General features: G+C 43.4%; 1 protein-coding gene across 1 annotated transcript; it reads right to left on the bottom strand.

Moving 5' to 3' along the window:
- Nucleotides 1-14095: 14095 nt before the first annotated feature.
- SYT16 (synaptotagmin 16) lies at nt 14096-52931 on the bottom strand. Its single transcript, XM_018082266.1, has 5 exons — nt 52466-52931; nt 31897-32153; nt 27436-27879; nt 26181-26370; nt 14096-14639 (listed from the first exon to the last, which is right to left on the bottom strand). The coding sequence occupies exons 1-5, from the start codon at nt 52929-52931 to the stop codon at nt 14326-14328; spliced, it is 1671 nt and encodes a 556-aa protein (XP_017937755.1). The 3' UTR covers nt 14096-14325.
- Nucleotides 52932-72089: the final 19158 nt, after the last annotated feature.

The raw sequence follows: 72089 nt of genomic DNA on the forward strand, positions 1-72089 counted from the left end.
GGGGAAATCCCTTTCCCGAAAATAGTGGCAGATAGAAGAATATGAAAAAAAATATTTTTTTTAAATTCTTTTTTAAAAAACAGTAAGTACAGCCAACTATGCGTAGGGAACTTCCCTGGAAGAAGTGAGGCATTCCCAGATGAGTTGTACAAGTTGAAAAGGAGGTGTACAAGATGAGATATTCTGGAAAGCCAGATTGGTGCCAGTGGCTGCAGTGAAGTTACCAGCACAATACTGTCTTAGATTAGTCCCAGCACCAAGCCTGGGCTTTGCTCAGGACTTTTCTCCAAGAGGAAATCTTCTTAGACAATAATTTTTCTTCTGTGCTTCCCAGCTGTGTCCTTTTCCACACAACTAGCATGGATGACACCCTAGCTCCTGAGAGGCTCATGCTAATACCATAGCCATCCCCATCACTCCATCCAGCCCATAAATCGTGGAATGGTTGGGGTTGGAAGGCACCTTAAAGATCATCTTGTTCCAACCTCCCTACCATGGGCAGGGACACCTCCTACTAGACCAGGTTGTTCAAAGCCCCATCCAAATTGGCTTTGAACACTTCCAAGGATGGGGCATCCATAACTTCTGTGGGCAATTATGTTCCATCTTGTTACTGAAAGTGACTCAAAGTCTCAGACAGTGCCAAAAACAAGGCAAGGTGCTCTGGGAAAACATTAATTTTAGCAGCATCTGAAGGTCCTGGGCAATCCCCTGTTCTCCTTTGATCTGTAAGATGGTGTCCCACACACGCTGTAACTTGGCATATCACTGCTGGTGGGACACATGGACTTCCCCTCCCTCTGGTTGCTCCAGAGTCTCTATGAAGGTCCTGCAGAGGAGCATGACCAGCCTTAGTCCTCCTCCCTCTTACATGGTAGGAATGGAAGCACACTTCAACTGGCATTCCCCTGGATCAATATCTCATCCAAATTTTAACAAACTGAGTCTTGGCAGGCCTGAGTCCCAGCTAACACACGTCAATGCCACAGACTCAAACCAGTTACTCCCTTGACTCTGAGCATCTGGCTGTGTTTGGTACTCAGCAGGCACGAATGTGTGAATGCACTCAGCTCTCCTGGTCTTTGCAGTTTGAGGAAAGATCACTCACAGCCATATACTTACTTCAAATTATCTCCGAAGCTCTGCTTCTTTTATTGAGAAGTCAAATGAACTCCAACTAATTTCAAATTTGAATTTTCTAGGACAATAGGAAGGCACTGGAATTTAATTGATTTTGATTACCTACCTTATTATTATGCTGCCAGTAGCAGTAGTTCAGGTTGGTGTAATTTTAAATTTACTGTGAGATGAACCTGACATTTCTCTACTGCTGAATAGAGGACTTGAGCGATTCGTCAGCTCTTCACAAAGATGTCATAATTAATTCAGTAATATCACTTCTGTAAGCAGAAACAGAAGACACAGAAGCACCTACTCTGTGCCTAAGAGCTGAATGAACGACAGCCTCACTTACTCCAATCTTCGTGAAAATTACTGTATTTTTTTTTTTAACATTCAACACAACTTCTGCTGCAAAGATACATCTTCCCCTCTCCTCTCAGCACACAAGCAGGACTTATTAGCAGGCAATAATTTACAGCCAAAAGGTCAGCTATGTTTCCTCAGCTGGCTCCAAGAAGTATTTCCAACCCCTGATCAGCCCGGAAGAAATTCTTCCGCAATCCAGATGTAGCTGCTTTTCTTTGTCCGCTTTCCCAGGGGGCAGAGAGTGCAGGGAAACAGATCCCTGCCAGTGTAAACCAGCATTGCTCTGCTGGCTGAAAGGCGTCTCCACCAAGATGAACAGCAGATGCTCCATCTCAAACCATCCCATCCCCTTCCTCCTGCCATGGGAGCATGAGAGATCACCTCCCCTCCTTGTCCAAAGAGGATTTTTCCCCTCTGCCAGGGATGCCTGGTTGGGAATCACTGTCCAGCTGAATTGCACAATGTTTCAATGCAACGGAAATTAAACGGACCTGTGAACTGGGATCAAAGTCCCTATTGACAGTGATATTATTTGAGAAGATAAGAGTTTAAATGTGTACTGCATAAGATAAAACCCGGACAGGCAGACAACAGAAGAGCAGCTTTTTTCTTTTAGTTTAGTCTTTTGAAAGCAGGATTGCCTGGCATAGTCAGTGTTATAACATATGTATATTTTAAAATGGTTTAGAGCAATTGGGAATATAAAAGCCCAGAACATTAGCATCTACTTTACTTTAACTGTCTCACAAAACTAAAAAAAAAAACCAGTTCCTTCATTTCAAAACAGTTGTCTCCTCAAGCCAAGCGTTAAAGAAAAAGTGAATTAAAGTAATGAATTCAAGCACCAAACATTCAAAAGATGTGTGTACAAAAGCACCAGTCCTCTCAGGCAGCATATGCCTACACAGGTACTGTATTTCTAAACACAGCATGCAGAAGTTATTTTCAAAAGATAAAACATACCCAAAATGTTCAGCATTTGTATCTGAAAACTTTCAGATGTCAGGAGCTACATCCTGGACCAGGTTTTATCCCTGGCCTGGCATGCTCAGCTGCCTCCAGCAGACACAGACTATCAAAAGCTTTCCTAGCCATTGGCTTGTCACAGCAAATGAAGATGAGTAGCTTCAGTTTCTGGACCCTGTTTATGCCTCCCAACAGTTGGACAACCTCAGAGGGACTAGATGCCTAGGGAGGCTAATCCTGCCTGCATCTAAAATGAAGCCTTTGCATTTCATTTTAAAATACTAGCTCTTTCTCTTTCGACTCTTCCAGTACTAGAACTCTATTTTTTTCCTCTATCTCCCAGTTCATTGTATAAGAAAATTTGTTGGTATTTTAAAATTTGAAAACTTATTTTTTACCTCCTTACATTTTAAAAAAACTTAGAAAAACCTTCTGAAACAAGCTGGGGAAGAGCAGAACTAATGAAGTTCATTTTCCTACTTATTTGTGTTCTTTATCCCCTACATCCTCCCCACCACCCCCAAACAAATTCCACCATGTCCGCTTGGACACCCACAGCTCAACCAGAGACAGAACCAAAGTCAGCACATGCTGAAGCTTGTCTGGAGCTTTACACTGTCATGATGGACCAGATGACCAACCCTTGGCCATCAAACCTACTTCTTTCTGCTTCCCTGTAAACGATCCTCTGCCAGCTGACAAAATTTGCAGAAGCAAAACTGCCTTTGAGACAGTTACCCTTCGCTCAAATGTGATTGAAATTGGCCAACCTGTTAAAAAGTGATGATGGTAGAAGAGAGACTGGCGAGGAGACAGATGGCAGACAGCTCAGCTTTAGCCTCCACTGAGCTGATTGAGAAGTGGGAATGCTTTCACCCTCTCGTGAAAAATGATATCACTCTTTTGCTGAAATTCAAAACTTAGTTTCCTGACATTAAAAATGTGACTTTTCCAACTGGTCAAAACTAGGATGAAAAAAGGGACAAAAAAAACATTACTTGGTGCTTTGCCAAGGAACGAAGTCATTCTAAGCAAGGAATTAAAATGCAGCTGGAGGAAGAATGGGATAATAAGAGCGATAAAACATAACACAGCCGGGAGCCGGGAGCCCAGCGAGACCCACACGAGTTGATGCTGAGCAGGGCCGTCCCAGCAGGAGCAGCAAGTGGATTGCTAAGCCCATTGCACTTGCACTTGTTGTCCACCAAGCACATAGAAATCCTGAGTCTTTTATTCCCAAATTTATGGGCAACCTCACTAAGGCCAAGCTAACCAAGTGTTGACACCAAGACATACCCCCTCTCTCCCAGAGTTCAATGCCAGCAGCTTTGTCATCACGTGTGCCAAGCTTGCACAGGGACACAGGCAAGTCTGCCCGGAGGGGTGAAACAAACCCCATGCTGGTTAGCCCTGCACTGGGAACCAGCCTGACAAAACCCACCCTGAGGCTGGGGACATTCCCAAAAGGACATGGCGAGGCTGCAGGAACAGCAACACAAGTGTGGTCCCCCCCCCAGTGCTCGAGTCATCCAGAGCAATTGCTGGCACCCCTCAGTGCTGGGTTTACACGAGAGGAATCGGGTGAGTTGGTGGGAGGATTGAGGCTGGTTGATTTGGCAGGGAGAATTTTAAGTGGTTTTCAGAAAATGCGTGGGGTGAAGCAGTGTTATGGATAATCAAGCCAGAAAAACTCTGTGCTGGTACCGACTCAGACCATGGCAGCAGTGCCCACCTGAGCTCCCAAACCCCTGAGCAGCTTGCAGATGGTGCCTGATTCTGTAGATCTTCCTCTGTGTCTGGGGGAGCTGCTGGCTGCCACTCCAGAGCAAACCCCCAGCCTGCCCTGCAGCCCCACCCAAGCCCTCTCAGCTGAGCCTGGTCACCCATGAACATCAACAAAACAAGTTTTTCATCCCCAATTTACACCAGGGAGGGTGAGTTTTCCCAAAATCCCTTGTTTTTCTCTTAGCCTCCCAGCATAACCCACTTCCCCACTGTCTTTCAGATGAAGGGCTCTGGGCTGGGTTTTCTGTGTCCCCAGACATGTCTCGTACTGGCCGCCTTTCCTGAGCTTTCCAGGGACTGAAGCTACCAACAGTTGCCAGAAAAAGAAACTCTATTTCTGGGCTGGTCCTGGAAAGCCAACCCTGTGGATGCCAGCAGGGATGCAGAAATCGTGGTTTCTCATGTCTCCCTCAAAGGTGGCACTGCTATTCTGAGAGGAACAAACTAACCCCAGTTCAAAATCACCAGTCTGGAAAGTTTTTTTAGCTTCTGTCTTTTTCTGTCTTAACGTAGGCATGGACTACAACTTCAACCTGCCAGAAGTAAACCACTCACACAAATAGATCACGATCAAAGGTAGATGTAAGCAAAAGTACTCACCAGATACAGACATATCCCTCATGCTTGGCTTCATGTCAGCCCGGTTTCAGCTCTCCAGCTCATCACTTGAGCACTTACTTCTGTTTCCACCCTGTGGCCAGCCTAACTGCTATGGGGGCATCCCTCAGTGTCCCAGGATGTCAACAAGGCTGGTATCTACACACGGGAGACACAATGGTGACATTGACCCCTGCATGCCCTGGTGCAGATGCCAACATGTCATTGGTGTATACGAGAAACCCGGTGATTGGGAAACCACCATGGAGAGGATGGGAGGGACTTCTCCCCCAAATCCTGGTGACGCTGGATGGCAGAGTGGGGAAGAGCAGGCATCAAAGGCATAGCCAGCACTTCTCCTTCCCCACACAGAGCTGGCTGAAAGGAGGTGTGCAGGGGGAAGAAGATACACAGTGGGACATGGGAACCTCTCCAATCCCCCAAAGCCCCCCCAGCCTGCTGCCACAGGGCCCCTCTGTCAGTGTGGATGGACATGGGGAGCGGGTGGGGGGCAGATACTTCCCATTCCTCCCAGTTATGCATTATGCACCAGGCACCTGCATCCCAGTTCCGAACAAAACACATCCACCTCTCCTAGATGCATATTCACTCCGTTCAGCCACAATGGGAACGAAAAGGAAGATACGTCGGTTTTGCATGTCTACATGAGCCATCTGCTTCTATTTTATTGATAAAAACCTGCAACAGCAGAGTTCAACTTAACAAAATAAGACTGTTTCTAAGGTGTGGATGGCTGTATGTGTGGGGGGGGTAATTTCAGCCCAGAATTTTGCAGAAGCTGGGTTTGATGCGTTTTGGGTTTTTTCCCCCAGCCAGATATCATCTAGACATTAGTATTCCTAACACAGCATATAATTAGCGAGAGGCAATATATTGTATGATCATGCACGTTAGCACTTAAATAGAATAAAAATGTTTCATTGTCAGCTGCATGAAAAGCTAAGAATAAACCCGTACCACTCTTCCTGATGAATATCCAAACATCTTTTCATCATATATTTCATCATTTTGTCACAGTTTTGCACTGCAGATATCTCCTTCAATCACGTACCCAGCAAGTGAAACAACAGTCAAACCACCCTGGTGGCCTTACCAGTCAATACCAGCTGTTTATTAACTAGATTGAAGGTAATATTTTCAGTGCAAATCTTTGAGCTTTACAAAAGTGAAAAGAATATATGAATTTGTTCCTTATAAACTTCATGAACAGTTCTCCCTCTATAGATTTGTTTATCATAAAAATAATTCAACAATAAATGCAGACTCTAGAAGCCTTGCTTTTGAAACAACAGAAGTTAGAGACCTGGCCTTTTTTGCTAATTTTTCTGTATTGTTATTATTTAAAGTGAATAATTTATAGATAAATATTGTGTTTGCCCAGAGAATCTGTGGATGCTCATCCATGGAAGTGTTCAAGGCCAGGTAAGATGGAGCTTTGAGCAACCTGGTCTAGTGGAAGGTGCTCCTTGCCACGGCAGGAGGTTGGAACTAGATGATCCTTAAGGTTCCTCCCATCCCAAAACCATTCTGTGATTCTATGAGACATTTTTGTTTCTCTGGGAACTCATGGTAACATTTTCTTTTCAATATGTGAAAGCTGGATACAAATGTGCCAGGAGAAACAGCCATGCAGCCTGTTGGTTCCTGTTGAAGCACTACTGGATCATCTAGAGCTTTTATTGACCTGTATCTGGTGGGAGCATCTCTCTGTACTGAGTAATGATGGATGCTGGTATGAGGAATGCCAGCAGTGCTCACTATTTAACAGTAGGAATGGATAGTGTGTCCTCCTGTTGTTCATACTTTGGGAGTTGGCTGCGCTGGTTGCCCAGAGAAGCTGTGGATGGCCAGGTTGGACTGGGCTCTGAGCAACCTGCTCTAGCAGAAGGTGTCCCTGCCCATGGCAGGGAGTTTGGAACAAGTGTGTCTTTAAGGCGTCTTCCAACCCAAACCATTCTGTGGTTCTGTGACCTCAGGCTGCAAAAGGGGAGCTGAGATTTCTATTACTCCTGATGCAGCCTCATCCAGAGGGCTGAATCACTCTGAATACCAACTGGCTCACTACACACCCATGGGATGTACTTAGGAGACTACAGCAAAGAAAGGAAAAATCTTCAAGGCAGATTATTCTACTAAACTCCAGGAGGGAAATGCGGTAAGAGGCTTACAACACTGTCCTGTGGCAACACACCCCAGGAGTTATATCTTTGTACTCACAAAGCTGCTGGGGGGGGGAAAAGACTCCCACATCACAGGGCACACAGAGGAAAGAGGAGAGGGACACCTCAGTCTCCGCATCGCCAGTGTCCAGCTGTGACTGCGACAGCGAGACAACAAAAGCCTGCCAGAGGTGGTATATTGTTCCAATATAGAAAGAAGTCAATACACACTAAAAATAACTTATTATATACAGTATATTTAAATCAACAGTCAAATATACATTGAGATGTGCTTCATGCAAATGCCTCGCGGCACTCTACCATAAAAAACATTTTTATATATACACATATAAATGTCACGCAGTATTTAAATGCTAAGTCTACCGAATGATTACCTCATTTACTCTTCTTGACAAACAAAACTCTCTGCTGGGAAAAAGTCAATGAAGTTACAGCTGAGAATACAGCCCAGCAAAACACAAAACACGGCAATGTCAGCAGAAGAATACAGGAGAGATGTGGTACCAGTTCAATTGGAAAACTTGTGCTTGAGGTGCCACGTAGTGACAGCAAGAGATCAGAGGATAGGTTTTATCCTGAGCACCATGAACATAAAATATTGCTACCAGGCACAGACCTGTGTTGGAGCAGACCTCTGTAGATATTAATGAGAGGATGGGAAACACAATGATGGAGACAGCATGAAGGAAAAGCACCTGGAAAGTGTTAACAAGACACAGGGATGAGGAAAGCTGGCAAAATTATATTATTTATTTCCTAGCTGCTAATGAAGAGAAAATTTTGCAATGTTATCCTAAGTTTGAGAAATTAAGGGAAAGGGAGGTATTTGGCACAATAAAATGCCTTCCCTGGAGGTCACAACTCATTAATGGTTGTGGGGCTCAGGAAGAATCTAGCTTTTGTCTGGATCCTGAATCCTTGTTCTTCATCCATGGCCACTATCAGCTTTCTGTCTCTTATTACTCAGTAAGATCAGCCCATGTTGGGTATGATGGTACAGAGGACAGACACCTCTGGAGTATTTGATGTTTATTTTATGTCACCCATTACAGACAGAGGAAATGCAAGAGCCAGGAGGAAACATCCTTACTTCCTCACACCTGCAGCTGCCCAAGCAGCTGTGATTTCTGTTAAACCACTTCTGTTAAGTAAAACCCAACAATTTGCTTTCCAATTTTCTACAGAGATGAGCAAGTGACAGGTCTAAATGGAGCTTCACAGCTCCCATCTGGTTTTTGTGTTTCTTCTTCAACTTTTTCCAACCCCAGCCTGCCTAAAGTTCACTGGATGTGACACGGTGACCATATAGGTTTTTGGTGAGATCATATAGACTACCACAGCCCATCTGCATTGCTGCCAAGCAGCAGTCTTCCTTCTGCCTTATCTGTAGTGATAACTTGTAGGATTCAGGATTTTACGTTCCTGTGATGGGCAATACCCAATTCCCACGCAGGTTCCCAAATTAGGATCGAAAAAAGCATCAACATTGGACTTTTTTCTGCCTTCTACAAGCATTAGGTTTTCCCTGCTCTGTGTACAAAACCTGTCTAGTGACAGAGCTTTTCTCAAGCTGTTCAATTCTGCAGCAAAATCTCAAAATTCATCCTCCCATGACAAACTCAGGAGCAGAGGGGAGGGAAAAAAATCTCACCTTCAACCTTCAGTTTTGAGGGAGCAGCTCAGGGAGAGCCCAGCCTGCAGCTCTCCTCTTACTAATTTGTACAGATGGCTTGTGTGGAGAGGAGAGGGATTGTAATGCCAAAAGAGATGAATGGTATCTACCAAGTTCTTTATCCAGGCTACAGTATTGACCTATATCTGCTCCATAAAGGTGAAAAAACATGGATAGCTGTGTGGGTTGAGCGGGAACATCTTCCTGCTGCCAGCTGGCAAACAGCTTGGGGATTACAGCATGAGGATTAATAGCCTTTGTCATTTGTAAGTGCAGATGCTAACCTTACTCCTATGACAGACTGATCTTCTTTGGATTCTGTGCCTGCTTGCTGTTCCAGAAAGATGACCTTGGGCTGCTGTGAGAGACAAAATACTTACACATTCATTTCTTCAGGCCCACAGTGTAGGCTGCAGGAAGACACGAGCTCACCCTGCACTGAAAAAAAAGGCTGTATGCCTTCAGCAGATCTGGAGCTCAGGAATCACGCAGAGAAACTGGGTTTCAGCTCAGGCTTGATGCCACTGCAGCCCAGCTGTGCTGCTTTCTGGAGTAGAGAGTGAGCAGACTCCCAGCTCTACAGCAGCATGAGCACCCTGAGAGCCTTCCCTGCCTCCCTCCCCCCTCACCACCTTCCCACCACTGCTTGGGGTTTTCATTTCTTGCTTGACATCTTGTTAAATCTGCACCAGATCCCAAATAAACACCCAAAACAGCTATGTGGAATTATCCTGGATGTCTTTCCAAGCTTTAGGATCTGTCAGCTTCTGGCTGCTTGTATCACAGAAGCAGATGAGCTGAGAGCCAGCACCGCTTCCTGGGATATGAGAACGTATTTGTTGGGGCAGCACATGCTGAAGGGGAAAACGTGCCTCATTCGAAGTGTGAGCTTTCCTACAAACCCTGGATGCTTTGTTTTTCCCCCTCAAACCATAGTTGCAAACATCACACTACATTTTAAATGGAAAGCGGATGTTCCTGCATACTAATTCCTTCAGGCTGTTGTCCTTTCACAGAACACAATGCCCACGAGAAAGAAGAAAGCAAACACAGAACAGGTTGTTTCTTCTGTCATTAACTTGGTCCACACTGAGGTGAACGGGTGTCACTACTTTGTAAATATTAAAGTATCACAGCCCAACTAACAACCTTCAAAGTCCACAAGTGGATTAGACAGCAGGGATGCAACGTCTTGATCATGAGCATCAAGACTTTAAGACAACCCCTCTAGGAGTCAGCTTCCCTCAGGCCCAGGGATAACGTGATGGAGAAGGCCACATTCTCTGCTCAGCCTTTTTGTCCACCTTTCGTGCTGAAGGGCAGAAGGCAGCTGAGAGGCAGAGAGATGAAGCGCTGTGATCACACAGATTAAAGATGATGATAAATATGGGAGCGGAAAGCAAGCTCTGCAGGCACGCCAGCTCCAAGGTCATCGCCAGCTCCAACTGAAGGGGAAAACGAACTGCCACCAGAGGAAACGCCTGCTCCTCTGCCAAGCTGCCACCTCCGGCTTTATGCTGGAAAAATGATCAATAGCAGCTGGCAGCTTTTGGTTCTGCGCATCCAGGAACATCTAAAGACATTCATGACTGAAGATCAGTCGACTGTGTAAAGCACCAAACAACTCCTCGGGATCTGCAGCCGCTAAAAATATATCTGAGTATTGTCCATGTACCCCAGGAGCCACACAACCCACATTATCTCCAAAGGGAAGCGCAGGCAAGGCAGAGCAACAGGAACGAGCAGGCCACAGCAGGGTCCAGCTAATTAAAGACACTGGTAAAAAGGAAACCCAAACAAATCAAAGGATGCAGAAGACCATCCAGGCAAAGCTTTTGCAAATGGACACTTCAGGGAGCCAGCACTGCAGCTCAGTGGGCTAAAAGAGGTACTCATTTCTGTGGGCATCAGCTGAAGATCACATCATGGGGAATATAAACATGGTGAGATCATTCTGTTCTGTTGTCGATACACATTTAAACCAGAAGATAAAACAACAGCAGAGCTTAGCAGGACAGAGCAGGACAGCTCCAGCTGGCTGGAGAGAGACCAAAGAAGGAACAGACTGCAACCAGCTGAACGATGCTGTTCAAGATACAGAGCTATATGCAGGGCACTTGCCCACAATATTCTGGGCCTATGCCAGTGCAGTGAAGTTCCTTCCCACACAATGGTTTTGTGGGTTTTCAGTTTGTTTTATTTTCTGATCCTGATCCTTGAACTTCCCATGGCCCTCCCATGGGAAGCTCCTCTCCCCCCCCCCTTGGAACCCCAGAGAAACAGAGAGGAAGCATCAGCATCCACATGGAGGAAGGTCAGTGAAGCACAGGGCCCAGCCTACCACCCATCACCAGCTGTGAGCCAAGGGAGAGTCAAACTTCCCAAGGAATGGAAACCTTTCTGCAAATTCAGTCTTGTCAGCCACTTCCAAAGGAAACAAGGGGTTAAAACACTGACTGAAAGGGCAATGGTATTTACCTAAGAAAGACCAGGAGCACAAGCCAAGCCTGTATCAATATTAGCAATGACTAATTCAATCTGTCAATGGGAAGAATTAGAGGAGCTTTGGAATATGCCAGGGCTGGTACAAATCCTTCATTTCACAGACAGTCAACACCAAAAAGAAAAATAAACCACGAAAGCAGCAAAAATATCAAAATACAACTAGCAAGCACAAGCACCTTGTTCATCCCAAGATTCAAAAAGTTCCTCCATTGCTTTAGTAGGAACATAATGAACCCCATGAATGCACTGCTCAAGGCATGGATATGCCAACAGTTTTGGCAGTAGCTCCAAAACCCCAATGGTCCATTTGCTGCATCCCTTTTTACCCCCACTCCAAAATTTTCTGGTAAAATATAAGGTCAAAAGATTGCAGCAAGAATGCAGCAACCTGCTTCCCTTGGACAACTAAGTTTTAATACATGCTCAGATATTAACTTATTCTAAGTAAGATGTTTTCTTTTGCTTTCCTCTGACTCCCAATACTCTACACTGAAATTATATATTAAAATTCAATTCCCATAATGCTGTATCTTTGGAAAAGATCTTACTGTGAAAACAGCATGGAAGTCCAAAACCAGTTTATTACATTGTTTTTTAAAATGATCTTTTTCAGTAGTTTTTTTTTAATCATACTGTTATAAATCTGGGTTATCTCCAGTTCACTGCTGAAACACATTATCAACTTACAGTTTTCCCTTAGCTAATCATGAAGCATAAGCAACACTTCGCAGGTTCAAGAAGTTATGGAGAAAATCTCAGTAAGTTTATCATATATTCACATTCCAGGTAGTAAAATTAATTATAAACACTTGCACATACATTTTATGCAGTTCAGGGAAAAAAAGATGCCGAGATTGGAAAGCAACTGGAATCAGCAAATGTACCTTTTGAATTGGGCTGTTTCCTCTACTTTTTTTTCCCAGAAGAAAAGTGTGTGATAAAAAAAAAAAGGTCTATTCTGCTGGTTACCACTCAAATGTTCTTTTTTTTTTTTTTTTGCATTGGTAATACAGCAGCATTAGCAGTGCAGTCAAAAATATATTTGTTTGCTGAGCTGAATTTAGATTGTATCCTGTTTTGTGACAGAAAGCCCCAGTAGTGCAAAGTAGATATGTCAGCTTATCTAGACAGGAGAGGAGAACCCTCCTGCATATGATACCCAGAAGTCTCCCTGAAAAAATGATACTCAGACAGGTGATAAGAATATACAAAAGCAGGGTCTGTAGAATAACTTGTATCACCTGTACCAGAAGCCCTCCTACATGCAGATTATTCTGTCTGCCTCATGAGGACAGACAGAGTCTGTGTGTATGACACCAAGTGATAACCTGTGAGTGTCACAGCAGTGCTCTCAGGGCCTGGCTGGCCTGGATGTGAGCCAAACCAGCAGAGAGGCCCAATTTTGGTCAAACAGCCAGTGCCAAAATTTGCATTAGTTAGATTTGCACAGCACCATTGAAGGAAGGAGACGGCTGCAGTGCAGTAGGAGGCAGAATTTGGTGCCAGATCTCAGCAAATGACAAAACCAAAACACGAAGTGACTCAGAACAGACAAACCTTTTCAGCAAAATATTTCCTGTGTCTTGCTGTCATCAGCAGGAATGGAGAAATGCCAGTCCTCTCCTAGAGAGCGGGGGGAATGGGAGATTGGGCAGCTGATAGCATTTGAAGATCTCAGCACCTCACTGCCTACATACCATCACTGCACTTGAAGATGAACATCCTCCTTTGTGTCACACACGGCACTTGCTTGCAAAAACAACCACTTAGTCAAGCAGCAGACCGAGACACGTCCCCTATCCATCATCTCCACGGCTTCAACTTGCAGAGACAGGGAAAAAGAACAGAGTGGAAAAGGACAATATAGTCTGAAAAGTTACTACGTGAAAGTGTCATCACCTCATCCAGCAAGCCTGCTCCTTGCATTGTTTTCAGTGAGAGGCAGGAAGCACAATACTTTTCTCCGGTGCTAGTTCAGCAGAGCCCCTCTGGGGGGTCCCCTGGATCCTATTCCTTGCCTGCAGGAGAGCTCACCCCCAAGATGAGGTGACATGGTCTGGCATCCTCTATGGCTCAGTATGCCAAAACTAGTCCCCTGTCATATCCCAAGAAGATATTAAAGGATAGCCCTCAGCAAACTGAGTAGTGCTCAGCTGAATGACAGAGAAACCACAGATGTGAAGCCTTCACCTGTAATGCTCACAGAAATGCTTTTCTGAATGAACCTTGCTTCTAAAAACCAAATTAACACATTGGCAAAACAGTGATGCAGAAAAGAGTGATTCAGGCACAAAGGTGGATGTGCAGCTTTTTCTGGTCTTTTTTTTGGTATTTGTGATGACAGAAGCCATAACTTCAAGTAAACATCTAAACATGCATTGTATAATGCAATAGAAAAACTGATGCTCATTATCTCTTGTGCAAACCTATGGCAATGCAGGCTAACAAGTGCACAGGGTGCCTAATTAAAAATATCAATAGTGTTAAGTCCTAATATCAACTGTTAGTGCAGGAGAACAGTAGTAATGTCTAGGCACTTTAAAGTTGACAGAGAATTCAAGAGTGCTTTCTCATGCTGCTTGAAAAATATATCATCCAGTCTACAGTGGTATCAAATGCTTATTTCTAGGACTTAGAAACACGATAATAAAAGGGAGAGGATGTGATCTGCATGCAGGTTAGCCTTTCTGTGAGCTATCTGCGTGTGAAGAATATTTGCAAACTTCATTAATATAAATAAGGGGAGGGAGAGAAGAGAGAGTTTAACCCAGAAGAAAACAGCATCAGAATCAGCCTGTGATGATTAAGCCTATGACAAAATCAGCAAGACAACGACCAAGGAAAGGATTTTGTAGGTATTCCCAGTGCTTCTCACCAGGGTTAATTATATGGATGTAGAAAATGCAGGACAACCTGGAAAGGCAAGAACTAAATGTGCTTCCCAGGCCTTGCCACCTTTAATACCCATGACTGCTGACACCAAGCAGCCAGGTTAAAGCACACATGCCCCGTCAGAGCACAGTGCTTGCCACGGGATAGCTGTTTTCTGCTGGCTGAGAACAAGGTAAGACAGCCCTTTGTCCCAGGATCTGCAAGTTGCCCTGGTAACCACTAGGACTCCAGCAGCGTGTGCCACCTGCAGACCTGCGTCCCCTGCAATTCCTTCATTTCCTGCCAGTGGCTTTGCTCCTCCTCTCCGCTGCTGTTCTGACCCATGGAAATCCAGCCGATCATCTCCTTGCGCTTCATGCTGCGCCTGTTGTATATGGAGATCATCAGGGTGACATCAGAGAGCTGGAAGAGGGCAACCTGGAAGATGAAGGTCTCCTTGTAGACAGGGTTGGGTTGTCCTCGGCGGATGGAGGTCTTGCAGCGAGACATCTCTTGACCCACAGAGTTGCGCAGGCAGAGCTTTCCATAGGTATCTAGGACAGAATAAAAGAGGAGACAATACCTCTGGCACAGGTAACAGACCCAAGTGGTCAAAAAACACCCAAAACCCCTCCAAGTAGAGCAGCTTTGTCTGCAGTGAATAACAGATGAGGGCTGGACATCTCTCCTTGGTAAAATCCATGGGATGAGAAGCAGCAGATGAAAGCACCTCTTGGATTTTCTCATATTAAGCTGTGGAGAAAAGGAAACTGATGTGTGTTTCAGCCCTACTCTCTTGGAAAGAGCAGGGTACCTGGTATCCACTCCTAACAAACCTGTCTATGATTAACTGAAACTATGAGCATCTCTATGGATTCTCCACATCAAATGGTGTGTTTCCATCTTCCCTTCCTCTCCCTCACAATCAAGCTTCATTTGGGCTCTCTTACCCAGGTTTTCTTTGACTGCCTTTGTCTCTCCACCATTCTCTTTTGGAAGAATGCCTCTGTGACCTATTGTTTGAGATACCAAGCAAAAGGATCTTGAAAGACAGGGAAAAGAAACCTGCATACACAGTGGAATGATTTATCTCCCATGATAATTTCAAGTTTTTTTCAAATTCTCATATTAAATTTTTGGTGGACTCAGGGTCAATTTTATTCACTATCTAAATCAATACAAGGAGTAAACATGCCTAGGAAGGAATGGTCCAATTCAGTGTTCCTGTACATCTGTTCTTTAAACTCTTGCTGCCTCCTGTATTAATTAGTTCACCTCTGTTATGTGCTTGTTAATATTGTGGTCTCAGAGCTCCCAATGCTCCACAGATCCAGCTCAGTGTAAGTTTTCACCTTGCTCTGCACGTGACAGTGACAGATTGCTTGGCTAGACAAGTCCTCTGCTAACCCCTTCGTAATCTGTGCCTGGGTTCCTGCAAGTGAGTATTATTTCAGAGTGTGCTGAAGATAGGAAATAAATAACAAGCCTCCGTCTCTTGTCTACAGCATTTCTATCCTCTTCTGTTCCCATTTGATGTGCTATTTTACGCACTTATCTACTGAGCAATACAAGGTGTGAAATTACACTTCAGGTGTGAAAACACTTCTATGTCTCCAAAGCAGGGCTTTCCACTCCTCTCAAACTGTTCCACTGAAAAAGCTGTCAGGAGACTGACAATCAAGGAGCAAATTGTGAGCCTGCACAGCTGTACAGCTATCGAGTTACTGCGGGGAAAGTTCAGCCCAGTCATTAGCTGGGGGGCCAGCTTGGCTCCCAGCGTAACACTGGCCATGAATTAGATCTTGCCAACAAAGACCTACTTGTTGCACAGAAAAGCAGAGCTTTGATTTAATTTCCTGATGGTATCTGGAAAGGAAAAAAAAAAAAGGGCAAAAAAAAAGCTTTATTAAGAGGTGGACTAATTTCCACCTTACTATTCAGTGTTGGTGGTGCTGAGGGACTGAAATCTGTAACAACTTCAGATCCATCAGAAGCACAAAGCCCAAGAGAGGACTCTCTCTTCTACCTCAACTCAATGTGGAACACTGCAAGACAACTACCAGACACAACTCTTGCAGTGTTTGTAGAGATGTCACTTTGTTTTGGACTGACAAACCACAACGTGCACTGAAGCATTCCTCATGTGTGAGTCCTGGCTGCTGGTCTAGGCTGCAAGGAACTCCCTGGAAATAAAGATAAGTGAGGAGAAGAGGTTTTATAGATGGGGATTTTTTTATGTATTCATCCTCTTCTTCTGAGAAGGGGATTTCCAAACAGTAAAAAATCTCCACCAGGCTAATTTTTAAATATAAACAAACAACTAACTAGTACAGTTCCCTGTTTGAACTTTAAAATTTTTCTTTCTTTCAAATTAAAAGCTCACATCTTCACATAATTTTAGTGTATTTTCCAAACCAATCCCATTTACAGGCAGAAAGATGAAGTATCTCACTTCTGCTGGAAGAGAAGTGAGTGCTGAGCCTAAGAATTCACAGAGATGAGACCCCCTCTCTTTGCTCCTGGCCCAGTTCTTCCATTATTCTCTGGATATGTCCTTGGTGTCACATTGCTTTTCCCTCTACCCTCTGAAAACTGCTTAGTTGAGGCCATTTGATTGGGCTCACAGTAGGAGGTGGGAACAGGAAGGGCAGAGCTGGGGCATGGAGCAGCACTGGAATGATCCTGCCCCTGGACCCCTTGGCAGTTCCTGGGTATGTTTCCCTGCCTATGCTGGGGCAGGGAATGGGCAGAGTGGAGAAGCTGTATGCAGCCAAGAACTGCTACCAACACCCTCACTGCTATCCCACCTGAGCATGGCAATGTACCTCATAACCAACAGCAAATAAAGAACTTTTTTAGATTATTTTCCCGTGTTACTTGAGGGAAAGGTCACCCACACATGCCTGTATCTCTTGTAAGAAGACAGGGACGGGACTGAGGTCTAGATCTCACTCCTAGTATACCTTCATATCATCCCTCCTTCTGTGTTTCACCAGTACTGGCGGCTCAGGTGGGATTCATCACACCTAACTGCAGCACACTCATTTGAACAGCCCCCAAAGGAGTCAACCCATTTATAATCAAAGAAGCATATGGCATAATTCAGCATCGATCTAGTAGGCAGTGCTGCCATTAGAGATGATTTAGTTTTTAACACTAAAGCAAGTGCCACAGCTAAAGAGCCCCATAGGATACTGTTTCAGGATGCCCTGCTTAATCCTCGAGGCTATGAATGGAGGAGTTTCTTACTAGGATGTTACATCCCCGACTGAGGCCTCAGCTTTTGCACGTGTGGGGTAATATAGCTGGCTTTGAAGAAAACTGAGCAGTATACCAGCAATGACTTAAACCAAAGTCAGAAAATGTGGCTTTTTCTTTAATACACATCAGATTTTTCTACATACTTCTGCACCAAGACCCTGCCTGTACAGTACCAAGGGTGGTGGAGACCCTGCACGTATCGTCTGGATCAGGCAGGGACGTGAGGGCTGGAAGGAGACTGTGCTCAGCATAGAGATAATATCAGGAGCCCTATTCATGCCCATGAAAGCACAGGCACAAAACCAGTGCAAGTGACAACTAAATCAGGCCGCTAATTCTCCTAAAATTTATTCCACTGAGTGTATTTTACTAGGCAAAAGAATCAAGATTGCCCGAACAGAAATAAAAGAGTAGGTGTGTATCATATATTTAGCATCTGAAATTTGCTTTGCAGAGTTGGTACATATGAGACTGAGCTGTTATTCTGCTTCACTAACTACATTTAAAGATTGTAGTTTGCCCTTTCTGCATTGCACTCCTTGCAGCATCTTTTTAGGAGTCTCATCAGAAAACATTTCCTAGTCCTCCTTGTGGTCCAGTCTGGTCCTCTCTCCCCTCCTGTTGACTTTGCCAAAGAAAATCCATCCCCAGATACACAGTGAAATTATTGAAACTACAGAAAGGATGAACTTGACAATTTACTGAGGAATGTATGTGTAAGAGCATCTATTCATTATGAAGGCAAACATTTTCCATCTAATTACATGCTCAGATTCAGTAATGGCCTCATTACAGTGGTGTCTCAGCACTCTACACTCTTCAAAGTGTTTATTTTCATGCCACCTCTGTCAAGCACAAAGGGAGAAAAGAGATTAGGGCTCACATTCTTTAAAATGCCTAAGTGCTCACCCATTTGGGCACCCATCTCACTGACATGAAGAAGAGCAAGACCTCTTAATATCTGGGAGAGTCTGAGACTGCAGCTTGCCCCTGGTTACACAAAAGTCTGTGAAGATTCAAGAACGAAGTCTAATTTTGCCAAGACCAATTTTAGCACTGCATCTACCAGACTCTCCCTTCCATGCAGGTTTTGGAACAGAAGTTCTTGCTGCAAATCATTTTCACCCTAAACTTATCTTTCATCTCTGGTATGAGTAGATTGAACAATGTTCACGTATACATAAAATATCAACACCTCTGCATTTAATACCGGAGTGAAAAGAGCTAAATCAAGGAATGTTGCAAGGAGCCAGACACATTTCGGGCTAGCACTGCATCATCTTGCTCCAGAGGTCTGGGCAAATCTCTCCTTGTGCAGACTGCTCTGTCTCTATCAACACTGCCCCAACCATAAAACACCTCTTGAGAGCTCATCTGCAAAGGCAATCACTTTATCCACGATTCTTCTAATGACCCATTTCTGTCATGATCCTTCTCAGGGAACTAACTGATAATGACAACTCAGGGGAATAATCAGCTCTAATTTATGCATTCCCGCTTTTGGAGCAGGGACCATAGCATGCATTCTGCTTTCATTTACCCTAAGCACTACCATTATTAATAAAGCTGACCTGTGAGCAAAAACACTGCCAATACAAAAGCATCTAACACCCCTGCTTGAATTTATATTTAGAAAGGAAATAAACAACCAAAGACTCCTGACCCCTCACGTCTGTGGACTGCAGGGTACCCCACGGTGCCACATGGACTTTCCCACCCGCGCTCCAGGCAAGCTAGCTCATTTCCAAAAGCAGTATAACCATGTCAGCATGCTGCAATCCAGACTAATAACAGCCGCAGCAGAATAAAGCCTTGGGCCTGGAGCTTAATTTCCCCCAGCTGGCGTGCCCACGCTCCCAGCCTACATAATAAACGGCAGCACCGCGCGGCGAAGCAGCCCCAGAGCTCAACTCTGTGCTACTCTGTACTGGCAGCTCCATGCCAGGTCTCAGTTTGAGACCCAGAAGACCATTAGTCCTGGCTTTACCTCCCCATTAAACCAGCAGTGGGGCAGAAATACTCTGAACTGGGCTCACTGCAGCTGGATCAGTAAAAGAGCAGGGAGAAGAATTAGACCCAAGCTTTTGATCCCAACCCCACATTGTGAAAGTCTGGATTTTAGGCAGCTTGTGGCCTACTCTATAAATCATACAAGAGCTGAGAACTGCCTACTATGTTGCTGAGAAGCCAGCTTTCCTTCCCCTATTCCACCAAGTCTCTGCTGCTCAAGTCTCCTCTCCTGGGGCTTACAGCTCTCACACAAGGGAGAGGCTGGAATCTGGCAACCTTCACAACATGTGAGTCATCAGAGAACAGACCAGCAGCACCTCTAATTTAAAATGCAGCAGAAAGGAATGCACTGCTCCCTGGAAGCGATTCTTGGCCTGAGGGAGGGAATTGCCAGCAGCAGTGACATGCAAGAGGGGCAGGAGATGAGGGTTCCCTGAAAGCAAGGTCCAGGTCTCTCAGGAAAGAAAGCTGTTTCCAGAGACACCTTAGAATCACAGAATCATAGAATCTGCTAGGTTGGAAGGGACCTCCGAGATCCTCAAGTCCAACCCTTGATCCACTACTGCTGTGGTTACCAGACCATGGCACTAAATGCCACATCCAGTCTTATCTTAAAAACCTTCCCTGGGCAGCCCATTCCAATGCCTGATTACCCTTTCTGTAACGAATTTCTTCCTAATATCTAACCTAAACCTTCCCTGGCACAGCTTAAGACCATGCCCTCTTGTCTTACTGAGAGCTGCCTGGGAGAAGAGACCAACCCCCACATGGCTACAACCTCCTTTCAGGGAGTTGTAGAGAGTGATGAGGTCTCCCCTGAGCCTCCTCTTCTCCAGGCTGAACAATCCCAGTTCCCTCAGCCTCTCCTCACAGGACTTGTGCTCGAGTCCCTTCACCAGCCTTGTTGCTCTTCTCTGGACCTGTTCCAGCACCTCAACATCCTCCCCCTCGGAGCTCAGTTCCTCTGTGATCCTTCTCTGCTGCCTCAACACCCCATGTCCACCCCATTTTACAACACCAGCCCTCACCTGGGACACCTGTTAGGCTACAGAGCCAGCTTACCATCTGCCTGCACTACCCAGCCCTGAGGAGGTGCAGCTTTAGTGCAGGCTGACCCAGCTGAAAGAGAACGCAATCATCTCTCCAGATGCACAAGGTGACTCTCCTCTAACAAGGGCATTTCAAAACTTTCCACATTTATGCATTGCTGCTGCCTCAGAGAGGAGATGGAGAACTCTAAGAGCATGGTTACACACCTCAACAACAGCAATGGCAATGGTAGGGGCATGATGTAAGGATGCTTAAGCCTGGCTTTTGTCACCTCCAGCAGCGGTGCCCACAGGCATGGCTTTATTACACATCCTGTCATCAGATCTCCTGCAAACACTGCTCTGTAAAGTCACTGCAGATTTGCACTTAACATTCAGCTCCAGCTGAAACTTGGAATGAGGAGAGTTCTACTCCGGTAGCAATGGTTTTTTCTTCTGTTTGTTTTAGGAGGGGGGAAAAAACTGGTTTTTTTTCTTGTTTACAGCTATGGGAGTGGGAGAGCACTGCCATACATCCACTTCAAATGCACTCCTTTGATTCAGAAATATCTTCATTTTTATGCCCTGTAACAGATTATACTTTTCATATACCTTTTATAAATATAAAGCTATTGAAAACATTACTAGATAACCATGTGCTATCATTGGATGTCTAATTATCATAGAATATCCCCCACAAAAATCTTACAATTGCTCCTTGGAAGTCCATTGTTCCGACATTGTCTTTCTAAGCCTAATCAGGTCTCACATGTGGTGGGAAGAGCTGTGCCCAGACAGTTCATCCAGCCAACAGTACCCCAGCACACACACCTTAGTAAAGCTATAAAAATACGGCATATGCTGGTTCCCTCCCAAATACTCCCCCAGTATCCAGCAATTTGTGACTCAAGAACTTCCTCAGTCAGAGGCAGTGTCTTTGTATTTAGTGATCCTCTGTGGAACTTTGAGAACTTCTCCTGTGTTGCACAGAACTCAAGTAGATTTCTACCATCCATGACGTTCTGTAGTGAGGAATTCAACAGCGTAGGTGAAGAGCTGTCTCCTCTTCAGAACCCACTACCTCCTCGCTTCCTTTTATGATCCTTTGGTTTTGTATCAGGAGAAGACAATGAGTAAGTGTTGTCAATTCACTTTCTCAATGACACTTGTAGACCTCTGTGAAATCTTCCCCCATCTCCCTTTGTTGTAACACCGTAGGAGGCACAGTCTATTCAGCTACAGCTCGTTGGAAGCTGTTCCCATACCCCTGATTGTCTCCAACACTCCTCATCACATCTTTTCAGTTCTACCATATTCTATTTAAACAGAGGGAGCCAGAACTGTACACAGTATTCATTAGACCACTGACTGCGTATTTACAATAAAATATCAATTTTTCATTTTGTCCACATTTGTTTTGGGTTTTTTTCACTGCTGTTGCTGATCCTTGAATTGACATTTTCCTAGAGCTATTTACTGTAAGACTAATATTTCACTCCTAAGTGAAATATTGAGCCCATCCAGATTAAGTTTGAATTCCACATGTGCTCCCATGCAATACTTTACACTCATCCACACTTCATCTTCTGCCTCACTGCCTGGCTGCTCATTACTAAGACATCCTTCTGGGGCTACTTGCATCTGGCCTCATCTTTCTCACCCAGAACAAAGCTTTCTCAGCTGTTCTTATTGTAAGCTTATTTTAGCTGTTCAAGGAAGGGCAAAAAGAAGGTGCAGAAGGAGAAGTGACTTTCCTACAATTTTACTGTGACTGACTGGCAAGCACTTGGCAGCAAGAAGCTTCCCAGAAAATCCCAGCTCTGTTAACCAAGCTCTCTGGAGGACTGAATCCACCCCATCTTGCCCTGGTAAGGTCCCCCTTCTATTACCAATGACATGGAAGCATGAATCACAAAGCTTTAGGAGCTCAAGCAAGTTCCTTGTTCAGAGCAAGATATGTAGGTTAAAAGTTAATTTTTTTTATTCAGCTTCTTGGTCTGATTTGGAGTAATTAAAGGAATTAACCTGTGCCTTAGTTCTCCAGGAATGTAACACGGTTAATAACTTTACTTCTCTCACAAATAATCTGATAAAATAAAATCCACTAATGCCTTTCAAGCACCCTGATACCAGAGCAATGCAGATCCTAATGTAAGAACCCTAAATTTTCTGTGGGAGCATTTTCTGCGTTTCTTGGATATCGTTACCTGTGGCTCAGGTAAATGTTTGTTTTCAGAAAAGTCTTTAATTCAAGAAGAACTTTCTCCTGTTACCAATAGAAATCCTGATAGCTTGTTCTCTCCCTCCTGTCTTTTCCAGCATTAATGCTATTGTATTTGTTTAATGGGGTTAATATGCTGCTGGTATAATAATGATCATGTACGGATGTAATTATAATGTGTGATTAATTCTGCAGCTGTTGAAAACCTTGGAGGACTTTTCTTAGGCGAGGGAATAACTTTACAATAGTTCTTCTCAAATTGCGTTACACACAGACATAAACCCCAAAAGAAATGTAGAAGGGAAAAGAGGGAAGGCTGGATTAGAGGAGAGAGAGCTGCACCCAGCAGAGCAGCAGATGAAGGTTTAACATCACATGGGCAGGCATCTCTCTGTTTTGTGTTTATACACTGACTAGTTCAAATGATTCCTGTTCCATCACTGTGATCCCAAGGTATTACAACCATGCACATAGTATGTAACTGGTTATAAATTTTTAAAGATGTCTCTGACAGTGGTGTAGGCTTCTCTTGTTACATTTTTTATAATAAACACCCTTTAAGAGAACATGCTGCGTTTTGTTCTAAGAAGATACAAGACCACAGAACAAAATATGAACTCCTACAAAATGTTAGCACAGGTTAATGTTTTTTTTACAAGAACCAAATAGAATGAGGTGCACAGCACACAAGCCATTAGCACTAAAATACCAACAGTGTCCACATCTGACAAAACTGTAGATGCTTTCCTGCATGAGGCTTTTTGGCACACAGATAATTTACGGTCTGATGCTGCAGCCATACTCTTGAGTGCTCTTAAGTGCTCTGAATTATAATGGATCTATTTATGTGATCAGGGATTGTAGGCTTAGGCCTGTAACTCAGCATGTTACCCAGAACAATACCTGGACACTTATCCTTGCCCAAACTATCCTTAAATCGCACAAATGTGACCCAAAGAGAAGACACAGATTTAAGTTTCTGTAAGATGTCCAACTGTTTTCTAACCTGGTTATTACTCATGTAAGCACCCATGACTTTGATATTTACCTGACTCAGTTTAAAGGTGAAGGAGATGATGTGCCCAGGAAAAACTGAAACATGCACTACCCTCCTTTTCTTCTCCAGGAAACCAACTCTTTCAGCCTCTGCAGCCTTTAACACCTAAAATCACCAATGCCCCAGTCCAGTTCCTTCTCCTGCTCACAGTGAAATCCCTGTGCCAGGATGTCAAGAAGGAAGCATGCATGCTATAAGAGTACAGCTGGCAGAGAAGAGGATAAAGATGGGCAAAAAACACAGCTGGAGACTTTGCTGTTATTCAAGACCCTCCTGCCATTCTCCACAGCTGCAGCTGGCAGCAGCAGCCAGTACTAAAGCCACTGGGCTGCAACAGGACTACATATGGGTCCTGTGTAGAGTCTGTGCTTGCAGGGCTGGGAATAGAGATGGATTCTGTCCATTGCCTTCTCCTGGTCTTACCATAAATGGCTGCCCTGAATAGCAGTTTGGGCTCGGTATTTAAGTGCCCCAAAGCACTATTATATCTGAAATTTCCATGATACTTTACAGAAATCACTCCCTCTGAGCCTCAAACAACAGAACCACAAATAGGACCTATTTAAGAAAATGCAAGGGCTCTTTCCTCACCCTCCAGAAAGCGGGATACCAGCTTTAGTTTTCACCTCTTGAAGGACTTATTGAGCATCTCATTCAGCCACCAGCATGTTTCAGACAGTAACGATCGGACCTCACAGCAGTCCCCCACAGTGCCTGAGGAGTTATCAGTGAAATGCTGCTCCAGCATCTGACACAAGTGCTGGTTTTCTTCCTTCTTTTTAATTTCCTTCAGTTTCTACTTCACTGGGTTTTCCTTTTCTCACCACACCGCTGGGAACTTTGTAGGCACAGAAGAACAATTCAGAAAGCAGATGCAACAATGCAACTTGGAATAAAAGCAGCATATTGTGATAGGTTCAGAATTTGCCTATAATCATTTATGGATCTCTGTGTTTCACCTAAAAGCTGATCTAACACTGAGAGACACTGGTCTGACAATGTTAAAGTTCTTTTGGATACAGAAAGGATGTGAAGAAACAACTCAAGATAGTCTTAACAGCAAATATGAAAGAACTGCTATGGACTGTTAGTTTGGTTGACAGAAGACTTTGCCCATCTTATCAAACAGAATAAATTAGATTTATCTGAAGCCCCCCAAACATAGAAATGGAAAATCCAGTCAGAATTTAAAATAAAAAGTCCCTCAAGGAATGCCTCCTTTGCCCATATCCTGCTTCTGTTCTTTTGTCATCAACAAACACAAAATGTTTTTAATAAAACATGTAAATGTTAACAAGAACATGCCTTTAAGTAACTCACATAGAGACCTATGTTACTACAGACAATAAAAGATGAGCTAGGACTACACAGACTGGGGTCAGGTGTTTTACTGTTGCACAGGCTTGCCCTTAATTCTCGAGGGACTAACTGATGACACATTATTTTTGTAATATACTCCAGTATAGTGTAGTAGAAACTTGAGTTTTCACATCCATACACTGAAATATTGCATAAATATTTTGCTAGATCTGGGCCAAAGAGCAGAGTATCTTGCAAAAGCAATCTTAGCATTTTGCAGCTACAGATATTATGTCAAATCCAGCGAAGGCAAGGAACCGTCAAAGGTTATTATCTTTGACAAGTAGGCAAACATCACGAAAAGCAAACACACCAACAGACAAACAAAAAACACACATTATTTCACATTGCCATCAGTTGCTGGTGTCAGACAGGAGGCAAAAGGACAACACAGGATGAATACAGTGCTGCCATTCAACCCCTGAATGAGGCATCCCAGTGGCAAAGCAGATAAGACCAGGTGCTATGGCTTTGTGACTCCATCTATATCATGGACAGCAGCACTATCCATGTCAAGGACTAACTACAGCTCAGGCACTAACTAAACCTACTGTAAGGCAATTTCCATTTTTTCCTGTAGGACTGGAGGAAAGGAACTCAACTATTGTGACCCTGTTGTGACAACTTTCCAATTTTCCTTCTGCAGAAGATTTTCTTGTGCAGCAGCCGAGAATTCACAGCAGGAGGATCCCCAAGGGGCCCAAAGCACCAGGTCACCCAGCGCTCAGCAGCACAGCAAGGGGACTAAACAAAGTATAGCCCTGGGAAACACTTAATGGCACGAGGCAGGGCCCCTGTGGGTCACATGGTAACATATAAACACTTGGAAAGTGCTTCTTTCTTTTTATGGATCTGCTGAGAATTACCCTGTGCTTTGGGTATAATGACACTTTTGCCTTAATCAGATGTTGTAAAGGTATATGCAATAAAACAGACATTCAGGTATTACCATCCCATCAGCTGTGTCTTCATATGATTGCCTCCAATTACCCTGTAACATTTACCAACACACGCATCTGAAATAAAGGCTTTTAATTTTTCATCAGGTGCTCTGCAAGGAAACCCGGCTCAGAAAAGGCATAATTGAATATCTCGAGGAAGAAAATAAAAAGCAAATTTTGACTCAATGGTGTTATTTAATAGCAGCGAGAGTACTTACCAGGTGGCCTATTAATTGCGAGGTTTCGGAAATGACTGCCTTTGATCATCTCCACCGACAGCCGCCCCGTAGTGGCATTGTATGACAATCCCACGAGCAGCTCTGGCACCCCTCCATGCGACAGGGACTGTGTTGAAGAAGCGCTATCACTGTGAGAGATTGCTGACAGACTAAGCTGAGAATCTGCACTCTGCAGGGAAAGAGCACCAAGAGAATCATCAGGACATTCACCACCACCCTCCCCCAATTTATATCTTCTAGTCTCATTTGGTAACAGCTCTCTTAAGAAATTACAATAACTAAGAATTAATTATGCTGGGGCACCAGGAGAATCAGAGCGTCACTTTTACAAAAACACATCTCTGAACTTTCTCTTTAAAGATGAGGAACTCTGCATAATGTGTTATCACTACTGTAAATCAAAGCCTCTGAGATAACCAAACATCCTACTACATTAATGCTCAGTCAATCTTCATAATGGCTTTTGGATGGAATACAGTTTGCAGTTTGGGGTTTTTTGGTCTGTACATTTTCTTACTTTCTTTCCTTGCTCCCACAATGCTCTCTATTCCCTCTTCACCTGGAGTTCGATGTTTTATTCATTTTGTGTGCACAGCCTCTCACTGAGCTTTTTGTAGACAATGAATCATGACAGAGCTCTTCTACACAAATTGATTGGCATAGCCAGAGCTGGATACAACTGTGATGTGCTTGGAAAATTAGGAAGCAGCACAGCCAGTTCCTCTTCCCGTGACCCACCTCTCCAATTCCATCTGTCATGTAAAGGAACATTACTAAGCATTTCTGGCAACATGGAAACTGCACCATGTGGAGATATACAAGCTAATAGCTAGGGCCAAATGAGGTAGCTCCTGCACTGGCAGTAGTACAGGTCCACCAACACAATGGTGCACAAGAATCACTGTCCTTATTGAAATTAAGACATAATTAGCCTTGGTGGTTCCTGGATCAACCTACTATTTCTGAATGGCACAGCATGTGATGATTCGTGTAGATGTAGTACATACACATGGTTTGGTGTCAGCTTGCTAGCTGATCTGTTGTTAATAAAGCACAGCTTTGCATAGGGAACAAATATCCTGTGCTTCCCCTTACTGATAACTTTTTAAGTGATAGCAGGACAGATCCACCAGTCACATGCTAACAGCCCTGAATGACAGACGTCAGGTAAGGCTGGTCCCCGCTCACCAGACAAACAATTTTATGGATCCCGTATGTCTTTCACCAAACTTACACTCAGGTTACTTCTGGGCTCCAGGACCAGTGTCACCTTCACTTCCTCTTCCTGGCTGATGTTGCTCAGGTAGAACAGCTGCTCTCCCATCATCTTCTCTGCAATCATCTTGTGCACCGCGTAGAGGCGGAAGCGAACGGCGTGGCTGCTTAACTCCTGTGGTTCCAGCTTACTGAAGGCAATTTTGTCCTTGAAGATGGGGATGGGTCCTCTCTGAACGCTCGTTTTACCCCTCTGTTTCTTGCCTGGCATCAGAACTGTGTGCACTTGCCAGGTGTTCACACCGCTGCGGTCTTTGTCTGGGATGTCCCTGGCCTCCAAGATAGTAACCACCAGCTTTTGACTCAAGGGTTTATAGTTGAAGATGACATCTAGATCACCACATTTGCAGATGGGCTCATGAGTGCCATGATGAGCTGGTACACTGTTCACTTCATTATGTTCCTGCAAAGAGAAGGAAGAAATAACACCTCCACTGGAGTTCAACTGTCTCTGTGATCTGAACTCCATTTAAAAAAGGTTGTTCTTCCTCGTGCCTGCAAGTGTAGGCAGTTCCTGTGCAAAATAAAGACCCCACTGTTTCTTGAAAGGGCAATTATTGTTAATTGCCTGATTTTGTGTAATATTCCCCATACACTCTAGAAAGCAATAGCACTTGTTGAAACATTTCCAACAAAAAGTTTCATCAATATCTAAATGTTTTGCAGGAGACAGTTGATTTGGAAAACATTCCTCATAAGGAAAACCTCAACAAAGGTTTTTTTACATTTCATTCATGTAAATTTTGAGGCATTAACAAAATGTTTTGACCAACTTACTTATGTAAGTAAGTTTGACCAACTTCAATGTTTTTACCAACTTGCAATGTTACTTTGAACGTACATTGGAATTTTTTGTCAAGACATATTTTTTGCATTAGCAAAATCAAACAATTCAACCAAACCTGCTAACTTTTTAGATATTTTGTTCTGCTATAAATTAAAAAAATTAAGCACTGTGGTTCAGTTTGATGGGAGAGGAAATCACCATATCAGAATTTCTTGCAAAATTGAAATTCCATTTCTAGATGCTACCCTATATTTCAATACTTTTCCTACAGCTAAGGCAATGATAATGGAGAAAAACAGTCTGATTAAATACATACCGACTCTTCATACCCTTTTTAAATCTCCCAAGAGAAGCATCTGTTCCTTCTGTTCTGTTTGGATACTAATACATTCAGAATAAAAATTCAAAATAAACAAGCACAACATGTGCAGACCAATCCACACACAATCTTTTACCTACTTTTAAAACAAAAATCATCTTGATAAAACAAGATAAAAACATGGATGCTCACCTTACCTTTTGCTGAGTGGGCGTGTGCATTTCTGTTCAAAAGTGCTTTTTTATCTCAGAGCTAGAATGTGCTTCATGTGATAAAGGGGTTGCTATAGTGATCAATGATTTGTATTTAAACATGAGTATACACTGTACTAGGGAAAGATTTTCAGTTAATAGCCAGAAGGTGAATTAAGGCCTGTCACCAGAATCTGAGTCACCCTCCTCCTCAAACATTTCTCTTCTTTTGCATTTCAAGTAACACTTCTTTTCAACACAGGAATCTTATTGTTCAGAGAACAGATGATGGGCCTTGGGATGTCTGATGTAATTCCCTTCAGAAGTGTCTAGGGTGGTGCGTGTCTCAAACAAGGCCTCAGATAAACATCAAAATTTGTGTTTACTTCCTGCCAATCTACTTTCCTAGTGCTCAGATTAATCTACCATGACGTGCAAAGCTCCAGCTCTCCATATTTTCAGAGGTGTTTAAGACTTGTGCACATGAATACAAAAGTTCAAACGTGCAGACTGAGGCTGGAGACCTGCTGTCAGACATCTTGCAGAAGTAATGTCAAAGGGAGAAAAAAAAACCGCTTGGGCAACACCTAAAATGACTTGGTTGGCCACAAAAATACCTTTCTGTATGAACAGCAGGCTGAAAAAAAACAAAAATGCAAGGTAGGCCAGGTTGCCTGGAGAGAGCGTGGTGTTATGCAAATGTTAAGTGCTGCTCTCTGTAGCTGTCAAGTTATTTCTGTCTGGTTGATGAAATAATATTTAAGAAGGAAACGTAATGGGATTGTGCTTGACTCATATTTCCCTCCACATTTTCATCCCTTCACACTTTTATCTGTGCATTTGCTACTGAGGAGATGGAATCAAAGCACATTCAAAGGCTGCTGCTAAGGTGTGGAGACAACCGTGCTTGCAGCATAACTTTGCTTTCATCCACGTGCCTGAGCTGGAGAAGGTGAACTCCTGGGCATCATCATAAACCCACAGGTACGAGGATCCAAGAGGCAATTTCCCATCCCAGCAGGGCTAAGTATCTCACCTTCTGGCAGCGTGTTAGGGCAGGCTTAAGGTCAGAGATCTGGTTTTTGACTGAAGAGCTAGAAAGGATTTGGATTTCAGGAAATGTCAAATCGTGCTACTGGAGCTGCATTCACATCCACTGCAGAGAAAAACTATGTGAACTGGAGGCAGAGAGGGAAAGAGAAATGCCACACTCCGTGGCAGTAACCTTTCCGTGGGCAACCAAGCTTTAGAGACCTCATAGCTCCTTTCTGTGCTATCCAGGACTCACCCCTGTACGGGTTTGCTTCACACACAGTAATCTCCCTTCCGTGGAAGTCATTGACAGAACTCCCCTCAGCTCTCAAAGCTCAGCTGGGCTACAAGTGCATTGTGAACATATTGATTATACAGACACTTAAATTGGAATCCAAGGAATGACTGGGGTTTAGATATTTCATCTGAATTTCTTTCCCTCTGCCCAGCACAGTTGTTGTGAAGTCAAGCCAAATATACTGATTGATACTGCATGTCTAACCTGGTCATTCAGGACAGCCAATATCCACTTCACTAAGTAAAATAAGTCCATTTCTGCCAGAGAAACCTGAAAGAACAGCTAATCATGGATAAGGATTGAAACGGTACTTGTGGTTCCACTGCAGGGGCATAAAATTACCATTTCCGTCCCTAAAGAGAGGTCCTTTGAGTGGAGCATAATAGCACTTGGACATTTCTGGCATGTCAGAACATTTAGTTCCTGCAATAAAAAGTCTTTCATTAATGCACACAATACCTTCAGATGAGAAGCTGTTTGTAGCAGATAAACTGGGTCTTGGGCATATCTGCCCCCGATGCTAGAATCATTCTTTGCATTTGGAAAATGTAGATACCAGGAGCAAAACAAGAGATGTATTCCAAAGAAATACAAGAGGACACTGGAGACACTGAGGCACATGTGGACCACAGCAATGCACATCAAATTTGGAAAAGAAATACAAGAGGACACTGGAGACACTGAGGCACATGTGAACCACAGCAATGTACATCAAATTTGAAAAAGGATAAATGAGCCTCAGATGGGCAGACAAACAGCAAAAAGAGGGCAGAGCTGCTGCCACACAGAGTTTGCATGTGATGAGCAGTGTTTTGTGGGACTGGATTGTTCAGCAAACCAAAATGCTGCTCCAAACACCCCTTAGGGCTTGAGCATATGCCCCAAGGAGCTGCCTTCCATCTCTTTAACTGGCTGCAGGCAGCCTGCTCTGAGGATAGGAACCTTTCCCTCAAAGCCTTGTTGCTCAGAATGTGATGGAAGTATTAATTTCCACAGCTGAAGAACAGTCTCTTTTAACTCAGGCAAGTGTGACCTTTGTGTTGTTCTTTTAATATGTCTGATGCAGGCTGATATTTTTTCAGACATTTTACCCTGTGGTAAAATAATGAAAATCAACACATCAGGCAGAGAGATTAGGAGAGAAAAGGGAGATGCTAAGTAATCAGGTGTTTACAATGCCTTAAAATCCAAAATGTTTTTTTGAGGCTTCAAAATAAAGCTGCAGAACTAAGGGAAAGCAGCCTTGGGTTCCCTCCTTCCCTAAACGGTTGCCTGGTATCAGCGGGGACCAGAGTGATGGTCACTTGGTCAAGTCACAGGCCACCCCCACCAGCTGTGTCCAGCTTTCCAGATGCTTCCCATTGTCTAAATCATAGAAAATACCTGAAAAAAGAGGCACAGATCTGACCCAGTGACCACATACCACGTCCCGAGATGCACACCTTGCATGTAGAGCCAGTGACAAAGCCCTGGGCCACCACAGAGTGCTCTTTGCTAAATGACAGTAAATGCTGTCAGGCAGCTAATGGCTCCAATTTCAGCTCAGAGACTGCAGTCAGAAAGCAGGCAATAAAAGAGCTTCTGTGAATTAGTGTTAGTAGCAAGAGGTAAAATACCAGAAAGAGGGGAAACACAAAGGGAGGGGTGTATGTTCACCCACACATGCACACAGGAGTACCATTATCTTGGGCTGCGCTGATCAATTTTTCACTTCATTTCTCCTCTAACACTTTTTGGCCCCCAATATCCTCCAAAAGCTTACACCATGTGTGATAAATGACAATTCACAGTACCTCAGGGCTCCAAGCCGATGAGCTGTCAGTAGCATCATTTACTTCCAATCCCTGGTTGGCAGGTGCTGTCTCCATTTCCAAACGTCCTTCCGTGGCTGCCCGGCTAACTCCATCCCTGATGCTGGGCTCCATCCTGGGCCCTTTATGCTGCCCAGTGCCCCTATTCCCAGTTGTTGTTCTTGAATCAACAGATACATGGTCATCTCCACGATAGGATAGGTTGTCTTGGTAACTCAGTTGGCTTAGTCCATCCAGATCTAACAATTTTCAGCAAGAAAATAATTTCAGAGGGATTAGAACAAATTCCTCCCCCTATAACTTCAAAATGTGCCTTTCTCTCCTTTCTTTTCTTTTTTCTTTTTTTTTTCTCTTGTTTCAGTTTCTGAGTACTGCAGCGCTGAATCTATAAAATAACAAATCCTGTTTAAATCAGCATTTGATGGAGGGCACAGGGCTGAACTGAGAAACCAGTTGCCTTTACTTGACAAAGTTAACCACCAAATGCAATTATCAATGGAGTATCTGGGATATTCAAGTGCCTTGGAGCTGCTTTGCAGTCCCAAAGCAATCTCTTCCATGAAAACACAGGTCAGACAAACTACAGAAAAGCACAGCATAGGCCTGATGAATGGGTATGACAGTTTCCTTCCATGCAGGAGGAGAAGGAGGAGGAAAAGAGAGGAGTTGGCATTGTCCTCAAGGGCATAGTGCTGGTGAGGAAAGGACTTTCACAGAGATAACAGAGTGCCACCATGAACCTATCACCCCTCTGAGAGCTTGAGTGAGCATGACCAGCCCCACAAGCCAAGCAGGAATCTCCAAATCCCATGTTTGGGCAAAATTGCCCAAAGGACAGCTGAGGGGAGATGTGTTCTGTTCCCTAATTTCCTGCCTGCTTTTATTAGTTTTAATTCATCTGTTCCTACACACTTACTCCATGGGCTAAAGTTAGGCTCATTAATGAGAACAAAATAATCTTCTCTGGTTCACACCACAGATTCATTTTCTACTACCATTGATGTCTCTGTTTTGAACACAGGGATCTTTTCTGCGCTTGAAAGCACCGGTGAGAGCTCTCTGGATGGAGCAGCACAGATAATTACATGTCCAGGGACACAGATGGAAACAACATCATGATTTGGCCTTGGATGTGGCCTGCAAGCACTTTCAGGAAAAAAACAAGGTCCTTCCTTCTCCTAATGCATCTCCTGATGGGCCTTGCTTTAGGAGCACAAAGAGCAAGATTCTGCCTCCATCACTTTCAAAGAGGCAAGGAGCAGTTACAGTGAAAGAAAACAAGTTTTGCTTCCAGACAGCTGATGACAGCAATGAAAACAGAATTACTTCCTTTGCAGGCACAGCTATTTGGGGTTTAGACTCACAGAAGGAGTTGAGGTTGGAAGGAACCTCCAGAGGTCATCTTGTCCACTCCCCTGCTCAAGTAGAGACACCTCCTTGTTTGTTCTTAAGAGGGTCATTATTACAGAACAATCTTTTTCTTTCAAATTTGGTCTCCAATTTAAATCTTAAAAAAATAATATTAATTACTGTGTTTCGTAGAAAACTATTAGTTTACTTTTGTTTAGATGAATCAACGTTTTTATTCCCTGACAAATTAGACAGGGACCCTGGTGACAGCTGGCATGGAGAAGGCTGAGGTACCCAACAACTATTTTTTGTCTCAGTTTTCACTCTCAGTTGCTTGTCCCACACCTCTCAAGTCCCTGAACCTCAAGGCAGGGACTGGAGGAATGAAGCCCCACCCATCTTAGGAGATCAGGTTTGAGACCTTCTGAGGGACCTGAACACAAATCCATGGGACCTGATGACATACATTCCAGGATCCTGAGGAATGGGCTAATGCAGTTGCTAAGCTGCTCTCCTTCATATTTGAGAAGTCACAGGAGTCAGGTGAAGTCTCTGGTGACCAAAGGAAGGCAAACTTCACACCCATCCTTTGAAAGGGCAGCAAGGAGGACCCTGGGAACTACCAAACTGTCAGTCTCACCTCTGTGCCCAGAAAGATCATGGAACAGATCTTCCCAGAAGATATGGCAATGTACATGAATGTCAGGAATGTGACAGAAATGTGACAGGAATGTGACAGTCAATATGGCTTCACAAAGGTCAAACCTGCCTGACCAAACTGGTGGTTGCTGTGATGGAGGGACTGCATTGGTGGATAAGGGAAGAGCAACAGATGCCATCTAATTTGACTTCTCTAAGGCTTTTGAGATGGTCCTACACAACATCCTTGTCTCTAAATTAGAGAGATATGGATTTGATGGATGAACCAAAAAGCCAACTGCATTCTGGACTGCAACAAAAGCATTGTGGCCAGCAGGTTGAGGAAGTGGGATACTGCCCCTCTACTCCACGCTCATGAGACCCCACCTGGAGTTCTGAGTCCAGCTCTGGGGTCCCCACCACAGGAAAAACATGGACCTGTTAGAGCAGGTCCATAGGAGGGTCATGAAAATGGTCAGGGGGTTTTGTATGCACCTTTTGTATGAAGAAAGGCTGAGAGAGCCTGGACAACAGAAAGTATCAGGAAGACCTCATTGCTGCTTTTTGATACTTAGAAAGAACTTATAAGAAAGAGGGAGAAAGACTTTTTACCACAGTCTGTAGTGACAAGAAAGGGGGTAATGGTTTTAAACTGAAAGAGGGTAGATTGAGATCGGATATAAGGAAGAAATTCTTTACTATGAGGTGGTGAGACCGCTAGAACAGGTTGCCCGGAGAAACTGTAGATGACCCACCACTGGAAGTGTTAAAGGCCAGGTTGGATGGGACTTTGAGCACCCTGATCACAGCAGGGGCATTGGACTAAACGAACTTTAAAGATCCCTTTCGGCCTGACCCATTTTATGATTCTCTACACATTCCTCTGTCTAGAACAAAAAGCCCAAATCTTTCTGAGTAGAACAAATTCTATGTTTGGCCTTAGCAGCAAATGTGGTGTTCCTAGTGCATATCTGCTACACACACACGCACACAAAATCCAACAAGGGGAATGGGGATTATACTCAGGAAACATTTCCTGGAGGTGTACAGAAGTCCTTGCCCCTCTCCTTGGTTGCCCTTTCAATTTAACAGCTCAGAAATTAGGAGAATAAGTTCATCCCCTTTCTTCCACTATGAATGGTCTCACACTCTCCCTCCCAGTAAATGCTTCCAGCACAAGCACTTCAACAGAGGAGTATGAGAGCATCTCACAGCTTTGTAATTATCTCCTCTTCCTCATGGGAGATGGTCCTTCAGGAGCAAAGAAGGATCCAAATTCATCTCTCTCAAATTCCAGGTGAGTGCTCTTCTCACTCCCTTCTGAAATGCAAACCCTATTTCTTCTCCTCCTCATCCTCCCATCTGGCAGAACTAGTCCTGAGCCCAAAAGCCTTCTTTGTTTTGCCTCTGCCCTAAGCTGAAAGTCTTGAGCGAGGGTAGAAAGTAATTTGACTTTTTGCTATTCTTCTCTACAAAGTCAGAAAACAGAAAGAAGTAAACAGAAAGAGCGTAAGCAAGAAATAAAAGAACAGAAATTCCACACATTTACTGAGACTGAATGGATACCAGCGCTCCTTAAGGCATTTAATTAGCAAGCCAATGCCTAACACACATTTTAAACAGTGGGTCATCCATCAAAGCACACACCACACAGCAGGCTTTCAGAATAAAATGCTTCTGTAGTAAGAAATTATCCTCACACAATTGTCTTGTGGGTTTGACTCCTGCTGGGATAATATCTAGATCAATAATAGAGGAATTTTCAAAAACTACATTAAAGCCATAAAAGTCTATTCATAACAGGAGAACTCCAGAAATATATTAATAGAGCAAGCCATCTTCCTAAGACTCAGGCACAAAATGCAAAATGAATGTGTTAGGAAAGCAAATGTAGTATTCAGGGAAAGGAAGGGAAAAGGTGATTCACCAAAACCATTCAGAGAAGTAGTCTGGCTTTTTCTTTAAATTTAAAGTAATTTGGTAAGAGATAATCACGTATAAATACCAGTATTAGAGGATCATTACAGGTAATAGCCCAACCATACAGGCTAGAACAACTACACCTCTCCAATTACATCCGTTCTAACGTTATATTCACAAAATAAACGGTGAAAACAAAAGTTCTTCCTGTAAAGGAAAAGGTCAGAGCAGTAAAATGCCTGTAATTTACCTGAGAGATCTTTAAGGAAGAAAATGTCAACTGTCTTATGAATACCTGACATGAATAAACAGCACAGCATCAGGGATATAGGTTGAGACAGCATTATCTAACCATCTGAACTTTAATTAGCCAAGAGTCCCCATAGAGAAGAGCAGCCAGTTCTAAGATCAAGGGCAGATAGTACTGTATGTCAGAAGAGTGTGACTTTTCTTAAGAATCCGGTCCCCCAAACTTTCCCTGTCGTGTCATATGTGTCCACAAGGAAGGAGCAAGGGGAATGACTGGGGAACAGAAATTACCAATAAATCAGAAAAGTCTATATTTAAGGTTGCAGAACTGGTCGTGAAGAAACTGTGACTTTTGTCAGATGAAAGAATGAGCGTCGCCTCCTAATCAAGCTGTAACAGGAACTGGGATATCTCCAAAGACAGAGGGAAATACTGGCACATCAAACACTGAAAATTAGGCTAGAAAATACTGTGAAGTCCACCCTCACATTGGCAGGTAAATGTTCTGGCTAATCTACAGTATCTTTCTTTTTTTTAAATGACACACAATCTCTCAGTTTTATGAAGGATTACAGTGTGCCAAAGAAATGTCCTGAGAGGTCTCATCACTTCCTAAAACACACTGCCAGAGCTAAAATACAGAGCCTGGTAGATCTTACTAAATTGACACCACATAGGTCATCGACCAACAAGAAACACATATGAAGAGTTTATGTGTCCCTATTACCTGTGCTGACCGAGGCCATGTTTCTCTGTGAAATCTTGGGAAATCCTGTCCTTTCACACACACACAAAAAAATAAAAGTATGTCTTTTCTTTGTGATTTTCCAAAGTGAAAGAAAAACTCATGATGAAAGGTAAGAACTTGTTTAAATATGGTCCAGAGGAGAAAAGGATTTCAATATGGATCTAGGTACTTCTGGACTTGAAGTACTCCTAGCTCCCAGCTTCAACCCTTCACTTCCTAAAAGACAGTAACAGCAGCAGAGATACAAATTAGTGAGACTGAGGCATATTTGTCCTCATACAGCAGAAGTCCTCTTGCCTGGTCCCTGCTACAGCCCCAGTTCCAAATCACTGCAGTACCCTTTGCACCAGGTGCCCCCTTGCACTGAGACAAAACAAACCCTATGCAGGGAGACCAAGCAGTGCTCCTGCTCCTGGTTATTTTGAGATGAGCCACCATTAAAGTGCTAAAAAACTTCCTAGAAGAGCCTCGAAGGAGTAGAATCATTATCTAATTACAATAAATCTAAACAAAAATGGCTTGTAAATTTTAGGGGTTAAAGAGAAAAAGGATCTTAAATTTCAAGTGACATTATGCAATCAGGCCAAGATTGTTTAATTTACCACACGCTGGGTAATAGCCTGAGAAGACTCCATGTTTCCAGAACTAAAATAGGCTCTTTATTAACAGGGTGATTTGCAGAGAGGCTGTGGGCAGAGCTGGCATTCACGCCGTTCATCTCCCCAGAGCATCCTCCAAACACTTCCTTCCTGCAGCGTGCACTCCTCTTTCCAACATCTATTCAGGTTACTACAAAGATTTTTTTTTTAACAGGTGAAAAGTTAAAGGCAAATGAGACCAAAGTGCAGACTGTCACGACATCGATTACAGACACAGAGGGTCAAGGAAAATCTCCTGTAAGAACATGATGTGAGAAGACTTTGCCGTATGTCAGGGCTGAGTGGGAGAGAAGCTATTCAGGGCTCTACAAGATGCTCAACTTCACTCTGTTCCTAAGTTTGTTATAGATTTCTGCTTCTGTAAGAAATTAAAACTGCCAGCAATACGTCTAAAAGGTCTGTTAAAAGAATATGAGGAGAAGAGAAGTCTCAGGCAGAGTCTGAATATGCCATGATCCCAGTCTGGACTCAGCACTTTCCAAAGATCCTTCTTCCCTCCAACCCCAGACAGGCCAGAGAATCTGCTCCGCTGGGACGGTGTTTGATACACCCTTGGGGCACAATGATGGCTTTACTCCCACAAGTCTTTATGTTTTGTGATCACAGCACCAGCCAGGGGGCAACATGGACTCTCACACATATGAAGTTCTCAGATCAGTAACTGGAGGGCACCAGGATGTGGAGTTATCTAGGATTTACCCCAACCACTTTTCTCCCAAAGGAAGGTCTCATATCAGGAGCTGTAGGTGTGTGCACATATCACTCTACAGGCAGTAACAGCAGCTCTACATGCTCAGAAGCCTCTCTGGATTTGAGGGTGACTTGGCACACCTAAGGATTAGTTTATAGGCATTTGTCTGTAACGAAAGAACTAATCTTGAGCTTAGTGAGGAATGGGAGAGAGTACCAAATTTCTCAGTGAAAGCAGGCTTCAACACCTGGTTTCATCGAGTTTCTGAACAGCTATTTAACCAGTATTAATATTACTTCCAAAAAGAAATGTAAGAGCAACCCTGCAGAGGAAGAGTTTGATGGAGAGACGTATCTTCAAATGATCGCTCCAAGTCAAGGGTGCATTAAAATCAAGCAATTATAATTCAAAATTAAAACATTCTATGGAAATAAAAACAAAGGGCACTTTCATGGCCCTTCCCTCTAATGAACTTCTCCAGATTTTAGAATGTGTTGAGGCCAATTTTCTAAATGGCTATGTTTTTAAATGCATTTCATCTCTGTTTGTATAAAAGAGTCATTACATTAATCCATGGAAGATCATAAAACTCCTCCCTTCTGTGCCATAAATTTTTAGTTTCTGTCATTGCCTGACATTTGGCGTATGCACTGGCAAATTATACAGCATAATTCATTCACTGTTCACCTTGTGTTTGTAAAGTTGTTACAAAAGAGGCATTTAACTTCTGCTAAAAAGCTTTCTAAAGAGATGGTGGTATAGATGAAAAATAATTAGAACCAAGTCCTGCAGTCTTTACTCTGGTAAAATTTCCAGTAAAAATCCATGAAAATCCCTGTGGGTTAAGGAGACAGAATTTGATAACTGTATACAATTAATGGAAAGATCTTCATGGACTTCAGCAAGTCTTTGATTCAGACTCTTCCCTCTAAGTATTTTAGCTGCAGATTTCCAATCAGGAAACCAAGTTTAGTAAGAGAGAAAGCAAGAACCAGGACTTGTTCTCTGCAAGAAAAGAACCTCCCTGTGTTGAGGCTACAGATCTTAGAGTCCAGGTTCTTCAGCCTTTTTCATGCAAACAATTCCTTTGCATTCAGGTACCTCTGTACTGTTCTCCTTGTGGCTGGAGGGCAAGTGCCTGAACTTGGGTCTACGCTCCACTCCTGCTGGTGTTGCTTTTTCAGATAGTTCTGATAGAAAACTTTGTGAGCATGACACAGAGAACTCAAACTGCTTAATCACCTCATCGTTGTTGCCTGAAGATGCTGACTGTTCTTCATCCTCCCCGTAACTGGTCACTGGGAGAAAAACACAACGCGGGCTTCGGACAGTCTGCTGCCCTCGGCCAAGAAGCCAGAGGACGTGGCAGACTTTTGGCTCTTAGGTGAACTTTCTGGGGAGAAAAAGGGGACCAAAGGCTTAGGGAGGTTTGCAGAATGAACCTGAGAATCAGCTACTTCTTGAAACCTCTGGAAAGTCTGTGAATGTCATATTGTGTACATATTATTAGACGTCCCCCAACTCGGTATGTTAAACTATATATTTTTTTTCATGAATGAAGATACACACAGAGACAAACACAAAGACACAACACACAGAAAACCACTTGTAAAACAACTGGCACGTGCAAAGACAAAGTAGCAAGCAAAGGACTTGAAAACTTTTCCACGCTTCCGTTCCCCTGCAGCTCCTGCTAAGGTGGAGAGCGAAACTTCTTTCACACAGAAAAAGCAGCTCAGATGTAACCTGCTCAGGGTAGTACCACGAACACACAGATATGGCACGTGGCTAACAGGCACCGCCGACTCCATCTGCCAGCAGCAGACGAACTCGGGAGACCAATGTAAATTATAACCTTTAAAAGTGAAGATACGCATTTGAGTGCGTCCCTGTGATGCCCTTCCCCTCCTGCTGCCAACACGTGCTCTGCATAGGAGATGACTGTACCCTCATTAGTGTGTGAATACCCGCCAGATGGGGGAAGGAGGGTTCAGTGCTTACTATATATACACTTGGCCTTGCTCTGTCAGGATGGAAACACAGAGGCATTTTGCTGATCTCCCTGCCAGCAGCATCAGGGACGCACAACAGCAGGACATTTTGACCCACCAACGCATGGGGAAGGGAGCAGTGGGGTGTTTGTCATGTTTGTGGGCATGTGAGTTAACAAGCCAGCTGTCAAGTGTGGTCAGGCCACCGCTTGCTCTGGAGCATGGAGTGTAGGATATGGTTGCCAAGACCCGCTTTGATAATCACCACGGCAAACCCCAGCAGCTGAACAAACGGGCGCTGCAGGCAAAGGGGTGGAGGGCACCTGTGTCAGGGACACTGCCTGGTTTGGGAGGGAAAGCGCCTTTTTCCACCTCGAACCTCACATCAACCACACAGCTACAGGTGGGGAAACTGGATCCTGGTTTTACACACTGCGCTGGGTCTGTTAAAAATCTGCAACATGAACTTAATGACAAATGCTGTCACAGCTCCACAAATATTCCTGCTGCTGCACAGAGGACAGCACTCCCTGGGCAGAGAGGACAGAGCAAGGATGCTGGGAGCACCAAAGCCAACCTCTCCTAGCACCAGGCTGGTACATCAGACCCTCTGGTCTGGTTTGCCATTCTGACAATAAGCCTGCTGTTCCTTCTAGGAAATTGTCCTCAATTGAAGGAAAAAGCTAAGTGTTCCTATTCTGATAGAAAGGAAAAACGTTTTAGACATTAGTTTGTAAATGGTCAGTGTACAGCTACCATAAAAAATGATTATTTTTATGTAGGTTGTTAAAAATAAGCTTCTTTGAAATTTTCTTAAATAAAAGTTATTTCAAGGTGTAACAACCCCGTGGCCTAAATGTGCTATGATCTATTCAAATAATCAAAGCACATAAAACTGAGCATTCCTTTTCAGCCAACTACGTGCATTTCACTACCTGAGGCTCGTGCAAGCTCTACAAAACTTATTTAAATGCCTGGCAAAAGCGGTTAAGTTCTATTTATATGTGCATCTTTTGGGTGGTTAAGATAAAAAAAAATAAAAATTATTCTAGTTTAAATTAAAGTCCACTTTTCACTTAAACAGCTTGGCAAAAATCCTGAGTAAAATAGCATCTTTAGTAATTAAATCACATCTTTCACCATTTTCTAAAACAACTGTAGCATTAAAATCCTGGGTCCATGGGCACAAGGTTGTATAGTTAAATAAATGTGCCTTAACATGATGTACAATTTTGAGCATTATAGGAAATTTTGGAAAGGCCACATGGATACAGCACCCTTGGACTGCTCATGTAAGGGCACTGACCCAATTGCAACTCCCTGCAAGACACAGCAGAGGCCTTTCCCTAGGACAGGCAGGTAAGGGTGAAGGGATGGAGTAGAGGAGCTTGGCCTGGTTTGATATATTATTGGCTGCTTGACTTTGACTTCAACTTTACCAATCCCCAAAGCACGACTGCATCACATGTTATGACAGTGGCTGCTATTTCTCACAAACATTTGGAAGCATCCAGGCTAATTAAACAGTGGCACTGGGGAATCTGTAGCAAATCCTTGATACGTCTGCTACTGATTCGGTGCCTGAGCAGCAGACAGCTCCGTGTCAACTTAATATCTCTGTATTAATAAAAGTAACTTTACCCAGGGGAGAGGAAAACGATCACCATTCAAATACACAAGTGTCCTGATTAGCAAAGGACAAGGGGGAAACATTTTCTATATCACCATGGAAACTTAAATAAAGGACCCATAATTATGATCTAAATTCTGGAAAGATAATGAATATATCTTGAGATCTGCAGATGTTGTGTAGCATATACATATTTCTAGCAACTTCAACTCAATTACTTCTATGCAGCATCTGTTTTATAAATCAACTTCCCACTGCTCATAAGGAGGCATGTGGGATTATTTTTTTTCCCCCCAGAGGAGACAGTGGGGGAGGAAGGAGGGTGACCTCTTTTTCTGGGAAGGTATTTCAAACTACCACTATTTATTCAGAAATTTCAAACACCCAAGCAGTTACAAAGTTAGCTTACAGGCATCCAGATACACTAAGCTAAAATGCATGAAATAAATAATTCAAGATTTCTCTGCAGTGTTCCAAGTAAAAAGAATAACTTATCATTTGCTCCAAGCTTACCTAAGGAAAAAAAATTACTGAATAAAATACGTAGTGTAGGTGTGAAGTATAGATGTACTGCATACATCCTGTGTGCCTGTGTGGTAAAAAAAAAAAAAAAAACAAAAAACAAAACAGCAACAAACAACAGTCATTTTGTCTGAACAATGAAAACTGTGCAAATGCCAAATTTCTGTTTTTCCTATACATTTAACTCTGCCCTTGTGTGTCCACTTCGGTCTAAAAGGTTTTGATTCTGCTCTACGGAAGTCAGTGAGAGTTTCAATGGGAACATCACCAAGCCCTGAAGGAAACAGAAATACTGCACAAAAGAAACGTATTTGATCACATAACCAGACAATATCAGTGCATCTATGCATAATGCATACACTCAGGGCATCCCAGGAGCACTCGTTGCCATGTTCTTTCCTGTTCGAGAAACAGTCGCACAGGCCTGGCCTTAAAATTTTCATTATCAGGATGACAGAGAGAAAAAGTGATCTGCCACAGCTCCCACCTCAGCAAAACCCAGAACCGCACAAAGAAAGAAAAGGGCTTTCCTTCTGGAAAACTGGAAAGGTCTGCCACAAACTAGGGATTTGTTAAAGCTTCTCAGAAAAAGAAGGAACATTTTGTATAGGGAACATGCAGCAACACAAGTGGAGTTGCTCCCACCAATTCCTGTGCAACTATAGCTCTGTAGTTGTCATCAGTTTGGAGTCTTCTTTTCTTGCTCTTGCTGTCACAGCCACGTGAACTGGGAGTCCAAACTGAAGAACGAAGTAATGCAACTACCTGATTTACAGGCTTGACTGAGGAGAGCACCCAATCCAAACCATTCCCCTAGACTCCAAATTTATTTAAAATTTATAGAGTAGACCATGCCTCTATACATGCAATTATGGCCAAAGAGACTGAGCACAGTGACCAGGCACCACTGACTAAAACCCACCGATTATTTATTAACAAGGAGAAGACAGTCTTCAGATGAGCTTTCTCCTTGCACCCACCACTATGTGTTTTTGTCCCTTCCTGCTAAGTATAACAACTAGGGAACCACTTGGTGTCCAGTGTTACAGGTGAGGTTTGCCCCTCTCTGCTGAGTGTCGAACTGACAGTGCCCTGCTTTCTGCAACACCTTTTCATTTGTCTTCACCCCATGACCAAACCAACTGGGAAGCCCTTTGAGGCAAATGCATTCAGGTGTTTGCATGCAATGCAGGCAGAGAGAATCACAACTTGGAAGCCTTCAAACCAGGGGATATTTCCAACAAAAATAATTAAAAAAAAAAAAGAGCAAAACAACAAAAAAGTCAGAGAGGAATCAGAAAGAAGAAGACATTATTTCTCTCTGACCATCAAGCACCTCTAGAGCGGAACAACACACCAGCCAGAGCAACACGCTCCAATTCTGTGCACTGCTGTGCAAAGAAATAGAGAACTGCCCACAGAAAACAGCATGAAAACCAACATATTTTCCTGTTGTTTTCTTCCTACTTCCAAATTTGGACTTCAGAAATAGGCACATGGGATTCAACTTCAAACTGATTCTCACTGTGCTGTCTAAGGTTCTTCTGTGGCTATAGGAAATGGCAGCCAGGAGGCTGAACCACAATTGTCCCTGATATTCCCAATCACCTACTTTACATTTTACATGTGGAGTAAGTATGAGTCAGGCTTCATTTGTGCCACTAGGTTCTATTAGCACAGGCGCAGGATTTGTGGAGAAGTGGAAGAAAAAAGAGATTACACACTATAGGAGACACAGCTAAGCCAGGAAACCCCCTGGTGTGGATGCAGTTACATCCATGAGTCAGCCTACACTTCTTTGACAGCACAGGTTAGGTTGTTTGTAGAAAACATGCAGCTGCAGAGGCAGAAAAGCACCTTCTGTCAGCAGATGTCACGTCTACACCGGGGACACTGCAGGGCACAGGTGTAGCTGTGTGTGCTCTGGGGTGTGGGGCTGTAAATGCTCATGGACTTGGAAACTAAACAAACTGCTGGATGCCAATGGCTGATGAAGTAGAAAACACTGTCCTTTCTTTCCAACAAAAGAAATAACTTTGACTTTTATCAATATGATTTTTATGACAGTTTTCCAGGCAGCTTTTGCACCACAATGGGTTGAATCTTTTCAGGTTCCCCATCCATCACCTCTTCTATTTGTTTGCTTGACTTCTTATAATGCAAGGGAGTCATTTTGTAAGCTTCCTCCAATACATTTAAGGAAGTTTCTCTGAATGGGCACTAGGTCCTTTCATCTAGCAGGAATCAAACTGGCCAAGGAAACGTTTAGGAAACACAGGTCACCGAGTCTTGTTCCTCTGTAAAGCTGTTTCACTACTCCACACTCACAACCTGTGAGACTCAGCGTATGCACATACCATTCATAGCACCCAACCACCAGCTTCACACCCACAAGCCTTTGCTGGTTGACTAACAGGGTGGAAATGAACTCCCTCGAAGGGATATTTGTTTGGATTTGCTACAGATAACAACTGCATTGCAACAAAGCAGACATCTATTTTCCCACTGATTTTTCTAATTGAAACTTTGTTTGCTGCCAGAGGGTTGATTCACCACAGTCCCCCTTTACCACTGCTGTAACACCTCTGATACCACAGCACTCCTGGGAAAATCACCAACTTTGGGAGCAGCAGAGGGTGAGGATGTGGTGCAACAAGACTCACATGCCTTCAGGACCAAGGCAGTCATCCAAAAGGGAAAACCCTGTTCTGCTTCCCCTTCCCCTCTTCCTCTTGTTTCAGTTTTAGCAATCATAGGGCCAACTCACCTCATTCAAAAGTAATAGGGAAGGCTTGGTAACTCTTGGCTGAAGGAATGGGCTGGTCCAGTTCACCACACAGTGGCTTGTTCATGGGGCCAGGCATGGGAAGCAACGCTACTGTGTGATAGGGGAAGGACATTGTATCTCAGCTGCAGTTTTACATCAGTTACTGGCAATTGTAAAACTCAGGCCAAAGGGTTTTATAGCTACATTATTTATGGCAATAAGTCTAGACCCCAAAACTGACCCTGCAACACGGAGTTTCAGCAAACCTCAGTGCTCTCATTAATCCAAATTCAGGGCTTTCTCGTCAGCAGCACCACCACTCTCATACTATTTGCTGGAAAATACTCCCACACAGATTATGCTGCTACTGTATAGACAGTATGGGCTTGAATCTCTCCCAGCCTGAGGAGAGAAATGCCTCCAAGTGCTCAGCTTGGGGTGGGGCAAATCCTCAGGCACAGTCCAATGAGTCTCTCCAGGGATGCTTTATCTCACATGGATACTGAGCTCTCTAGATAGGGGAGCACCTGCCTGGACATTAGGGAACTTTTAGGCAGGGCAATGATGCCATGAGACCTATTTTATTAGAAGGGATTTTCTACAGATTTTGCTATAGACTGACCTAAGATTCAACCAAAGTCATTCATGTTGGTCAACAAATAGGTACTGATGAAGCCTCCCTAAGTAAATCTCTGAAAACCGCACGAGAATCACACAAATAGCATCTGCAGAGGTACAGTCCAAACACACCTTCCTCGTTACCTGGAAGGCCCCGACAGCCCAACAAGAACATCCACTGTCTTTAAAACTGCACAGTTTTACCTCCATGACTGCAATCTCCCCATTTTCTTTCACTGCAGTCTTCCCCCTGGGTTACTAAACCTATTTCAGGAGCCTATGAGGCCACACAAAATGATGGCTGCTACCACCAGGCCCTCACAACAGCCAAAGATTAACTGGGCACAAGAAAGTCATATCCTCACTCCAATCTGGCAAGAAGTGGAGGTCGACACCACCTCACCTTTTGGCAGAGTGATCCTGTTTCATCTGAGCTTACATTAGTGGTTTTTGTGCTGTTAAGCAATGCAAAGAGGTCAGGAGGGAACGGGAGATGAATTATCCATGCTTTCACTAAGCACATGCAGGCCAAAGTAGCAACAACTGCAATGCAAAAAAACCCACACACACATAAAAAAAAAAAAAAGACAATCAGTACTACTGCTTGTATCAGCACACAGAAATACTATGTCCCAGCTCTGCACAGAATGCTGCTAGTATGCCTGCACGTAACCTCCACCACAACACAATGAGATCATTCACACCTGCCTCGTCTGTAGTAGGAGATGGAAGGTGAGGAGGTAGGGTTTCTAGGAGAGAGGCAGCATTTCCCAGATGCTGCCAAGATGCTGTTTATTGGTAAATGAAGCCTCTTGAGTCCTAAACAACCTTCCCAGAGGAAGATAGAGTCGCAACTGCCATATGGGGAGTGGGAAGAGGATGTCACTTAGCAAGAGTGGATCAGAAAATACATGCACAAACACACACGCTCACACACACAATTTGTTCTGTAACTGCTCTGAACAGCAAATCCATTTCATCCTCCCAAATACATCCTTCTCCATACAGCTTATGCAACCTTCTAGATGACAAGAGGAGATGACAAGTACTCCTGAACAGATCATCCCTTCTCATGCCCCTAGGGAGACAGGCAAGAGGAACCTCTGCCCACCAAGCAAGGAACTTGGTGAAAGCCCATACTACTGATCTACTGTAGTCCAAAATCCCTGACTGAGGATGAACAGCAATGCTGACAGGCCCGAGACATAGCTGGCAATGGTACCATCTTTGAAAATTTGTGGTTTGAACCACTCTTTGGCTTCGTTTCCCCAGCTGTAAAGCTGACACACTGCAACCCACCCTCCTTTCAGGGCTGTTGTGTAGTCTCATCACCACTCACTTCTGGTGTCATGGATGAAGATCCCTTATACTTTGAAACACTGAAGAGACAGAACGGCAAAGGAGTACTTCAAATATAAATAGGAACACTGTACCACCTTCACAAGGACAGAAGTCTGTGCACAAACACTTTGAGTGGTTCTGAATTTCCCAGAGAGAAGGCATTCAATGCAAACTCACGTCTGCACTTCACTTCATAAAGCTGCAGACTTGTACTGCATTCTTCAGAGACCAGATGCATGTCCCCCGTCACATTTGTGCTTCACCCCACTCGAGCTGCCAGGAGTATTTTCCGTGAAGTTTTTTTTTTCTCCACTGTCTGCCTTTGCCTTCCTTCACTCACTCCTTGTGGTGCTATTGACTCAGTGTAGCCTCTTTAAGTGTCCTGCTTGGAGTACAGGCACTGATTTTTATAGGGCTACATTCTGGCTAGAACACTGGCTGGCTCCATACCCAGACAGGTGATAAAATCCATAAACATTTCACTTCTTTACATGGAGATTGGCCATCCACCTATTTTAGTCTCAAGTTCAAGCAGAAATTTAATTTATCACATAATCAGTATCTTTTTGTTGCGGGTATATTTTGCTATATGGGTTTATAGGACCTAATGAAAATTCACTTCTTGCCTAGGATTTCCTGCCCCCATGGAAAAGTCATTTACTGAGGTCAGGAGTGTTCATATAGAGCAGAAAGAATAATTTCCTTTACCACAGCAATTAGTGGCAAAAATCAATGACCCCTGTGAAGCTGGAGGCCAAGGTAACTAGATGCAATAGTGCTTTCTAGTTTTAAAAACTCCTAGGGCCTCTCCTTGTACATGTATTGAGGAGCACTATCCACCCATCTAGGCAAGATTCCTATTAGGATGTCAGACTTCTTAGCATTCCAAGGTCACAAAAATTATTTTAGTGCAACTAAAATGCCATCTTTGGCTAGCATTGAGATTGTCTAGTTGATGGGGGAAAATCTCCAAGGACTTCTTGCAGCTGAAGTGTCGTGCTCACCTATATATTACACCAGTGTTTATGAACACAGTGTCAGACAGCTCGGGAGACTCTTCCATCACAGAACTTGCTAGGCAAAAATAGTTCAGCTCTGATTCAGAAAACTCAGCTCTGCTGCTGTGTCTGTCCCCATGCCTCTTCAGGGCAGTGTCTGCTGAAATTCCTAACTTATTGGTCACTTTGGCTTTTTCTTTGCAAAGGACATAGGCCCTGAGGAAGAAGTGGGCTAAATCCATTTCTTTCATGGCACAGGTAGTGCTGTTCTTCACCTTTCTCATTATTACTGGTTTTTTCCCTATAGATTCATGCTGGGAAGAGGATGGACTGGTCACATCTACCCCTCTACTTGCAGTGCACTACTTTTTGATGTGGTTTATTGCTCTGCTGTTGTGCTTTTTTTTTTTTTCTCTCAATTTTTTAAACCAAATGTGAAATGATGGATTTGGCAGCCACACTCTTGCCAGCCACCCCCAGTCAGCTGAGCAGCAGGATTTAAGCCACAGGGGGATGCAAAGGCTGGTCTCTCTCTGCTCTGCAATGTGAGACAGTTTATCAGAAACACAGAGGTCAGACAACGGACACGGGTCTGCAAGAGCAAGTTCATCTGTATTTTTAAAATTCACAACTACATTATTTGCAAGTGGTGGCAGGGATCTGCATGCACTGCCTTCCCATCACTAACTTCTTAAAACAAACACCTGGCATTGCAATATTTCCTGAACTCCCTTCATTAATAAGCTGTGAATCAAAAGCACCCAAAGGTAAAAACTTTTCCTGCGTTTGTTGGAAACCTTGCTACAACTTTACTAACATCATTTAATTACAGACCAGGGCTCAGCAGCAGCCAAACCTGCACCCTGTGATTAGCATGCCTCACAGTGTCTGACAGAAGTTTTACTCAAGAACCCAAAAATTTCATTGCTCAAACACTTTATTAAATCCCTAAGACTAAAAATGGTTTTCAACAATGTGCATGCTGCTTTAGAGCCTAAGAAAATCTACTCTGGGAGTTAGGAAACATTTCCTGGGAGGCAAAAATATGATCAAAAACATATTTGGTAAAAAGGAGAAGGGGTAATGATGGTTTTTAGCTACAACTTTATTTTATTTCATCTCAGAAGTATGCTGTCAGTTTAACAGAAGGGAACATCTATTGGATTTTGGTTTGCATCTCTTTTAAAAGAAAATTATTCTCATCTAGAGCTGTGGGGTTTTTTTCCCTAAACCCAATAAACTATATATTGGAATGACCTTGTAACAAGTTTCTGTGGCTCTTTAATCACCAGTGGCTGCTAAATGAAGCATATCTATTTTCTCTGTTACATTACTATTGGCAACCAGGTCTTCAGTAAGTGCCCAGAAATATTTCCATGGCAACAAAAAGCATTCAGTTTTGCTACTGTTTTGTGCCAATTTAGCTTTAAAATATTCTATTGTGGAGAGAAATGTGGTACATTAAGTGAAATAAAGTCAAGATGCAATGTTCTGAAAAGAATATAAGGATAAACAAGAAACATGTATTTTGCAGAAATGAAGGGGGGGAACCACCAAATGAAAGGGAAAATGTTCAAAGCTTGTTCTGATGCTACTAAATGGCTTTGCTGAATGTCAGCAAGTCCACACACTTGCTTACATTGTCACTCAGGGTTAGGTAACAAAGCTAACAGAAATAAGGATACCTCAAATATCTTCTCTTGATCATTTTAATCCATGACTGAAATTTTAAGTTGCCAGGGTATTACAGTCTCTCTGCATGTCTAGGTTACCATCAGAAGAGTTCACACTCTTGATGTTAGAGAATGAATCTAAAGGGAAAAGAGGAAATAAAGAGTTGAAAAATAAAATATAAAGAGCATGTGTGTTTTGGAAGTGAAAGTTCACTTAGAAGAGCAAAACGAGTTCTTTCACATCAAAGAGTTTGTGGAAGACATTTTCAAATCACAGTTCAGCACTTTCTCTCCCATTATACAACTTTTTCTGAAAAAAAAAAGCATCAGTTCCCAGCCCTCTAACCCTCAAACAACCAACTTTATGACTATGAAGTATTAAAACCATTGGATGGTGCTTTGTGCAGTGCATGGCAGAGATTAAAAGATTAAAGCCTATTTCAGAGCATTTGGAATGATGTTCCTTCTGGTGTAAAAAGCTATGCAATGCTCCCTAATGGAGCTATGCAATGCTCCATGTGGAAGCAGAGAGCTCTAGAAAGCAGCAAGGTAGGTGCTGGGGAGCCCTGAAAGGCCAGCCTTCCAGTCCACAATGGCTCCAGAGAGCTTACTGAGAAGGAAAGCCAATAGGTATTTAGAGGGACTCCAACAGCAACTCGATCAGTACCTGCTCTCAGCTGGGAGAGAGGTCCAGGGCGGCCCTCCCCTTTAGCTGCAGTGATGGGTTACTCTGGCATGTGTCTGTCACTCTAAATCTCTCTCACCAGGAAACTTCATCTGGTCCATCACACACTCCTAAGGACCCCCTTTCTCAGATGTCCCTGCAGACAAGCCTGCAGTTGATAAGCAGCTCTGACAGTGACAGCAGCCCATTCCTGGCTCCCATTTCCCTAAGAGCTCACCTCCTTTCCTCCCATCCACTATCAGTAGTCCAGAGACAGGACAAAGATATGGAGGCTACCACTGGAATGATGCATTTGGCACCTGGCTGAGCCCCAGGATTTGCTGTGAGTTGCTCTAACAGCCCCTCTTGAGGGTGTACAGACTCTGTAGGAGGAAGGTATGCCCGGGATAGCACTTGTCAAGATTATCCCTGGCCCCAGCATTGCCTGAAAGGACACTATTTGCCCTGCTCCATGACTTCTGTACACACACTAGGAACATAATCCAAGCACACACAGTAAATCCAGCCCTGCAGCAGCATTGACTTGATCCCTATGAACAAACCCTGGGGTAGGATATCAGACAGGAGATGTATAAGGATACCAGAAGGTAGGGGTTGGACTCCAAGAGATACAGCTCCGAGGTACTTAACCTGAGAACTGGCAATGGTTCATTTGGAATATTAAACAAGCAGTCCCAGTTCGGGAGACAGAACAACAAGACCAAAAGCTCTTTTTAATTATTTACTCCATGGCCATAACATTGTGAGAAATAGTAATAAAGAAAAGAGCTAATTTTAACATTCATTAAAGAACACCGTCAAGGTTTATACCCTCTCAGTCTGATATTCCTATTAAATTCAAAAACAAACAGGCTGATCTTCCACAGTCTGCATAGAAAAGGCTAAATATGTAAGACTTTCCTAGAAGCCAAGAGTGACGAAAAGCTCCTGGTCATAATAAAACACACATTTTCAAGAGCATCTACTGCCTGCTTAAAAAAAAAAAAAAAAAAAAAAAAAAAAAGATAATTTAGATATTTGAAGTCAAATTCTGAAAATTCTCAGTGAGTCAAGTTCTTCATCAGCTCCATATTGCAGACCCAGTCCCCCCACTCCCCTTTCCTCCCTTATCCCCATTCCTGGGATGTTTGTAAAGAGCAACTTTATCCCAGCAAGACCCAAGGATGGTGCCAGCAGGACTGCAGCTTTCCTGTGTGTAGTCAGGACATAAATCTCCATCGGACCTCTGTGACTCAGGAAACTTTCAGCATCACTAATGGTGATACAGAGGGAGTACAAGTCACAAGGCTGAACTCAGCCCTGAACGCCATCGTCTGAAAAGCTGTTCCTGTCACTTAATGATCAGAAGTCATAGTTAGGCCTATTTTAAACTGAAAATATGAAACTCAGTTCTCCTTTCCATAATCTCCTGCCTGCTGTCCTCTTCAGTCTTATTTGAAAAGCCTGTGGGGGTGGTGGGAGGGGAGGAAAGCGATTTGGGAGCCTTTCATCCATAAAATCATGAGATATGTCTGGTTTTTTAGTACAGCATTTCACAGCACATGGCACAGTAACATCTTGAGATTGCTGGCACAAAGAAACAAGGTTTGAGATTATATATATCTTTAATAGCAATGACGCAAAGGCAGATGGTTCTCAAAGCAAAGGCTTAAGGCTAAACATTCCCTTTGAAGGGTCCTTCTACAAGAAACTAAACGGGGGGGAGCAAAACACTCCTTGCTGCAGCAACAGGGCCTGATTGCCTTCTAATACACAGCCTTTCACCCTGGAGATTTCCACTTACTTCAATGAAATTAGTCTCACGAATGAGAGAAGAACTGGAAAGGTTAGATTTTTCTTTGGGATTTGGGGAGTTTTATTTTAGCTGTGGGGAAACAAAGACAACACAGAACATAATGAGCAGATTAGCAACTAAATCAAATCAATACCAGGAAAAGAACGGTCTGGGTAATACTGTCAGGGTGCATGCTGGCTGCTTACCTGCAAAACTTGCCTTGTCATTATTACTTTTTAAGGAGTCACCCAAGCTGAGGTTGTGCTCATGACCTCCCATCCTCATAGAGGGCTCACCTTCTTCCTCAGCGATGGGAGGAAGCCGATCAAGTGGCTGGAGATCTTCACTTGTCCAGTAGGATCCATTGGCTGTCAAAGACCTGGTGTTTTCAACACAGTGCTCTGGCAAGGTGCTGGTATTTTTAACCCGTTTTTGCCTCTGTGGACCCAAGTCGGAGCCATGAGGGAGGTTTTGCGAAGCAAGATCAGGACCCCCAATGTAACCATCTTCTCTAGGATATAAATATTCCTCATCCCAGAGGTCCAGGTCTTGTTCATCCTCCGATTCCTCAGAATAATCCTCATAAACTCCTCCATTATTCTCCAAGTCCTGCTTCCTCTCTTCTTCTGACTTACGACCCACTCCACTCAAATTCAGCAGTGAAGTAGATATAGAGTCTCCTGCTTGTTGGAGAGCTTCATATATTTGAGACATCCAAGAAGACAGTGGCTGAAGGAAATTCTGAGCAGCCTCAGAAGCCATGTTTAATACTATGCCAGTATCTGGTGATCAGTTGTTCAGCTTTGCCAGCATGTCACTTATAATTCAGGGAGCTACAGAATAAGCACCATAAGAGATTACTGTAAATTGCTTGTCCATCAACACCTGTCGACACACTATCTACGTAAGATGTCTAGAACTGAGAGGGAAAAATGGAAAAAGCACTTCTACCCATTGAGAATACCACTAGAAATCCAGAAATGATGGACAAATTACATATATTCCTGCAGAGATCTGGAAGGCTTTTATTCAATTTCTAAACCTTATAAAGAAATAAAAACACAGAACATTGGAACACAAGTACCTTTTCGAAGTGCACACATTCTGGTTACAGCTGTCAACAGACCTGGTAAAAAAAAAAAGTACAAAACAACCTGCAATCAAAAATCTCAAATAGTATCCTGGTCCCAACTACTACCACATCCTTAGTATTAGCCTGTCCAGGTGAGAAAATTGAAGGGAGGACAATTTGGGGAGAATTATGTTTTGAGTGAATAAAGCGAGAGGCCCAAAGGATACAGTACCAGCCCATGGCAGACAACTATCTCAAATGCATTGCTGAAGAAAGGCTCTGAAAAAGCTCTCTCTGCCCACAGAGCAACACAACACAGAGTTGTTTCACCCTCCATAGAAGTGAAAAAAAGAAACAAAACAGAGGAGGTGGAATATTATAGGTATGAAATGGCTGGGAACAGAAGCAACTTAACAAAAGCACTGGTGTCATGTCAATATGATGTTTTCTCAAAATTCATCTAAACTCTAAATAAAAACATAACTTGCAGAAAGTTAACATGCCTTTTTGCCCGACATACATCTTCCCACATTATCACAAGACAGATATTCTTTTAGGAACTCTGAGAAGAAGGAGAAACCTACAAATAGGATGATGGCTTTAGGAAGAAAGAATTAAATAGTTGCAGATTTTAGACTAAGAGACAACCAAAAAGAAGCAAAAAGAAGTTTCAAAAAGTAATACCAGTGTCTTGCTGAATCGATAGGTCTAAAAGCAATCATATCATAAAAGGGTAAATACAATGTAAGCTGCAAGAAAACAAGCTCAGCAGCAATGTGTATTACCTGTGAAATGGTCTCCAGAGAAATGTAGTGGGAATTCCAGTATTTTGGATTTTGAAATGGAGCAAGGACTAAGGAAAACCCACCTTGTTTGATGAGCAGCTCTTTTACAGATGAGATCAGTGACTTAATAAGACTTTACTTTTTAAAACACCTGTGCCAAATAATTTTGTTCAGTGAAGTTGAGTTATGCTGCATACACTTCTAACAGGTTTATTAGCAGCTTCAGCATGTGCTAAGAATTACAGTCCTTACAAGGGCAGTGAATGAATGTAGGTTACTAAAGCCATTTTAAAAGCTGATGGCTGTTACAAACTCTGTGCTCAGGGCACAGACTGTTCCAGGATCTGTCTGTCAGCCACCGGCCTCTGGCTCAGCCACTGGGACCCGGGTACAGCTCCCTGCCATGCATTAAATCTTTGGCAAGGAACAGACAGTGTCATAGCCCAACCTCCCAGGTGAGCTGTTCCCTTCACTGACTCTCCTCTTTCCAACCCTGCCCTTGGCAAAGCCACTCTGCTTTGTGCAACTTATTTTCTCATAGACCTAAAGAGATTACATGCTCCCAACAACACATTTTCAGCACACTGAAGATTTGCTACTGGTAAATCACAGCACCAGAGAAGCCACTGAGAGGAGACTTCTTGTAACTACTTGTGACAGTGGGGGTCTCCCAGACATGGAAGGAGATAAACTCAGATGGGTAAGTACTGGATACTAGATAAATCTTTAACCTGCCATTTATTTACAGGCAACAGCAAATGAATCTCTGACTTCTAATGAAATCGGCCTCCATCTCAGGAACAAGACTCATGACAATAGTAGCCCTCAGAGGGATGCAGGTATCCAGGAGTGATAGCTAACCAACACGGATAAAACATATGGGTGCTAAAATGAAGTGCTGATCTGTTCTAAAAATCAACAGAACATAGCCTTGTGATATTTGCATAGGGAATAATTAGCTCCTCTTGTTATTAGATTTACGAGCTAACACCTAATTGGTCCAACAGAGCCATCCCACTGCTCCGGGATGCTGTGGCTGACTGCACCATGCTCAGGCAAACATCGTGGTCCTGCACAAGAGACTCTGACACAGACGGGTTGGTAATCACAACCATAAAGATGGAGGAAGTTTCCAAGGCAAGATTTTACTTTAGCGAGGGAATTAACGCAGTGATTAGCAGCCACCTGCAGGGCTTGGATGTGGTCACCCACTCATCCAAAGTGGTAGATAAAACCTGAACATGAACTTTCATGCACCAAGTAATTGCCTGGATCACCTTGCTATGAGTAGGTTGGGGGAAAACACAATGCAAACCCATTCGAATATTCACATTCACAATTCTACCCGAGACCTGGATATTTGTCTGGATTAAAGCCAGACAACCCCTACAAGTGCTTTGATTTCAGTTTATAGACAATGGATAGACTGAACTACATTTCACCCAAAAATTCCTAACCATTTTACAGTAACACCTGCAACTCACTCACGGAACTTGCAACTCAGTACCTATACAATCCCTACAGCCAAAAGCAATGCCTTTTCCAGGGTGCCTGACTCCATTTAGCCTTTGCTTGGCTTTTCCTCCTCTCTTCTCCCTCTTATTGAAGACTCCACAGTCAGTGATACGTGGAACAACTGGAGTTCAACTGAATTATAAATCATTTATTTTTGTTCTTGCAGCAGATGGATAAAATGTGTAACAAGCTGCAGACAAGTTTAGGCAGGCAATGATTTTAAAAACTCAACAGAGGATCAAAGGGGGTTGAGCTGTGTCACAGGCTCGCTGTTTCCCAGGAGCTCTCTCCCTTAATTAGGAGACACTGCTCTAACAGGGTGTTTATGATATATTTCACAACATGGCCTTTTCAACATAACAGATTTTTGCTTTTGAATTCTGTAACAGTTTTGACTTGCATTAGAAGGGGAAAAAAAGTAAAATAACTGAGAAAAACATAAACTGTGTGGGAAATAAAAATCCATTTCTTTTCAAAAGTACTCATCCAAAAAAAAAGAGAGAAAAAAAGTTTAGCAAATTCACTTCGAGTTCCATCTTCTAAAACTAATCATGAGAATTTTCACACCAAATCACATGCCTAACTCAAAGTTGTTATGCTTTTTTTCCCTCCTGGAAAATCAGATAGCTAAAAGGATCAATGTTAAGCTTCTCACAGAAACCATCATAACCTTTACTATAATCTATATTCCCTTGTCTTGATAGGATCGTTATTCCTGAGTAGCATTCCCATTGAGAGGTGCAATTGCTGTATGGCTAAAAAAAGAAGACTATGAGCAGAATTTCAAACACTACCACAATGCAGAGGTTTGTAATATTACCAAAGTGTCTTTCAGTCTTCTTGATATGTAGGTTCCTGAAAAAGTGCCATCAGATGTGCATTTCTTACAATTTCCCTTATTCAAGCTGTTGGAGAGCATGGGCACAGACTTCCTTTGCTTCAGTCACTTTTTGTGTGGCCCCTGCAAAAGTTTTCTACCAAGCTCCTCCCTTGCAGGGAGTCTTACAGAGCACAGGTTGAGCATAGTGTACCAAAATATAATAACTGAACAATTTTTAAGTGAGTTCTATCATTTCTGAAATACCAGATGAGGAAGAAATGCACAGACTCATCTCTCTGCCTGGGAATGCACCAACCCCCTACAGAGACACAGAAAGATGAAACCAGCTCCCAGCTTCCAATGATCAGGAGACATCTTTGTCACACCACTGTTTTAGAACAATGTACTTCTTTTACCACTACCAAGAAAACTGTACCAAGAAGCTTTTTTTAGCAGTTTGGGCAAGTTGCTGAATCCACTTGTTCACAACTGGAACTCTGAGCACCGTGCTGAGTCTCTGCTTTCAACAGCCACACTACATGTGCCTACGTTCCCAGAGGAAAGATTCCTGCCTTCCCCACCTCTCAGGACTTTTAATAAGGACATTGATAATGACTTACACCTTTATTTCCCGATCTCATACAAAGAGCATCATGCCCACCTGGCCTGCCACAGATCAGATCCATGGACAGAAGCTTTATTTGTGGGCATCGAGGATCAGCAGTGTGACAGACCCACCATGAAGCCCTGCTCCAAGCTTAGGGGGGAAAATCTAAACCAAGGTGTGAATCTAAGCTGATACCCAGAACATCAAGGGTCTGTGCAAAAGGTAAGGCCATTTTGCTGTTCATGAAAGGAGGAAGTAAGAAAGGCTTGGAGGGCTAAGATTATTTAATAATTCTTTTTGAGCTACTGAAAACTATTAATGAGCCTGATACTCCTTTAAGACTAAAACCCAATCAGAACACATTTAAAATAACAGAGGGGAGATTAGAAATGTACTCAAATGAAGGCAGGCAATAGCAACACTGGGCCAAGAAATCCTCTGTCCTAGTTCTGGGAACAATCTGGACTCTTTGCTCCTCTTGTAGTTGCTGGAATTATATCTAACAAGATGCTAGCAAAGCCCTTCCACCCTCACAGTGAAGGATAACCAAACATTGCTGTGATGAAAATGTACTTCCAGTCAAAATTGTCACAATGCCAACCCCAGCCTGTGCGCTTGGAGCTGTTCAGTTGATTGGAGCCTCTTGCAGAAGTGTTGTGAGGCAAGTTCACAGACAGTGCCCAAGGTTCACATCAATTGTGAGTGCCACTACTGACCAAGCTTCCCTAAGGTAAAAACAAAACTGAAATACAGAACATCTTGATATCTTTTTGGCCTTTGTGCTATAAAAATGCTATTTATGTAGCTGAATTTAACACAAAAAAAAAAAAAAAGATAAGACAGAGGCACTTTCCAAGTGATTATGTGCTCTGTAATAATAGTTTTCAGCTGGTGAATCAGAAACTCCAGGGCATTCAAGGAAAATCCAATGTTTTATGCCAATAAATTAGAAACATCTCATTGGAAACATTCACGGGTTACAAATTAACATGGCAATAAACCCACTGCTGCAGTGCATTGGTCCTGCAAGCCCCAAAAGGGTGAAGTGGAAACAAAGATGAGATCAGACAGACAGCAACGTACCCAGCTGCACGGGGTTCAGCCTACGCAGAGGAAGCCTGCAGACCTATTTCTCACTCCCAAATCATCTCATGTCTTTGCAGGCAGTTCTCTAGTGATGTTGTGCCAAATTAGCTGTACAAATTGATACCCAAATGACAGAAGTGGTTTTGATCAGGATATTTAGCTCCATGGTGTCTCCTCCTTTCTTCCCATTCCTTTGTTCATGTTCTTCTTTTGTCAATAATAATGGCAACAATTACTGATCCTCACAGTTTCAGTGGGACAGGGAGAAGAGGAAAGGGATAGAAGAAAAAAGGAATTATGCAAATGTGACATTAAACATTCAGAATTGTGGAGCCTTTTTCAAAAAATCCAGGTCTCTTCACCATATAGAGTATATAATGATAAATTCAAGAAAAAAAAAGTGTTCCTGGAAGACCAATATCCAAATATTGTGCTAAGGAATTCCACCAGCAGTGGGGCTGAGGAGCTGATGGTGCTTTCCTATGCTGACCACTTCACACCTTTGGTTTTGCCCAGTCTGTAAGACCTCCTGAACTCAGAGGTGTGTTGATTCCATGTAGGTCCAGTGTGCCCAAAAAAACAGAGGATCTGTGACTGTACAGATAGATATTGTTGCCACCAAAATATTAATACAAAACTTGATCAAATTTTCAGGAGAGAGAAAACAGAAACACATTTCTTGACCATAATATTTGGCCTGGATATATGAGAGAGCCAGATTTTGACTTGGCACTGGTGTTAACTCCAGAGTCACTCCACTGAACATCCTTCAAATCAAAATAAAGCCCTTTGCATTTAAAGAGCCATTTGTCACCATAGGCACAAAAAACTAACAGCTCTGTGCCAAGTAGTAGTACAAAAAGCAGCAATGAATAACATTATTTATACTTCTCCAACTGAGGGTTGCAAAAAGGGCATAAAGAAACCCACAAACCATTGGTGTATTAGAAAAGTGGTGTTAGTAGAGGCAACTGTGCTCTTTCAGGGTAAAGGAGTGAGAAACATCTGTAATTACTGGATTAGGGGAATGAAAGAGGAAACCTGCAGTCAGAAATTACAGCACATTCTGTAATTGAGCTGCTGTCATTCATCGGCTTGCATGCAGACAGAAGAGCCAAAAGGAAATCACAAGTTCAAAAGGCTGGAGAAACACCAATTTACACCACCACTCGAACCCACCCACCTGTGCTGTCAAGCTGTTCTGTAGAGCAGACCCCGGGGACCGAGTCTCCTCCCCGCCTGAAATCACACTAGCCAGTCTGCAGCAAGTGAACAAGCCAGGGTCAATCAGAGCAATTACTTGCATGGAAATTAGCAGTGGGAGAGCATGTCTAGCTGTTTAACACAATGAAGATATTTTAGAAACATTTTGAGGAGTCCCTCAGTTACTGTTACTCCTTCCCCCACGCACACACTCCATCCTTACAGAGCCTGCGGGAATTGCTCTGTAGGGACCACCATCAAGCAGTGCAGGCAGAGCTGTCTGGGAACCAAAAATGCAGTGGATGATTCCTGGTTACCCACCGCTGTGTGCACACATGTGTCTGTAGTTTCCATCTCCTTTCACTTCTACTAAGTCAACCACCAGTCCAGCTGGACATGCTGGGAGGTTAAGGGGTCACAGGCAAAACCAGACCTAGGTTGAAAGGATTTAAAGGAATTTGGAGCCATAGATCTGATTAGGCAGTTGTCCCTACCAGCTTAGGAACTGTTCTCTCAGCTATCTCTTATCCTTCATTTACTTCAGGCTCTCTAACTTCTAGGGCAGGCATCAGTGGCAACAGTCACACTCTCCCATGTCCAGCCACTCTTCCTGTGTGCCTCTGTAGAAGCAACTGAGAGAAAAAGCACTCTGGAAGAGTGGCTTCATTTGGGCACTGAGAAACTTTCACAAGCTTCTCTCCACTCCTGCCACTGGCTGGTCAAGGAACCGAACACCCTGGCTACATATCTCAATCAGGTGATGTGAATAACACCAGGCTCATTTTCAACCTGCACTTGCCAAGGATAGTGGAGCTACTGGGTACCCAGCATCAGAGTTACGAAGATCAACCATGACTGTATTTCTTTGGAGAAGTACATTGCTGGGTTTTCCACAGCTTACCATTGTTTTGGAGGAAGCCAGCACACTGTGCATGCCAGACTGGTGCTGTCACACTCACCCACATTATTTGCTCCTAAACATGAAGCTTTGCTTCTGCTGTCATACGACAGTCCCAAACACTGCATGTGACTGGTCGCCAGGGCAGTACTGACAGTGAAGGTCAGCACCCAGGCAGCACTGCTAACATTCCTGCCCTTGGTGAGTGTTACAGGTGTTGATGCTTTCCTTGCAGCCTCAGCTATGGGAGATGAGTGGTTTATATAAGAACTGCAGCTCCATTTATTTATTTAAAGTGTGCTGCTAGCCCCAGAGGCTGGAGCAGTGGCTGCACAGAACAGCTTGAAAACGTGAACTGAAAGCACTCTCGAGGTCGCCAAAACAGAAGGAAAAATGGAAAAAAATGTTCCTTTGAACCTCACGATGTTTATGCTGTTTTCACATATCAGGAGTACATCCTTAACATCACAAGTGTTCAAGGCAAGGCACAACTGGAATATTTTTGCATAAAGCACAGTCAGGAAACTACAATTTCTTTCCCAGCCTCAGGTCACATCATTATAAAAAGATGACTGTATAGAACAAAGAGGGCCCTTTAGTTTTTCGAGTCTTGGCACTGAACCATATGGTTAGACACAGCTCTTTGCACAAGGGTTTGCACAGTACTGTCTCATGTTTCTGTGAAAATTATTGCACCTGTGAACTTTTGAAGCAAAGGGCTCCCCAACATTATAAACACTGTATGTAAGAACATAATCACCATTTCTTGGTCCTGAAATTCACACTACAGAAAGGGATACCAAACCATCACAGCACCAAAAGGTCTCACACGAGACCTCACTGACCTCTGCCAAGCCTTTGCTCAAGAGCAGGTCTTCCTTCCTTGTGTGGAGACACGATTCAAGGGGAAATTTCACATAAGCACACTCTCCCACTGACAGAAAGATCACCAATGCTGTGGGGAACCACTCCAGCTGACTCTAAAGGTGTGGTATTTAATTTTTCCCTCACTTAGGAGTTCTGCACATGACCTACCTCAAGGCCCTACATCACTCCAGGCAGGCCAGGACTGCTGCATGCCATCATCACTTCCCCCTGCACATGCTTGGACACAGTCAAGCAAACTTGGTATGCTCTGTGCTACTCTCCTGTTGGTTATGTTGCTACCAGCTTCTCTACCAAGATTTGCAGCCTGCTCTGAGCTCTGCTTTGCAGTGCAAAGTGCATCCTAAATGCTGGTTGTGTCCAGATGAGTTCCAGCCCTCCCAGTGAATGGACTCCTGCAGCTGAGTGAGAAGCAATCGGGGCAGCACATTCCTGCTCAAGAAATGGACTCGTCACTAATGTCAATGAACCAGTCAAGAATAGGATCCACAAAAGCCTCAAGTACCAAAAATCTGCTATCCATTGTGTCCCAGCAATTAAGAGTCTTTGTCCTGAAGTCTCTTGAAAGTTTTTCAATAAAATCTTCATTTTCATAACAATCTTTTCCTTATCTCATTCCTTTCATAAGGACACGAATTGTGCAATTAGAATTAAATCAGGAACAAATCAGCCAGATGTATCCTAGAGCCATGAGGATGGAAACACCTATTTCATTCTGTTACTTGCCTTGTTCTGAGGTCAGGCTCTATACAGAAAAGCAAAAACAACAACAAAGAAGGCTTTGACATTTAACAGTACATTTTCTGAATGTCAGCCTGTGCACCTGCAAAGTGCAGAGTAGACAGGTTTGCTTATGCTTCTCTACCAACTCTCCACCAATAGGTAACTCAAAACTTAACTGGATCCAAGGACAAGAGAAGCAGCTCATGCACAGAACACATACACAACTTCTCAGGCCACAGCCTTCAGTTACCTCTGCTGTTGCAAACTGGGAATTATCCTACAGCAGATGTTACAGTCATGCCAGAGGGATCAAAATTCAAAATGCCTTCTTTCCTATTTAAACAGTTGTGAAGCTGATAGTCATAGCAGACAGATACGTTCTAACGACTCTTAATTCCAGATGTGGAGAATCAAAAAGCTTTCCCCACTTTGAGAGCTTAGAACTGGGAAGAGCAACCATTAGTGGGATTAGTGGTAAAGAATAGCAGAGTCCTTGGAATCGGGATCTCCCCGTAACATACACAGCTCGCCAGAAGAAGTTGAGAAGAGGAAAAGCGAATAAGTTACCAATAAGTTACATGTTACAAACCCTCCCGTCCTGCTCCTTTCTACCCAGCAAAGTCAGATTGCGAATGTGAAACAAACTATTGCTTGTCAACACTGCTCTTGGTAGAGCTCCCTCACCAGGCAACTGCTGTGCTAGAAACAGCCTTCCCTGGCTTTGCAGCCCGAGCTCAGCCCCCAGGTTTCTACACTCACCATATGACACTCACTGTGTTAGCCCAGGGTTTAATATATTCTCTCATGCTGCTGTCCTTTAAAAGCATTGGCATTTCCTACACACATATTCCATATTGGCTTTACAAGTATCAAAACGCTACGGTGAAATTTAAACTAAATATAGAGATGATATTTTTAAATAACTCTTTGCTCCAACCCGCCGAGCTGATTTTATTTGAACAGAAAAAGCAGACTCCAACTTTAAGCTCCAATTGTAATTAATGATTACAACACATTCCTCTGCCGTATCAGATTTAGCACCTCATTAATGTATGTGGTATTTTGCTAGCATGGCACAGCTGTAGTTAAAGTTGAATTAGTGTTTCCATTATAAACCCATGTTTTCAAAGGTTTATTACTCAGACACATGAGATTTAGTCTGAAATGAAAATTGCTATTGAGAGTGTCAGCTGGAAAGCAATTTCTTGTCCTTTAAAATCTGGTAGCAACAAAATATTAAAAAAAAAAAAAAGCAAGCCACCCTGTTTATTAATAATTCACATTTTAAAAAGTATTGCAAATACATGTTTACATGATAGTCTGTGACAGCTCCATAGAATGTCAACACCCACACGCTCCTAGGAGATGTGTCATCTTACAAACCGAAATAAAAGCCACATTTTTACACCACTTGATGGGAGGCGAAGAGAAGGGGAAAAAGACTTAAAAATAATATTGACAAAGGAAACTTATAGAAAAAAAATATAGACTTTGTTTAGAAACATTGAAGTTAGGATTTGCAGTGGAGCGGGGGTAGGTGGGAATCATTTCAAGTGCCATTGGTATTTGTACCTTTTTGGGTAATAAATTTAACAAGACTTAGTCCCACTGAGTTCCTATCACATGTGACATCCAGGCCTTTGACATGTCCATAAAGCCTGGAGCCTAAGGTATGACCAGATCATGCTCTTTGCAACAGCCATTCTGAGGTACAGGGGAAAATGTACAACAAAACAACCTTCCAGGGGCTCCACGCTTTGGGACTGTGTCCTTCTCCAATAGCTTTAAGACTGAACCACTGAGAAGGAGAACTTTTAGTTGGGAGGCTTCTGAGGTCTCGTCTTGGTTGATTATTTCAGTGATTATAAGCTTATGACACGCAAATTTACATAGAAAGACATAAAGAAATTACCAAATTCCCAGTTACCATCATTACCAGAATGGATGCGTTTTTGATGGCTGAGAAAAATTAAAATGTTATTTTTGTAACACGGTAAAATTCCCAGTTATTTTGACTCCAGGACTCATGGGTTTACCCGAGACATGTTTCCAGAAAACAACAAACACATGAAGGAGTGTGTAATAGCTACTATAAGAAAATCAGGACATGCAAACCCTTTGCGAGCAGAAAGGCACTGTCGTTACTCAAAAATGTTCACATTTTGCTCTTCACTAGATAAACAAAACACTCCCACAACAGACAGAGCAGGGAGTGTGCTTTTTTCCCCCAGAGTTGCCTTCCATTTTTCAAGAGATTACTCCAGACAACAAAGATAATGGGAGCGTGGTAGCAATTGCATATCCATATGATCGACTCTGGGAGGTTACTATGGACTATCTGAAATCCTGTTGTTTTCCACAAACAACCTGAGAAAGAGCAAATGGGTCTGTCTCTGTCCTCCCAGCGATCAAAGCCTCAAGAAGATTCTGTACATCAAAGGCAGTATAATACTGTGATACTTACCAAGGCCTTCACAAGCTCTGGACTTCTCTTTGTAGTGTTTTCTTTGCCCTTGTTCCAGGCATGGGAGCCCACCTCTCTTTTCAAAGCAGAGCTTCTTGTTGATGAAGTGGAAGAGGACTGCAGGGAGGATAATGGAGGCTCCAACTGCAGACAAAAACCCAATGGCCCCAGGAGTAACTAAGAACAGAAAGTCAGAAAGAAAACATCAGCACAAGAGAGAAAACTACCCAGAGGAAGATGTGGTTTAACCACAGCTGTATCCATGGCTCTGCTTTCCCATCCTCTCCACAGAAGAAATAGAAATGAAATCCAGCAGGACTTGGCTTTGTGTGAAATGGATGCAACATCTGCATTGGTTGAGTCTGTTGAGAACATCAACAACAAGGTACATAACATATCAGACTTCTTTCCAATTAAGGTCTTGATTTCTGCTACATGATGAACTGTAACACAGGAAAGACACTGATTTTAATAAACTTTAGTATGAATGCAGAGTTCCACCAGCTTCGACAGTGACATTCTCCCTCTATACTGCAAAAAGGATGCAGCTGAGAAAGGGCAGTTGGTCATTAAATATTTCTTCACAGCTAGAGGCAAATTCTCAGGGGAGACTGCAGGGAGGATTAGCTTGGGAAGGTGAAGGCCCCAACACCTCCATTTCAATTTGTGTATTTTCTTTAAAACCATCAGATTGCACATAATGGTAATCACTAACTTCATTACATTAAGAACAAGGTTAATGTATAGCCTATGATCTTCATTCAACTGTTACTTTACCCTTAAGTAAGAAGTATATTACCATACTACATAATTACTGTTATTTTCTGCAAAAAACCCCAGCCTCCAGCTCAGGTAATTCAGTTGAGCTCCTTGAGTGTCAGATTTGGCCACAGGTAACGAGCACAGCAGTTTTGCACTAGCTGGTGCCCTAGCCCTGTACATCAACATCCCTATGTCAAACTGTAAAGAAACAATCTGATTTCAATTTATCATGTTCTGCCTGTGCCACTGGGTCTGCAACAAACCGCAGGCGCCAGCAAAAAGCTTTTAAAGCCATTTCACCTCTCTCACACATATCAAAATGCCAAAACAAGGGACAAACACTACATACATCATCTGATGTGGGTGGCAAGGGCACACGTGTCAAAAACTTTCAGTGCCATCTGCAAAAAAAAAAAAAAAATTGGCTTGTTATTCTGATAATTACTTCACCAGGGAAGGGGTGAAGTTCAGCTGTTCAATTCAAGTCAGAGACCCCATAAAAATGAAACATCAGCAGCATCAGTGGCACACCAGGGATGCCTGTGATTACAAAGCTGCAGCTCAGATGAGATGAGCGGGATGAAAGGATGTAAACAGCGCCAGACCTGCCTGTGAAACATCCCACTGGGAATTCATAAGACTTGACTCAGCGAAAGACTTAGGCTAGAAGAGCTACACTGTCTCCAGTTACAGTCTTGATAGTGCACAGTAGGACGACAATCTAGGGGATTTTAAAAAACTAAATTAATACCAGCCAACGTGTCTCAATTGGAAACAAAAATCACCAATGCATAGCAGCGGCCCACATGAAAAACGGATGAGTGGTTGGGACTGAACCCAGAGGAATATGTGTTACACAAACTCTGGAGGTGGCTGTGACCTTTTCTCACTCCAGCCTAAGGGAGGAACAGAAATATGCACTGAATTGCAGCAGCTTAAATGACAACAAGATCAAGTCTGCGTTTCCATTGCTCTCTTCTGCATGGGCACAGACACTTCACAGAATCAAAGAATGGTTTGGGGTGGAAGGGACCTTAAAGACCATCTCATTCCAACCCCCCTGCCATGGGCAGGGACACCTTCCACTAGACCAGGTTGCTCAAAGCCCTATCCAACCTGGCCTGGAACACTTACCCGGCCATTACTTCTCTGACCTCCTTGTGCCTCACCAGCACTAAGCAGGGTCCATGAAGACAGTGGATCTCCTTGCCAGCACTGAAATTTGATGGCACATCTCCCCTGGATAATTTGGCAGGCACATATCAGACCTATTTTCCCCTCACACATCAAGCCAGGGAGCAGGGCTGGGGATGTGAGAGTGGCTGAGTGATACATCAACTGGCTATTTTCAGCTGTTGAAGTCACCATAAAGTGGCTGCTGGAGCCAAGTATAAATCAGAGGAGATGAGTGTAAATTAAAGTAGCCATAACTCCAGAATATACCTGAAAGCCTGGCTGAGTCCCACCACTGACTTGTCCTATTTTTGAGCATAGCATATGTAGGAATAAGGATTATTATGCTCTACCTTGCATATAAAGCACATGGATCACCAAATGTCTTGTGAGTGCAGATGCTCACATGTGTGTGTCTGTGTGTGTTTCTGTGTGTGAAGCTGCAGCAGGGATGTTGCAAACTGACATTCATGTGTTGAAGGCTCTATGTGAGTGATTTCACTGCAGAGGGTGTGATATGGAGGGGTGGCAAGGATGCCACTGTTATTATTTATTAAACCCTTCCATGAAAATCTCAGTGAGGCCAAGGAGACACCAGGGTTTTCCCTTCTCAGACAGAGCACATGCAGTCCACTAGTCTTCTTAAGCACAAATTGTTCAACACATGCTCTGAAATGCTGCACAACCCCCAGCTACAGAAATCCTCAGTGTCCCTTTCCCCAACAGACCTTCACAGTTCCTTGCAAAATCCCAGAGGAAAAAGCAGATCTTTGACTAGACCAGGCATCCTGAAAGAAAGTTTGGAGACAAATTATCACCAGCTATCTACCAGCTCTAAAGGAACTAAGAGTGGCACAACAGTGTTATTGCCTGTCTAATTCTTGTTTCCTGGTCAGCTACAGAGGAACAAGAAGGCAGCAGCTCAGTGGTGTAGGACCTGGGACAACCCTTCAGCCTTCCCTTACTTCTTGGGGCAAAAATTTAAAAGGCATCTCCTGTCAGAGCTCACAAAAGGTCCAGCATCAAATTCCAGCAGGAAGCTTTCAAAGCCAAATACTAACAACTGTCCACCCAGAGGCAGAGTTTTTGGGAGCACAGACCCTGCATAGACCCTCGCTGTACAGCAAAGACAATCAGCCTGCTACCAACAAGGGCTGGGATCCCTCACTCACCTCCCTTCAGTGTAGGCACCAAGAAAAGAGGAAAGGTGCCCCAGAAGGACCACATCAGCTCTGCCAGGAAGTGCCATCTCCTGCAGAGATGGCTCCTGCAGCAAAACCATAGTGTCCCTCTCCTAAAGATGGTCTGTCTGACTGTGAGGAGGTGGCTGGGACTTCTGCAGCACAAGGCATAGGAGCTCATATATCCTATCCCACAGCTTTATGGAGAAGTTTCCTTTTCTCTCACTCACATTATCTGTGCCAGATACTAGAAGTTTGTTCCACACTGTCTCTGAAGGAGGGCTGTGAGTTTGCACCTGAGCACTGTGTCATGTACGTGGGTAGAAACGCTAAAGTCTGTGCACCTGGCTCCAGCTGGAAGCTCGTGTCCCTCTGAGAGGGGAGTCATGCTGGCTCTCTGCTCCTGCATCATCAAGAGGAAAACATGCTGCACCTGCACACAGTCCTGACCATTCTCAGCTCTCCTCTCAATCCTCAGCTGAAGGGCTTTCTCTGCAGAATTGAAACTCTAGGATAAGTCTACGCCTGGGAAATAACTGTAAATTTGATCTGGAGTAGAGCTCTGTTTTGGCTTGGGATGTCCTGGCCTGAGAGAGTGTTGAGGAAGAAAAGCAGCAGAAATGCACACAGGTAACACATGTCCTTGTGTTACAGCATTGCTGGAGTGTGTCAGAGTTTCTCACACAGGTAAAATGTCCATCCTTACAGCAGTGGATGACAGACTGTACCTGAGAGCATGAAAATGAGACAATTACGTATTCAACTCTTCATTCAAACCCTGGGCACTCAAGTCCAGTGAAGGAGCCAGCCACCACATGCCTTGGGACATAAACAGTCCATTCAGCCAGAACCCTCTCCCACTTATCCATTTTGAAGCTAAAAAATTAATGCCATAAACACCTTTGTGCAATGCCATAGAGGGTCCACACATTCTGCTGCTCCAGGTGAGAGCACAAACCAAGAAACAGTTTTTGTGCTCCTGGCAAGTTGAGGGCACAGACTTCTGTGTGTACACTGCTCAAGAACAAACTAGATGCACTGTGTCAAGGGCCCCAAGGTAGAAAAGAGAAGATCAGAAAGGGAAGTGAGGTCAGCAGATCTGACAGAGGACACTGGGAGCACAAGGCATCACAATACTGTTCCTGCTCCAACCTCTCCCTCAAAACTACCTCCACACTATGAGATTGCCTCAGGGAGAGTCTGTCTGGAAGAGCAGGAGGGAAGTACTGGCCACACCATCACATGCATTGAATCCAGCTGGGTTTTTGGCTCGTAGCAGCTTTCACAGCAATTCTGCTACCAGACCTTGCCCCTTCAGACAGACCAGGACCAGGGGAATGAATGCAAGAGGCATCACAGTAGATTTACTTGGGGAGCACGTAACTAGCAAGACCTTAATCCATTCTGCTGTACAAGGGTTAAATTTTGCATAAAATCCTATTCCAGACAATAGTTCTTTAATTTCATTTGATACCAAACTTCCTGAAAAATGAATGTTTACTGGTACTTTTTAATTATGAAAAAAACAAACAACAAAAAACAAACAAACAAAAAAACCCCCCCACCAAACCAAACCATAAATTGTCTGTTTTGCTGTCTGTGCTAATTACATTTCATTATATATTTGGAGTAAGCTATGATTTTCCTGCTGGTTCCCATGACATTTTTCATTATCAGCCGCTAATTGCCTAGCATGCTCACTGCATTGTGAACCAAGTAGGCTGATGCGTGGGCAGAAGTTCTAGCAAAAGCTGCAAGGCAGTACAAGTGTACGTTATTATTATTATTATTATTATTATTATTACTATTATGATGTATTAGAAAGTTTCCACCTACTTGCATACCTACCCATCTCATCCCTATCAGCAGTGCCACAGCGCAGCAAAGCCCAGGAGTCCATCTGTAACCATCCTTGTGCTTAACCAGGCTCAGCAACTACTGAAGGAAAGTTATGAGGGATGAAATGGTGACAGCAGCCCCACTGCAAGGACGAGTTCCCCGCTGGCTGCAATGGAAACACCAGGCAGGTTTCTCAGTCACTTCCTCTACTCCGTGCCCAAAGCATGTGGGTATCAGAATCTTGTCACTTTGCCCACTCACAAGCTGAGGCCAAGGTTATAAAGGAAAACAGTGCCATATGTGGGTTCCTAAAGCAACAGTACAGCTAATGGAATCTTTCTGAGAGAGCAAGACAGAATAAAAGGTAAAGGTTTTCAGGAGCCACAGCCAACACTGTATCCATCATCTCAAAACCTCTGACAAATCTATATCTGTGCAAGCTCAGAGAGTGTCATGAATGGCGAAGCTACTCCTTGTGTGCAGCATTTCACAAACTCAGAGGGAACCTGTGGGTGCCGATTCCTCGCACAGCAAACTGCCGGAACAAGGAGCGCATGACCACTGCTCGTCCTTATCAGCCTCGGACAGGTGGCAATTCTATTCATGAGCACCACACACACAATACACAAACACTTCAGAAATAAATGTGTGTTTTCACAGGATTGCAGCTCTCTCCTGATATCTGTTTCGAAGGAGACAAAGCCCGACCCTTCCTAACAGCACTGTGAGGGAACAGTTGTATAACTCCCCCTCTTCTCCTCAAGGTGATCCACAAATACATTATCAGAAACGCAATCAGACCAACATTCAGTGCTGTAGCAGAAGTGAAATTCCCATCCAAGGCAGGAGGATTTGTCCTGAAACGAGGCTGAGTTTCACACACTTTATTTTTATGTGCTGATTTACAGATAGCAGGAATGAGGAGGTTCTCCAGACCTTTTATATAAGGAATATGAAGAACTGAAAGGCACTTATGACCTGACTATACCTCTATTTACTTTGACTGCAAATTTTATCTGATCAAAGGGTGGAAGAATGGTCTCACTTGTATCTGCTGCTGGTGTATTTGTAGGTCATCTTGAGAGACTTAAGCTCCTCATGTGCCCTATGACATAGGCATGCATTTTCAAAGGTCTCAGAGACACCACAGCAACTTCTCCCTTTCTTCTACAACCCACAGAACCACAGTACCCAAACATCTTACAGGCTTCAGTGCATTTATCCCCCCAGCAAAACAGAGGAGGAGGGAATTGCTAACACAAATGCTCCACAGAAGGAGAGCTATTGCACAGACTCAACCCGAAATGGTGGAAGTTAGACACAAAAGAACAATCAAGAAAAGTCACATGCATCTACACAGGCACTTCAGTGTTTAGAAATATCTCACTTTTTGCCCCGAAGCTGAGGCTACTGAATAGAACATCCATGGTACCTTCCTAGAGGTGGCACCATGGTGACAGTCATGGGACTATAGGCATCTCTCCTCAGTCACATTGGGTCACCTGAAAGCATTTTTTTCCCTAAAATCCTTAGGGATGCAATCCAGTAGAGGTGTTTGGCACCTCCAGGCTACACTGAGTTCAAGGGAAGGCACATCAGACTCACCAGGGCACTCAGAGTCAGTGGCATTTGGCAAGTGGTCTCACATAAGAAATGGGAGGCCTGAGATAAATTATCCTTTAAACCCACATTTTCCTTTTCCCAGTATCGTGTCTAAGGTGCACAACTAGAGGAGGGCACCCTCCACCCTTCAGGCTCAGCTTGGCTTCCCCTTATGCAGCCTGTTTTGGGGCCAGCAGTAGTAGTAGTAGACTTAATTTTTCTCAACCTGCTCACTGAGGCTCAAAAAACTCAGACTCAGACTTGAATTCTCAGGATGTAGTCTGGGCTTCACAGAGAACCTGCTATAGATAAATGACCAAGACATAAACACTGGAAGGGCAAACCTCAGAGCATCCAGCAGCAAATTTATGAGAGCCACAAGCCAGCAACAAGGAGGGCCAGTTTCCAGAAAGCTTTCCCTGAGGCCAGATTTTCCACCTTACAAAGGCCGCTCTGTACTTTACTCTGTACATCCCTGTGGCAGCACTGTTTTCTCAGCAGCAGAAATGCCATCCTGGCCTTGAGCAATGCTCTTGGTGACATTTGTAATCAAGCAGACACAGCTCTGAAATATTCTGCCTTCAACAAAAGGTATTTTCCAATTAGAGAAGATGAATTATTAGTTTTGCTGGATGCTTTTCAAACAAGTGTGGAGCACTGGTTCAAGTCACAGCAAGAACACAGTGTTTGCAAACAATGACACCTAATGTCCTGCATCCAGAAGAGTCCTGGCTCTCTCCCCATTTCTCCATCTGTAAGGACACACACCACAAATATAGATGGAAGAAGGGAACAGAAATGTGTCACTCTGTCTGATGGAGGTCATTCTAAAGGGTGATGCAGAGGCTCATTATCAATCTTAGTAATAACATTAGAAATGGCTCCAGTTCAGCATGGTATTCAAAATTCATTGAAGTTAACAGGGCCAGAGAGACAGAATTTGAGCAGCACAGCACTTGAATTGCTGTTCATGAACTGAAAGCTGATTCCCTTCATGTCAGGGCTGAATAGGTTCAATGCACGAGGAAGGTCACACCTTTCCAGGCCTTGGTCCTCCTGTACCAGCACTGGTCCCTGCCAGGATTGTTCTCAGTATTGGGCCCACAGCTGAAATAATCACAGTGAAAGCTGCAGCCTCACAACTGTTTCTGTCAGTTCTTCTCCAGAGCAGTGGAGAAAAATTAGAACCAGGTCAGAAATTACTTTCCTATTCCACAATCTATGAGATCCCCTTACACTCAAGTTTGCTGTCATTTCTTCTCTGTCTCAGTGTCCACCCTCATCTCTGAGCTATGCTCAAATTCT

This window comes from Manacus vitellinus, unplaced genomic scaffold (assembly GCF_001715985.3).
Source record: "Manacus vitellinus isolate BGI_N305 unplaced genomic scaffold, ASM171598v3 scaffold_6_pilon, whole genome shotgun sequence".
NCBI classification, from domain to species: Eukaryota; Metazoa; Chordata; class Aves; order Passeriformes; family Pipridae; genus Manacus; species Manacus vitellinus.

Excerpts from the sequence above, each read along its gene's own strand:
- SYT16 (XM_018082266.1), bottom strand. The coding sequence starts at position 52,931 with ATGGCTTCTGAGGCTGCTCAGAATTTCCTTCAGCCACTGTCTTCTTGG. Across the intron at positions 32,154-52,465 it reads TCCCATCGCTGAGGAAGAAG|ATCTGGATGGACTAAGCCAA; the intron begins GTGAGCCCTCTA and ends GAAAATTGTTAG. Across the intron at positions 14,640-26,180 it reads CGCAATTAATAGGCCACCTG|ATACCTATGGAAAGCTCTGC; the intron begins GTAAGTACTCTC and ends ATTCTGTCCTAG.